Source organism: Arachis hypogaea, chromosome 12, assembly GCF_003086295.3.
Source record: "Arachis hypogaea cultivar Tifrunner chromosome 12, arahy.Tifrunner.gnm2.J5K5, whole genome shotgun sequence".
Classification (NCBI taxonomy): domain Eukaryota; kingdom Viridiplantae; phylum Streptophyta; class Magnoliopsida; order Fabales; family Fabaceae; genus Arachis; species Arachis hypogaea.
The window spans coordinates 26,551,076-26,623,164 of NC_092047.1; the positions used below are offsets into that span (position 1 = coordinate 26,551,076).

A 72,089-nucleotide genomic window follows, 5' to 3' on the forward strand; every position below is an offset into this window, starting at 1 on the left:
GTTTAGAGCGTGGTGGTTTGAGTGGTGATTTGATTACGCTTTAGATTGGAGGCCATGATTTGATTTTGTGTTGGGGCGGAGTCTGTGAGTTGATTTGTTGTTGGGCCGAAGACGGTGATTTGGTGTTTGTGTCGGAGGCTGTGATTGGATGAATTGGTGGTAAGTTTGTTCTTTTGGTCTATAGTGAAACCCATTGGATATTATGTTCGATTGACTTTTATAAATTCAAAATATGAATTTGGAGTTTTCAGATAATTAACCGTCAGTTTTCAAAAAGATTCATAAGACGAGTGATGATCACTGCGTATGAAAATAATTTTCTTTTGAATATCTTTTTATGACAATTCTTAAACCCTCTACTGAGAACCTGCGAGGACGATGTTCTCACCCCTACGTACTTCTCTTTTTAGGATGGATGAGGAAGCTTATGAAGTTTATGCTAAGTTCCTAGCTGTGCTGTTTTGTTTGGATATATATTAGTTATAGTTTTTTCCTCGCCTTTATTATTATTATGTTTCTGTAAAGAGGGATAGGAATTGTAACGATATGTATGTTTATAATATTTGTAGGTTACTTGAATAAGAAGTCATATGTTTATATATATATATATATATATATATATATATATATATATATATATATATATGAAGATTGTGATTGAATTTGGTTATATATGCATCTTTGAAAATGAAAAAGAACTTTCGATTTTTCCAAAAAAGCAGCGATACGGTTTTCAAGTTAAAGGCTCCTATTTTAATATTAATTATATAGAAGTCGTTGTACTATTCTTCACTATCAGAGTGGCATAACCGAAAGCGTGACATTCTGATAGTAAGGGTGTTACACGGCCAACTTTTCTTTTCTTCTCCTAGAAATATACTTAAATGATGACCACATGAGAAGATACCAGAACCAAGCTTTCACTTGGCTCTGATACCAACTATTGTTAAAATCTTATTAATAATGTAAATATTTAATTCTATTAGATATAAATTAAACAAGAGTAATATCAATAACAAAATAACATCTAATAAACTAATGATGAATATTAATACTCACAATATGATAGAATAATATGAACTTGTATTATAATTTAGAAGCTTGAACAAAATACAAGGATGATTATTCAAAATACAAAGGTCGCAATGAAAGCTTAAATATATTTCAGAGTATGAAAGATTGTGCATAAATGCAGATGCCTTACAATATACACACATACACACGATAACAAGAGTTCTTTATACAAATAACTTACAAACATTAAATATTACTACAAACACGACTCCTACAAAAGAAATATAACAACAATGGCAAGGGAAAAATAATTATGCTAGTACAATAATGTCACATAACTAAAAGCGCAGTAGTCTCTTTATAAGTTTTTTCGTCCATTTTCTAAAAGATAAGGCTATAAGGGGGTGAGAACCTAACCACACGGTCTCATTGGATAAGTTTTAAAATTTTCATAAAAAGATATATATAAAAAAAGTTGTTTTCAATCTCAGTGATCATCGCTCGTCTTATGAATCTTTTTGAAAATCCATAATTAATTATCAAAAAATTCAAATTCATATTTCGATCATAAAAATCTTAAAAGTTACTTAAATTGTATAATGACCAACATGTTCCAAGTATAGGTTCATTAAGTCTATGCTAAACCAATTTGATTTTTCATACTTTGCTAAACCTCAAACATAAATCAATCACGGCCTCTGACCCATTACATAATCAATCATGGTCTCCGGTCCAAGTAATCTTTTTGTTGTGTTTGGATGATGTGGATACTAGAACTTAGTTTATTTTCTCTATATACATGAGATGATTGAGACTAGTATAGAATAGAAAAAGAACTTATGAATTTGATTTTCATCCAACCAACCTTCGAAAAAAAAGGTTTCTTTTGTGATACTTAGTCAAAATAATTAATTTTTAAGACATTTTTTATAGGGCATCCTATTGATTTGAGTAAAATCTTTCATTAAACTTGTTTGAAAAGTAATTGTGGAACATAGATTAGAGGTACAATACACACCAAATGAGATTTGAGCTTTAATACGTAGTTGCATCATACTAACCACTATTTTATTTTTGTGTGTGTTATTCTTTTTCTATGATTATAATCTTTATCTTATTTAATTCTTTATGTCCAATATTTAGTATATGAATACATTTATATGATTGAGATCTTAATTTTAATTTAGCTCACTTGTCCAAATAGGTCTTACTCTTTTATTTTTCATTGCTAGCCAATATTAAACTTATTTAACCTATTTGTTCTTGCTTTAGCGCATTATTACCCCTACATGTATGTAATATATTCTTATTGAAAAATAGATGATCAAGAATCATCATCACCATCAGATGAAACGAGCTACTTTTGAATGATAGGAGATTGGCATCAATGAGAATGATTTGAATATATATTGTGTTAGTCTTAAGACTGATTAGTCTGTCAATTTTAAAGTGATAATATAATTCAGTCTAATAAATTTAAAATTATAATTTTGATTTTTTAATAGCTATTTTTCCAACATTTGTCTGTTTGTTAGGAATCTCTTATGGATAGTTATTTTGATTTTTGGATAGCTATTACTTCAAGAATGAAATTCTATCTACAAGAGCTAATGAATGTTATTGTTGATTCTGGATAGAATTTAATTTTAACTCATTTGTTTATAATCAATTTTGCACAACTAAAAATATTAGAGGTATAAAGGAAGAAAAACGTGCAGTTTAGTAGAAGTGTACATGAATAACTTCTTAAAAATGTGTTAACTTCACATATTTTTTAAATATGTGAAGTGAAATTATTAGGTGTTTAATTACGTGAGTTAGTAGTATTTGTAGTTGAAAATGAAATTAAATTATAAAGTTTAGTGTTATTGCAGTCAAAAAAATTATCTTGAATTAGAAATTTATAAAGTTTAAATAGATTAGTTATGTTTAGAACTATTTATATTAAATTTATGTCAACAATTGCTATTTTTTTTTAGAAAGCCATATGACTAAATTAACTAAGGTATTTTATTATAAAAATTGTCCAAAACAAGATCTAAATGCATTGCATATAAAAAATTTTGCATATTCATTTGAGAGAAAATTTAAAATATTGTGAAAATTATGTTTGTAGCCACTATTTAGCGCATTTTTTAATAACAAAACTGAAGGTCTAAATGCACTATATCAAAAATTATATATGTTTCTTCGAAAAAATAATAATTAGTATACATTCAATATATCAATTGAGAGAAGCTTCAAAATAATCCTTAGTATATCAAAGTTAATAATTAGTTTTAATGAAGCGAAGTTGTGAAGAGAATTGCAATAACACGTAATTTTATCGCATACTAATATTTTAGAAAGGGAGTTATAGCAACTAACTAATATTTCTTCTAATATAAATTCATGATTTTATAAAATATCATTAAATTTGTAAAATAAAGTTGAACGTGTATATGGAGTTTATTTATATTTTTGACATGATGTAAATAAAAAACAGTCCAGCACATGTTAACAAGGTAACATTATAGTCATTACTGATATATATATAAAAGCAGACTGCGTGAAGAGTAAGAAAACACCCTAATTTATTTAAAAATAAAAGACTACATTTATTATTTTTAATATATATATATATATATATATATATATATATATATATATTTTAATACATAATACTTTAAAATAATAAATATAATCTTTTTATTTTAAAATAAATAAATATAAAGTATATAAATATATACAAAAATAATTTTTTATTTATTAAGATTAATTATTATGCAATATTATTTTTAGGATTAAAATCATCCCCAACATTACAAAACGTTATAAAATCGTCCTTTTTTACTTCAATTATATTTTTTTAAAACCAAATTACCCTTCATTATTAATAAAAATATTTTTAAAAAAATCAAAACCCTTTCTCTTCTCAAATTCAACGCAGCTTCATCTTCTTTACTATGATCATCAATCCAGCTCGCTCTTCCCCTCTCCGCTGACAACGTCGCAGACCTCCGCGAGCCCAAAACCCACCGCGACCCTCTTCTTCGCGGTACCCTAGCGCCCCAACACTCTCCTTTCCAGCCTCAGCCCACCGCCGCAACCCTTTCTCTTTTCTTCTTCCTCTCCTCTTTTTCCTTCTCCTCTGTCCACTAACCCATGGCTGAACCACCACCAGCGACTACCTCAGCCGCCTCTAGCAGTTGCTGTCCTCACCACCGCCACTAGTCACCGCCGCTGCAACATCCACCTCTCCCCTAATTTCTTTTTGCTTTGATCTTCATTACAAGTTTATGAACCAACCTACTTTCAGTTCCTCTAATTTTCGTTTAATTTAACTTAGGTTTAATTAGAATTTTAGCTTAATTTTTAATCACTTCTAGTTGCTCGATTAGTTTAGTTAGATTAGATTTTTTTGTTAATGAATACTAGGTTATTAGGATATATTAGTTTAGGCTTGTTATAGTGGTAATAGGATTGTATGTGTTTGGATTTTTGAATTGTTGTTGGTTGCCATTGAATTGTATGTATTTGCCTTATGAAGATTTTGTTATTCGAATTGTTGAGGATTGTGTTAAACATGTGGGTACGTACTTGAATATACGGTTGTTGTGGATTAAAACTAGTTCCATTGATAGATTGCTGCTAGAATTGTTGAAACATGTGGTTTGGTTTGCTTTGATTGGGTTTGGTTGCCGGCGGAGAGGGGAAGAGCGAGCTGGATTGATGATGATGGTGAAGAAGATGAAGCTGCGTTAAATTTGAGAAGAGAAGAAGAAAGAAGAGTAAGAAGAGGAAGGGGAAGAGGGGTGGGTGTCCTCCAGCAGTGGTAATTGCCGCGGTGAAGGTGAGAAGAAGAGGGTCATGGTGAAGAGTAGAAGGAAGGAGATTGGGGGAGGGGTGGGGGAAGAGATCGAAGAGATGTTGGGGAGTGGATGGGGTGGGGTTTTACTTTTTTTTTTAAATATTATTTTTATTAATAATGAAGGGTAATTTGGTCAAAAAAATATAATTGAAGTAGAAAAGAATGATTTTATAACGTTTTGTAGGGTTGGGGATGATTTTAATAACAAAAAAAATCGGGGACGATTTTGATTTTTACCTCATACCTTAGGGACGAAAAAAATACTTATCCTTTATTTTTAATTATATAATATAAAATAATCAAATTATTTTATATTACTTGAAAATAATTAGATTATTTGTCAAAAAGTGAAAAATATTGTAATAGTTAATTTTGTTAAAAATATATTATTGTATATACAATTTTTTATCCAAATATTTAAAAATATGATTTTTATTTAAAATATTATATATAATATTTTTTAACAAAATTAAATATTATATAATAATATATTTTATAATCTACACAAAGTTATTCTTTGATATAAATATATATTTTAAAATATTATTTATAATATATGAAAATGTTAATTTTTTTCACACTTTTAAATAAATGTTTTTGAATTATTTCATTTATATTCTTCAAAAAATAAAAATAGAAACTAAACAACATTACTTTAATTTAAAATTTATTTCTAAAGATTACATATATATACGCACTCACGATTAGAAATCTTTACAGATATACACACTAATTTATGACTTTTGAGTCTGTGTGCAACATTTCTCTGTCTCTATAGTAATTCTCAAATCATTTACATTGAGTAGTATTTGTAACAAATAAAAAAAATACGTAAATATATTTTTAAATTTTTTATTAGAGTTATCAATTATTTATTCAACTGTATCTAGATAATTAATTTTACCTTTTTGAATTTTACTTTGTGGTAATAGCTGAAACATCGATTTATTGTAAAGTAAAAAAGAAAATCATGAAAATAAAAACTATATATAATTACATAAAGATTACATAGATAATTATATGAAAATGTTAATTATAATTATATAATTTTCGTGTCATTCCATTATTTTTACTTTTTTTATATAAATAAAATGGTATCTATATTTAAAAAAATAAAAATAATTTTGTTTATTTTTTATTTTTATTTTTTAATAGTATAAATAAAAAATTTTAAAAATATTTGTTTAAAAGTGTGAAAAATAAAAAAATATTTTCATGTATTATCTATAATATTTTAAATAAAATGCATGTTTATAAATATTTAAATAAAAAATTTGTATTATATAATAATATATTTTTTTTAAATTGACTATTACAATGTTTTTTTTTTACTTTTTGAGAATACTCTAATTACTTTCAAGTAATATAAAGTAATTTAATTATTTATATTTTGTAATTAAAAATAATATTACATAATAATTATTTTAATAAATAAAAAACATTTTTATATGTATTTATATATTTTATATTTATTTATTTTAAAACAAAAGATTATACTTGTTATTTTTAATATAGATATATTAAAATACATTTATATATGTATGTATTAATATGTTCTATATTTATACAATTTATTAATATCTTTTTTATAATATCTTTTGATTTTCAGTTAATAAATTTAATGGTTCATAAAAAATAGCACATTTAATGCACACAAAATTATTAAGTCTCATATTTCTCTCTATACCAATATATATAAAAGTCCAATGTATAATGCAAAGGCATAGAATCCTCAGTTAGGACATGACTCCATCGGTTGGTCTATTGCATTATCTAAAATCTGTGTGACGGATCAATCCAAATTTTTAGATCAAGTCAAAATCTCACCATGTTGGTCATCTAAAGACCTCTCCTGATGTGGGATGCTCTGTATAAAATTAAATTGTCTTATGTACTTGTCAATTGTATTCTATTTAAGAGTCTCAAATGATATCGATGGTATTGTTACACTCTAAACTTGTGAATGACAACGAATATCTTTTGGGATGACATCTGGCTTTATCTGATCAACACCATAAGCTTTCTAAACAAACTAGATAGAAACTAAAAAGAGAGAATTATTTATCAAATAATACAAAAGCATCAACATATATGTATATCAAAATAATTTTATATTATTTAATGAAAATATACCTAGCCTTCTCAAACTTCATCTAATAATTTTCTAAAATAAGCAATAGTATAATATCTATATAGTCGATAGTACACTCCCAATTACGCTAGATGAAATCATATATTGTCATTAGTAAATTTTTTGACTAAATATTAAAATACAGAGTAAAACATAGCGTAAAGTTATTGGCAATTAATGTTACTGATTAACATGTGAAAAATGTCATGGAGCACCAGAAAATCGAAGCAAGAAATGGCATACGAATTCAAGTCCAGATATATAATAAGATTAGTGGATTATCAATCTCTTTACAGTCAAAGCGAGATGTCTTACACAATATTCTATACAAGTGTTCTAGGAATGTCGATCCCCAAGTGATTTCGTAAATCCGAGAAAAGTCACGAAGTAGTGGCATAACTTTTCAGTGAGCCGCTGAGTTAAACTTATCAGCAAACAAGATTGACCCAAACAACAATATATCACACTTCACGTACTTTTTTATGGTAATTCGATCATGTAGATGTAATCTATCTTTCAAATTTTTAATCAAGGTCATCTTGACATAACTTTCTTTACAATCATTAGTCTTAGGTGCAATTCGAAATTGACGTAAGCATTCAGCTTCCATAGCCTTGTGACTAGTCATGGTTGTTCCTGTCAGAAGAAGACCATCTATTGGAATACCTAGGATTATTAGAGTTATATCTTCTAACGTAACGACACACTCACCAGTCGAAAAATGAAAAGTATAAATATCTGGATGTCATTTTTCTACTAGAGTTGTTACCAAAACCAACTGACCTTGAATCATTCCAACTTGAAATACGTGATAAAATTTATTAACCTACAAAAGAGACTCAACAATTTGATTGTATACATTCAGTGAATTTATGTAGACACATCTCAAAATTCATATACCCTACAAAACATAAACAAATAATAACTCAAATTGTCTCAGTTAATTAATCATATGCTAAACTAAAAAAAAAAAAAAAAACTAGCATGAAATATTTAAAACACTTATTATAACTAGCATGAATATTAAAAAAAAACTAATTTAACCTCTATATTAAACGAACCTTTATACTAAACTAACTAGTATAATTAATAAAATTCTTCATAAATTAATTTAACTTAATTATCATTATAACTAATTTTGTTACACACACATACACCAAAATAAAATAATTTATTATATTTTAACATAAAACTTAAATAATAAATATTTTCATTAACTTAATTATTAACATGATGGCAATAATTAGTTCTAATATCTAACAAATAACATTAAAATAACTACAAAAATATAACTATTAATTTTCACTAGCATTTTAATTTATTATTAATCTTAACATTATCAAAAAATTAAAATTCAAAATGATATCTATTACATACATTATATTTAATAAATTAAACTAACAATTCTAATTTATATTTTCATATAATTTAAAATAATTAATAAATTATCCACAAATTTTAAATTAAATTCTATTAATTAATTTTGCAACAATGCGTAATTAAATTATTTATAACACTTAACACTAAACAAAAACTAACAAATATTCTAATATAAAATATTATCAATAAAAATATCAATAAACGCAATTCTAATTACTCTGACAAATACAGTTAATAAGCCTATCAAATAAATCTAAATTCCATTATGTAATCGTCAGCTTTCTACACCCATAAATTATTATTATTATTATTATTATTATTATTATTATTATTATTATTATTATTATTATTATTTAATCTATAAACAACATTAAATCTATAATCTTATTATTCTAATATTTATACTAAAAAAATTTAAATAAATACTTACATAATTAAATTGATTAAGATAGTTAACAATATAAATTTCAGGAGGATCAATTTTTTTAATTTTTTTATGCATTGTAATTTTGGTTAAGTGAAAATTTAGTTTCAAGTAAATTTTATGAAGGTTATATGTTGAGATTTTTACAGAGAGTAAAATAAATGAGAGTAAAGAGAGATCAGCGGTAAGAGATAAAAAAAAAAGAGAGGAGCCTCGCACTCTACAAGAACAAGCTGCATGCGCGACAACTGTTCTTCTTAAGCAACAAGACTGAATTAGATTTGTGGAGCATCCTATTAAACCATTCTTCTACCTTAACCTATGATAACAATAAATAAGTCTCACGACCCACAAATTCAGCTCAACAGAATACATAGATTCAGTTTTAATTTTAGCCTTTACCATCTTATCTTATCTTTATGTTACCTTCTTATCTTATCTTTGCTTTTATCTTTCGTAGACAATACTCTATATATATTTATTTTTACTTTTATAATTCAATCAATCAAGAAATACATAACAAAGCATTCTTTTTCTTTACGTACTCTTTATGTATTCTTTCAATTTTGTTATGGTATCAGAGCTCTTCTTGAACTCTGCTGACATCCATGGATAAACCAACCGATTTGGATCCTAAGACTCCTTCAACTCTCCTGCCTACCACGAATAATCAACCTTCTAATTTAGCTCAGGATATAACCAATCCCTATTATATTCATGGAAGCAAAAATCCTACCTCAGTCTTGGTTACCCCTTTTCTCACAGGAAACAATTACCATTCATGGAATAGATCCTTCACTATGGCTATGATTTCCAAAAATAAATATGGATTTCTTACCGGTTCTATCCCCTCTCCTCTACCTGATGATCCTTGATGTACGTATTACCGTCGGTTAAGAATTTTTTCTCGGTAAAAAGAGAAATAACCTCGTTGATAGTATAGTTTCCAACCGACAAATAATACTCAATCAAAGTTTAATAAATGTGTTTTTGGTTGTCACAAGTCCAACCCCAATATAAAAGTAACCGAAGTATTTAAACATCGGGTCGTCTTCTCAAGGAGTTGCAGTGAGGTATGCGTATTATTGGTTATGGTATCAAAAGGGGTGGGGTGATAAAAGTGCAAGAAATGTAAATCAAACAATTAAAGAAATAATTACTAAAGAGAGACATTCATGGCAAGGGTTGAGAGTTAAGCTTTCTATCCTAGTCATTAATGATCATACAATATTTATCAAGAGCTTATCTTATTTAGTCATCTCTAACAATGGAAGAAGGTACAAAATTATCTTCACATGAGAGAAAGTCAAATAGGACTAGTTAATCTCAATCCAAAAGTCCTAATCAACCTACTAATTAAATTAGCAAGAGATTAGAGTCAATGAAAATAATATTAACTAACAACCCTAGATCACCAACATGAGTTGGGTATTAATGACTCAAGATTGCCTAATTCCTCTTTCCAAGCCAAGAATGTTCAAAGATCTACTCTAACATCCTTCCAAGCATTTTATCAAACACTTGGAAGGCATAAAAGGAAAGCATGGTAAATTGACAACAAGAGTATTAAATCTACAACTACCCAATTGTAAGGAATTAACAACAACTCAATTAAACAACAAGGGAATATAAAACATGAATTGAATTAAAAGAAAATTCAAATCCAATAATAGTGCATCAACGTAAAAAAGACATCAAAGGGGAATTTGACAAGAAAACTAAGAGAGCATATATGTAACAACAAGAAATTGAAATGGAAACAAGATGAAAATAGGAAATTAAACCTAAATCTAAGAAGAATTAACCTAATCCTAACCTAATTCTAGAGAGAAGAGGGAACTTCTCTTTCTAGAAAACTAACTAAAGGCTTATCATAACTAATCTAAGTACTCCCCCCTTGTCCAATCTTCAATTCTTCATGAAATAGTCTCTGGAATCAGTTGGATTTGGGCCTAGGAAGCTCAGAAATTCCCCCAGCGTTTTCACTTTAATGAGGTCACGTGCGAGCTGCGACGCATACGCAAGGGTCACGCATACGCGTCGCTTGGCATTTTACTTTCCACACGTACGCGTCAGGTCACGCGTACGCGTTGCCATGCAACTTCATCTCCACGCGTGCGCGTTGATGAATGCACTCCAAATCCTTGATTTTCCATTAATTCTCCACTTGCATGCTTTTCTCTTCACTCCTTTGATCCATTCCTAGCCTTTTCAACCTGAATTCACTAACAAACACATCAAGGCATCTAGTGGAATCAAATGTGAATTAAAACTAGCAAATTAAAGGCCTAAGAAGCATGTTTTTACACTTAAACACAGATTAAAGGAGAATTATAAAACCATGCTATTTCATTGAATAAATGTGAGAAAAGTTGATAAAATCTCCTAAAATCAACACAAGATAAACCACAAAATTAGGCTTTATCAAATCTCCCCACACTTAAACCAAGCATGTCCTCATGTTAAACCAAGAAAGACACAAAGGGTGTCAATATTTATTCAACGCAAACTAACTAGATGCAATCTATCTACATGCAACTATTTAAATGCAAGTATCTAAATGGATGCAATTATTTGGTCAAAATAAATCAATTCCCAACAAAACATATGTAAGCATAAGGGCTAAAGCAATCATAATCAAATCAACCCACAATTGAATTGAGTTATTGAAAAGAATTTTAACAACTTGCAAGAAAAGAGATAATCATCGTGAAAACATGTAATTGAGCAATCGAACCTCACCAAATGTGTATCCACTCTAATCACTCAAGTGTATAGGGTTGATTCACTCAATTCTTTCCTAATCATGCTTTCCAAGATTTGTTTTTCATCTAACAATCAATAATTATTTCATGCATGCATACAAATATCATGAGGACTTTTTCATAGGTTGTAATGGGGCTAGGGTCAAGGTAGGATGCATATGGCTAAGTGGACTAGAATTTGAATCTTTGATTAACTTAAACTTCCCACCTAACCTATATAACAACCTATAAAATTCTAAACAAACCTAACTACCCATAATCCTCACTTTTTCACACACTCATGTATTCTCTTTTCAATTCACATCCTATATGCATTGATATTATTGAACTCTACTTTGGGGTGTTTTGTCCCCTTTTTATTACTTTTCTTTTCTTTCTTTTCTATATATTTTTTTCCTTTCATTTTTTTCTTCATCATTTTTTTCCTTTTTTCCAAACTAAAATATATACAAGAGTATCAATGCATATGGTTTAAACATTCAATGCATGAGCATGTATCCAATTCTCAAAACTTTGACAAAAATACAAAAACACTCTTTTATCCCAACCAATGTTCCCAACTCTCCCAAACTTGAATGATAAGTACTCTCACTAGCCTAAGCTAATCAAAGATTCAAACAAGGGACATTTATTATTTTTCACTTAAGGCTTGTAATGTGCTAAAGTTAAGAATAAATGGGTTAAGCATAGGCTCAAAATTGGCTAACAATGGAAGATAAAAGGTAGGCTATTTGGGTAAGTGAGCTTAATGAAACAATGACCTCAATCATATAAATACATGTATACACAAAATAATGGACATAAAGAATCAAACAAATCAGAGATTACAATAATAGAAAGAGAATAGTCACACACAAGAAGGAAATAAAGTGGTTATATGATGTAACCACACAATTAGGCTCAAATCTCACCTGCTTGTGTTCTTAGCTCAAAAACATGATCCACAATATATAATTCAAGTAAGTTCTAAAAATTTTTTTTTCAAATCAATTGGGGGGAGGGGGGGAGGGTTGCCCTATAAGTAAATTCCTTGGAAAATTTCATAATTTTGACTAAGCTTATTATTATTATTATTATTATTATTATTATTATTATTATTATTATTATTATTATTATTATATATCCTAAATGCAATGTTGTGATTGAGACAGGTAAAAATTCCTTAGTTTAATTCCCTTTTCTTCAACCAAACCAAATTCTCATATGCAAAAAGGGTAAACCAAGCTCAATAATCCACAATTTTTCAATCACAACTAGTAAACTCAAATATATATATATATATATATATATATATATATATATATATATATATATATGTCTGAAATGGTCACCCAAAATAGAAATTCTACCGATGCCAGCAACCTTCCCACACTTAGAAGAAAGCATCGTCCTCGATGCTACGACTGAGACTGGGTGAGAGGGTCAACGTCTGCATCTGGCTGGGGCTGTGGCTGTGGCTGTGGCTCTGTGGAAGCCTGAATCTGCGTAGGTGCCTCTGCCGGCTGAGCCTCCTCCTCGTGATCCTCCTCCTCCGCCTCAGACTGGTCGGAAGAAGTGTCGGAGTCAGAGGGCATTTCGGCGCCCAGTGATGCCAGCATCCGACTCAAGTGCTCATAGCGTCGCGTGTGGTGACGCTTACTCCGATCCATGCGCTCAATGGGGTGCTGAACGAGTCAGTAAGTCAGCTGGGGTGCTGATGATGGTGGTGCTGGCCTGGTGGATCTGGATGGTGCTGCAGAAGGTCCGGTTGCAGCTGAAGAATAAGACGGCCCAGATGCCGCTGCTGAGGGGGCTCGAGCTCTACGCAGGGCTGCTGGTCTGTCACTCACCCAGGTCCCCCACGGAATAGTCTTCTCCTTTCCGTGGACTGCTGGTGGTGACTCATCATCTGGCAGCTATGGTACTCATCTCGGAGAGCTAGATCTATGACCAAACTCGGAAAAAGGAGTGTGCTTCTAATATGGGCTCGCTACATAAACTTTCTGATGAGCCAGGGAAGTGATGCACCACTATTTCGTGGTACATCTTATGCTTAATTGAGTAAATTTTATCCACTATTCTCATACTTATTCATATAATTCGCATGTTTTACATTTTTCTTCCTAATTTTGTGCTATGATTAAAAACATGCTTCTTTGGCCTTAAATTTGCTAATTTTAATCCTCTCTTGTTACCATTTGATGTCTTGATATGTGTGTTAAGTGATTTCAGGGTTTATAGGGCAGGAATAACTTAGAGGATGGAAAGGAAGCATGCAAAAGTGGAAGGAATACAAGAAACTGAAGGAATTGCTAAGCTGTCAACCCTAACCTCTTCGTACTAAATCCACCATAACTAGAGCTATAAAGGTCCAAATGAGGCGGTTCCAGTTGCGTTGAAAATCTAACATTCAGGGCTTCGAAATGATATGCAATTTGCCATAGTTACCATGTTTTTAGGTGACGCGCATGCGTGATGTACGCGTACGCGTGACACGCGCAAAAGACTATCGACGCGTACGCGTGACGTACGCGTACGCGTGACATGCGCCACGTGCAGAAAATGTAGAAAATGCTATGGGCGATTTTGGGCTGGCCTTTGACCCAGTTCTCGGCTCAGAAAACACAGATTAGAGGCTGCAGAATGGGGGAATCATTCATCGGGACACAACTTTCATTATTCATAATTTTAGGTTTTAGATGTAGTTTTCTAGAGAGATGCTCTCTCCTCTCTCTAGGTTTTAGGATTATTAGGTTTAGCTATTTTTAATTTTAGATTTCTACTTTACTTTACTTTAGTTTCTCTTCTACTCTTATTTGTTCTAACACTTTAGTTTATCTATCTTCTCTTGTTGATTTATTTATTCTCCAATTTAGTTTATGAACTCCATGTTAGATTCAATTTCTTATTAATGCAAGTTGAGGTATTTCATGTTTATTACTTCTTCCTTTATTTGTTATCATTGATTTTGCAATTATTGGTTTTAGATTTTACATTCTCTTATTGCTTTTTCTATACTTTTGTTTTATGCCTTCCAAGTGTTTAATAAAATGCTTGGTTGGATTTTAAACTAGCTTTTTATGTTCTTAGCTAAGATTGAGTAATTGGAGACTCTTGAATTGTCAAAGTCTCTTGTTGATTAGCAATTGAAAGTTTCTAGTTGATTTGAATTCCACTAAAGCTAGTCTTTCCTTAGGAGTTGACTAGGACTTGAGGAATCAAATTGATTTATCCACTTGACTTTCCTTCATAGTTAGAGGTTGACTAAGTGGGAGTAATAGACAATTACTATCATAATTGATGATGATAATGAGGATAGGAATTCCAATTCTCAATACTTGTTAAGAGTTTTCTTAGTTATTAATTTAATTTCTTGCCATTTTATTTCCTTATTCCTTATTTCAAAAACCCAAAAAGATACTTTTCCACAACCAATAGTAAAAACACTTTCCTATAATTTCTTGAGAGACAACCCGAGGTTTAAATACTTTGGTTATTATTTTTAGGGGTTTGTTACTTGTGACAACCAAATTTTTGTATGAAAGGATTCTTTGTTGGTTTAGAAACTATACTTGCAACGAGAACTCATTTGTGAAATTCTTTACCGACAAAAATCCGTTCATCAGGAAGGTACAGCTCCTTTCCCTCAATAATGCACCCAATCAGAACCAACATGTCAACCAGGATCTTAGTGAAGTGTGTGCTAGGCATGACGTAGTGGGCAAGAATCTACTACCACACCTTAGCCTCCTTCCTCAAATACTCAAACCTCATCCCCTTGGATTTCAGTTTGTTGGCATCCATCTCCCAAGGGGAGTCCAGTTGGGCAACTACACTCCTCAATGCATCATAATCATAGGTCAGGCAATGCATCTCCACCTCAGCCTGCTGAAAAGCATCCTTGTCACTGACCTTGGGCTAACAGTGGAGTGCCTCCTCAATATCAGCTTTTGTGACCATAATTTTCCTGCCCCTTAAGTGAACCGCGTCAAGGGTCGCTCTAAAGAAATTGCAGTAAAAATCGCGAATCCAAGACTCATTCACTTGTGCTAGCTCTCTGTCCAAGAAAGACCAGCCCCTCTCCTCAATCCGAGGCTCAGTAAACCGCCTCAAATCGGAGGGGATATCTAGCTTCTTCTCCAAGTTGAGATGCTGTCGCTGAAAGAGCAGAAACCGGAGTTCACAATAAAGATTAGGAAACCTCTCTGAGTCGGCAGAGGGCAGGAGCTGATTGATGAGCGGATAATTTATACGCTTTTTGGCATTATTTTTAGTATGTTTTTAGTAGGATCTAGTTACTTTTAGGGATGTTTTTCTTAGTTTTTATGTTAAATTCACATTTCTGGACTTTACTATGAGTTTGTGTGTTTTTCTGTGATTTCAGGTATTTTCTGGCTGAAATTGAGGGACTTGAGCAAAAATCAGATTCAGAGGTTGAAGAAGGACTGCTGATGCTGTTGGATTCTGACCTCCCTGCAGTCAAAATAGATTTTCTGGAGCTACAGAATTCAAAATGGTGCGCTTCCAATTGCGTTGGAAAGTAGACATCCAGGGATTTCCAGCAATATATAATAGTCCATACTTTGGCCGAGTTTAGATGACGCAAAAGGGCATTGAACTCCAGTTCTACGCTGCAGTCTGGAGTTAAACGCCAGAAACACGTCACGAACCAGAGTTGAATGCCAGAAACACGTTACAAACTGGCGTTCAACTCCAAGAATGACCTCTCCACGTGTAAACTTCAAGCTCAGCCCAAGCACACACCAAGTGGGCCCCGGAAGTGGATTTATGCATCAATTACTTACTTCTGTAAACCCTAGTAACTAGTTTAGTATAAATAGGACTTTTTACTATTGTATTAGACATCTTGGGACGTTTAGTTCTTAGATCATGGAGGCTGGCCATTCGGCCATGCCTGAACCTTTCACTTATGTATTTTTCAACGGTAGAGTTTCTGCACTCCATAGATTAAGGTGTGGAGCTCTGCTGTTCCTCAAGGATTAATGCAAAGTACTACTGTTTTTCTATTCAATTCAACTTATTCCGCTTCTAAGATATTCATTCGCACTTCACTATGAATGTGATGATCGTGACAGTCATCATCATTCCCCCATGAACGCGTGCCTGACAACCACTTTCGTTCTACCTTAGATTGAATGGGTATCTCTTGGATATCTAATACAGGGGACCGAGTCCGAGTTATTAGTGTCTACGTGGTATAAGTTAGAACCCATGGATGGCCATTCCTGAGATCCGAAAAGTCTAAACCTTGTCTGTGGTATTCCGACTAGGATCTGGGAAGGGATGGCTGTGACGAACTTCAAACTCGTGAGTGCTGGGCATAGTAACAGACGCAAAAGGATAGTAAATCTTATTCCAGTATGATCGAGAACCTCCAGATGATTAGCCATGCCGTGACAGAGCATTTGGACCATTTTCACAAGAGAGGATGGGATGTAGCCATTGACAACGGTGATGCCCTTACAGAAAGCTTGCCATGGAAAGGGGTAAGACTGATTGGATGAAGACAGCAGGAAAGCAGAGATTCAGAGAAACGAAAACATCTCTATACGCTTATCTGAAATTCTCACCAATGATTTACATAAGTATTTCTATCTTTATTTTATGTTTATTTATTATTTAATTTCGAAAACTCTATAATCAATTATTATCTGCCTGACTGAGATTTACAAGATGACCATAGCTTGCTTCATACCAACAATCTCCGTGGGATCAACCCTTACTCACGTAAGGTTTTATTACTTGGACGACCCAGTGCACTTGCTGGTTAGTTGTGCGAAGTTGTAAAGTTATGTCTAGACCATGGTATTGTGCACCAGTTATTGGCGCCATGCCAGGGAGAGAACGAACAACAAATTTTACAACCTCAGAGTAACAATTTCGCATACCAAGTTTTTGGCGCCGTTGCCGGGGATTGTTCGAGTTTGGACAACTGACGGTTCATCTTGTTACTCAGATTAGGTAATTTTCTTTTTGTTTTATTTTCAAAAATTTTTCAAAAATCTTTCAAAAATTTCTCATCTGTTTTCGAAAATTATTCTAAATTTTTAAGAATAAATTCTAGTGTTTCATGAAGCATGTTGAAGCCTGGCTGGCTGTAAAGTCAGGTCTAATTCTTTTGGATAGGGGCTTCCAACTATCAGCATAGAGGCAAGTTAATTTGAATATCAGCTGTTGCATGCCTGATTTATATCCTAAAGCTGACTGGCTATTAAGCCATGTCCAACCCTTTGATTGGAGCTTTGGGCTAATGTTGAAAGATTCCTGGAATTCTTCTTAAAAATTTTGGAATCCTTATTTTTCTTTTTCACATTAATTTTCGAAAAATCCAAAAAAAAAATTATAAAGTCATAAAAATAAAAAATATTTTATGTTTCTTGTTTGAGTCTTGAGTCAATTTTAAGTTTGGTGTCAATTGCATTTTTTGAAAATTCATGCATTCATAGTGTTCTTCATGATCTTCAAGTTGTTCTTGGCCAGTCTTCTTGTTTGATCTTCATATTTTCTTGTTTTGTGTCTTTTCTTGTTTTTCATATGCATTATTGCATTCATAGTGTCTATACATGAAAAATTTCTAAATTTGGTGTCTTGCATGTTTTCTTTTCTTGAAAATTTTTCAAAAATAAGTTTTTGGTGTTCATCTTGACATTCAAAGTGTTCTTGGTGTTCATCTTGACATTCATAGTGTTCTTGCATGCATCACATGTTTTGATCCAAAATTTTCATGCATTAAGTCTTTTTCATGTTTTTCTCTTTCATCATTAAAAATTCAAAAAATCAAAAAAATATCTTTCCCTTTTTCACTCATAAATTTTTGAAAATTTGAATTGACTTTTTCAAAATTTTTTAAAATTTAGTTGTTTCTTATGAGTCAAATCAAATTTTCAATTTAAAAATATTATCTTTTTCAAAAATCAAATCTTTTTCATTTTTCATAATTATTTTTGAAAATTTTAAAAATATTTTTCAAAAATCTTTTTCTTAATTTTATTTCATAATTTTCGAAAATACCATCAACAATTAATGTTTTGATTCAAAAATTTTAAGTTTGTTACTTGCTTGTTAAGAAAGATTCAAACTTTAAGTTCTAGAATCATATCTTGTGATTTCTTGTGAATCAAGTCATTAATTGTGATTTTAAAAATCAAATCTTTTTCAAAACTAATTCTAATCATATCTTTCTATCATATCTTTTTTTTTTTTAAATCTTATCTTTTTCAAAAATTTGATTTTCAAATATCTTTTCTAACTTCTTATCTTCTTATCTTTTCAAAATTGATCTTCAAATCTTTTTCAACTAACTAATTGACTTTTTGTTTGTTTCTTATCTTTTTCAAAACTACCTAACTAACTCTCTCTCTCTAATTTTCGAAAATCTCTTCCCTCTTTTTCAAAATTCTTTTTAATTAAATAGTTATTTCAATTTTCAATTTTAATTTGATTTCATTCCTAATTTTCGAAAATCACTAACACTTTTTCAAAATTTTATTTTCGAAAATCCTCCCTCTCTCTCATCTCCTTCTATTTATTTATTCATCTACTAACACTTTATCTCACCCAAATTCGAACCCCCTCTTCCATCTGTGTTCGAATTTTCTCTTCTTCCCTTCTTTACATTACATTCTTTTCTTCTTCTACTCACACAGGGGAACCTCTATACCTGGGTAAAAAGGATCCCTATTATTATTTTTTTTCTGTTTCCTCTTTTTCATATGAGCAGGAGCAAGGACAAGAACATTCTTGTTGAAGCAGACCCTGAACCTGAAAGGAGTCTGAAGAGGAAACTAAGAGAAGCTAAAATACAACAATCCAGAGATAACCTTACAAAAATTTTTGAACAAGAAGAAGAGATGGCAGCCGAAAATAATAATAATACAAGGAGGATGCTTGGTGACTTTACTGCACCTAATTCCAATTTACATGGAAGAAGCATCTCCATCCCTACTATTGGAGCAAACAATTTTGACCTGAAACCTCAATTAGTTTCTCTGACGCAACAAAACTGCAAGTTTCATGGACTTCCATCTGAAGATCCTTTTCAGTTCTTAACTGAATTCTTGCAGATCTGTGATACTGTTAAAAATAATGGAGTAGATCCTGAAGTCTACAGGCTCATGCTTTTCCCATTTGCTGTAAGAGACAGAGCTAGAATATGGTTGGACTCTCAACCTAAGGATAGCCTGAACTCTTGGGATAAGTTGGTCAAGGCTTTCTTAGCCAAGTTCTTTCCTCCCCAAAAGCTGAGTAAGCTTAGAGTGGATGTTCAAAACTTCAGACAGAAAGAAGGTGAATCCCTCTATGAAGCTTGGGAGAGATACAAGAAACTGACCAAAAAGTGTCCTTCTGACATGCTTTCAGAATGGACCATCCTGGATATATTCTATGATGGTCTGTCTGAATTAGCTAAGATGTCATTGGATACTTCTACAGGTGGATCCATTCACCTAAAGAAAACGCCTGCAGAAGCTCAAAAACTCATTGACATGGTTGCTAATAACCAGTTTATATACACTTCTGAGAGGAATCCTGTGAGAAATGGAACGCCTCAGAAGAAGGGAGTTCTTGAAATTGATACTCTGAATGCCATATTGGCTCAGAACAAAATATTGACTCAGCAAGTCAATATGATTTCTCAGAGTCTGAATGGAATACAAGCTGCATCCAACAGTACTCAAGAGGCATCTTCTGAAGAAGAAGCTTATGATCCTGAGAACCCCTGCAATAACAGAGGTAAATTATATGGGTGAACCTTATGGAAACACCTATAACTCCTCATGGAGAAATCACCCAAATTTCTCATGGAAGGATCAACAAAAGCCTCAACAAGGCTTTAATAATGGTGGAAGAAACAGGTTTAGCAATAGCAAGCCTTTTCCATCATCCACTCAGCAACAGACAGATAACTATGAACAAAATACCTCTAATTTAGCAAACTTAGTCTCTGATCTATCTAAGGCCACTGTGAGTTTCATGAATGAAACAAGGTCCTCCATTAGAAATTTGGAAGCACAAGTGGGCCAGCTGAGTAAAAGAATCACTGAAACCCCTCCTAGTACTCTCCCAAGCAATACAGAAGAGAATCCAAAAGGAGAGTGCAAGGCCATTGAATTAATTACCATGGCCGAACCTGTAAGGGAGGTTGAGGACGTGAATCCCAGTGAGGAAGACCTCCTGGGACGTCCAGTGATCAATAAGGAGTTTCCCTCTGAGGAACCAAAGGAATCTGAGGCTCATCTAGAGACCATAGAGATTCCATTAAACCTCCTTACGCCCTTCATGAGTTCTGATGAGTATTCTTCTTCTGAAGAAAATGAGGATGTCACTGAAGAACAAGTTGCCAAGTTTCTTGGTGCAATCATGAAGCTGAATGCCAATTTATTTGGTAATGAGACTTGGGGAGATGAACCTCCCCTGTTCACCAATGAACTAAATGCATTGGATCAACTGAGATTGCCTAAGAAGAAACAGGATCCTGGAAAGTTCCTAATACCTTGTACCATAGGCACCATGACCTTTGAGAAGGCTCTATGTGACCTGGGGTCAGGAATAAACCTCATGCCACTCTCTGTAATGGAGAAACTGGGAATCTTTGAGGTACAAGCTGCTAAAATCTCATTAGAGATGGCAGACAATTCCAGAAAACAGGCTTATGGACAAGTAGAGGACATATTAGTAAAGGTTGAAGGCCTTTACATCCCTGCTGATTTCATAATCCTAGATACTGGGAAGGATGAGGATGAATCCATCATCCTTGGAAGACCCTTCCTAGCCACAGCAAGAGCTGTGATAGATGTTAACAGAGGTGAATTAATCCTTCAATTGAATGGGGACTCCCTTGTGTTTACAACTCAAGGTTATCCTTCTGTAAACATGAAAAAGAGGCACAGTAAGCTTCTCCCACTGCAGAGTCAACCAGAGCCCCCACAGTCAAACTCTAAGTTTGGTGTTGGGAAGTCTCAACAATGCTCTGAACATCTGTGAGGCTCCATGAGAGCCCACTGTCAAGCTATTGACATTAAAGAAGCGCTTGTTGGGAGACAACCCAATTTTTATTTATCTAATTTTAATTTATTTTTATTGTTATTTCATGTTTTATTAGGTTCATGATCATTTGGAGTCACAAAATAAATATAAAAATTGAAAACGGAATCAAAAACAGCAGAAGAAAAATCACACCCTGGAGGAGGATCTTACTGGCGTTTAAACGCCAGTAAGGAGCATCTGGCTGGCGTTCAACGCCAGAACAGAGCATGGATCTGGCGTTGAACGCCAGAAACAAGCAGCATCCTGGCGTTCAGACGCCAGAAATGCACACTGAGGAAGAGCTGGCGCTGAACGCCAGAAACAAGCATCTGGCTGGCGTTCAACGCCAGAAACATGCTGCATCTGAGCGCTGAACGCCCAGAACAAGCATCAATTCGGCGTTTAAACGCCAGAATTGCATGCAAAGGCATTTCACATGCCTAATTGGTGCAGGGATGTAAGTCTTTAACACCTCAAGATCTGTGGACCTCACAGGATCATCTCAGGATCTGTGGACCCCACAGGATCCCCACCTTCCCTCCTCATAATCCTAGATTCTTCGACATCTTCTTCTTCTTTTATTCTTTCTTCTTTTGCTCGAGGGCGAGCAACATTCTAAGTTTGGTGTGGTAAAAGCATATTTCTTTTTTTTTTCCATAACCATTGATGGCACCTAAGGCCAGAGAAACCTCTAGAAAGAGGAAAGGAAAGACAAAAGCTTCCATCAAGGGTCTATAGCTCAGTGGTAGAACATTTGACTACAAATCAAGAGATCCCTGAGATACCTCAGGGGATACATTTTCCTCTACACAATTATTGGGATCAACTAAGGGTGGAACATCAAGAGCACTCCATCATCCTTCATGAAATTAGAGAAGATCAAAAAGCAATGAGGGAGGAGCAACAAAGACAAGGAAGAGACATAGAAGAGCTCAAGGACATCATTGGTTCCTCAAGAAGAAAACGCCATCATCACTAAGGTGGACTCATTCCTTGTTCTTAAATTTTCTGTTTTTCGTTTTCTATGTTAAATGTTTATCCATGTTTGTGTCTTCATTATATGATCATTAGTATCTAAGTGTCTATGCCTTAAAGTAATGAATATGAATCCATCACCTCTCTTAAATGAAAAATATTTTAATTCAAAAGAACAAGAAGTACACGAGTTTCGAATTTATCTTTGAACTTAGTTTAATTATATTGATGTGGTGACAATACTTTTTGTTTTCTGAATGAATGCTTGAACAGTGCATATGTCTTTTGAAGTTGTTGTTTAAGAATGTTAAATATGTTGGCTCTTGAAAGAATGATGAACAGGAGACATGTTATTTGATAATCTGAAAAATCATAAAAATGATTCTTGAAGTAAGAAAAAGTAGTGAATACAAAGCTTGCGAAAAAAAAAAAGAAGAGAAAAATAGCGAAAAAAAATAGAAAAAGAAAAAGCAAGCAGAAAAAGCCAAAAGCTCTTAAAACCAAAAGGCAAGAGCAAAAAGCCAATAACCCTTAAAACCAAGAGGCAAGGGTAAATAAAAAGGATCCCAAGGCTTTGAGCATGAGTGGATAGGAGGTCCTAAAGGAAAAAAATCCTGGCCTAAGCGGCTAAACCAAGCTGTCCCTAACCATGTGCTTGTGGCGTGAAGGTGTCAAGTGAAAACTTGAGACTGAGCGGTTAAAGTCAAGGTCCAAAGCAAAAAAAGAGTGTGCTTAAGAACCCTGGATACCTCTAATTGGGGACTTTAGTAAAGCTGAGTCACAATCTGAAAAGGTTCACCCATTTATGTGTCTGTGGCATTTATGTATCCGGTGGTAATACTGGAAAACAAAGTGCTTAGGGCCACAGCCAAGACTCATAAAGTAGTTGTGTTCAAGAATCAACATACTGAACTAGGAGAATCAATAACACTATCTGAACTCTGAGTTCCTATAGATGCCAATCATTCTGAACTTCAATAGATAAAGTGAGATGCCAAAACTATTCAAGAGGCAAAAAGCTGCAAGTCCCGCTTATCTGATTGGAGCTATGTTTCATTGATAGTTTGGAATTTATAGTATATTCTCTTCTTTTTATCCTATTTGATTTTTAGTTTCTTGGGGACAAGCAAAAATTTAAGTTTGGTGTTGTGATGAGCGGATAATTTATACGCTTTTTGGCATTGTTTTTAGTATGTTTTTAGTAGGATCTAGTTACTTTTAGGGATGTTTTTATTAGTTTTTATGTTAAATTCACATTTCTGGACTTTACTATGAGTTTGTATGTTTTTCTGTAATTTCAGGTATTTTCTGGCTGAAATTGAGGGACTTGAGCAAAAATCAGATTCAGAGGTTGAAGAAGGACTGCTGATGCTGTTGGATTCTGACCTCCCTGCACTCAAAATGGATTTTCTAGAGCTACAGAATTCAAAATGGTGCGCTTCCAATTGCGTTGGAAATTAGACATCCAGGGCTTTCCAGAAATATATAATAGTCCATACTTTACTCGAGTTTAGATGACACAAAAGGGCGTTGAACGCCAGTTCTATGCTGCAGTCTGGAGTTAAACGCCAGAAACACGTCACGAACCAGAGTTGAACGCCAGAAACACGTTACAAACTGGCGTTCAACTACAAGAATAACCTCTCCACGTGTAAACTTCAAGCTCAGCCCAAGCACACACCAAGTGGGCCCCGGAAGTGGATTTATGCATCAATTACTTACTTCTATAAACCCTAGTAACTAGTTTAGTATAAATATGACTTTTTACTATTGTATTAGACATCTTGGGACGTTTAGTTCTTAGATCATGGAGGCTGGCCATTCGGCCATGCCTGAACCTTTCACTTATGTATTTTTCAACGGTAGAGTTTCTGTACTCCATAGATTAAGGTGTGGAGCTCTGCTGTTCCTCACGGATTAATGTAAAGTACTACTGTTTTTCTATTCAATTCAACTTATTCCGCTTCTAAGATATTCATTCGCACTTCACTATGAATGTGATGATCGTGACAGTCATCATCATTCCCCCATGAACGCGTGCCTGACAACCACTTCCGTTCTACCTTAGATTGAATGGGTATCTCTTGGATATCTAATACAGGAGACCGAGTCTGAGTTATTAGTGTCTTCGTGGTATAAGTTAGAACCCATGGATGGCCATTCCTGAGATCCGGAAAGTCTAAACCTTGTCTGTGGTATTCCGAGTAGGATCTGGGAAGGGATGGCTGTGACGAACTTCAAACTCGCGAGTGCTGGGCGTAGTGACAGACGCAAAAGGATAGTAAATCCTATTCCAGTATGATCGAGAACCTCCAGTTGATTAGCCATGCCGTGACAGAGAATTTGGACCATTTTCACAAGAGAGGATGGGATGTAGCCATTGACAACGGTGATGCCCTTACAGAAAGCTTACCATGGAAAGGGGTAAGACTGATTGGATGAAGACAGCAGGAAAGCAGAGATTCAGAGAAACGAAAGCATCTCTATACGCTTATCTGAAATTCTCACCAATGATTTACATAAGTATTTCTATCTTTATTTTATGTTTATTTATTATTTAATTTCGAAAACTCCATAATCAATTATTATCTGCCTGACTGAGATTTACAAGATGACCATAGCTTGCTTCATACCAACAATCTCTGTGGGATCGACCCTTACTCACGTAAGGTTTTATTACTTGGACGACCCAGTGCACTTGCTGGTTAGTTGTGCGAAGTTGTGAAGTTATGTCTAGACCATGGTATTGTGCACCAGTTATTGACGCCATGCCATGGAGAGAACGAACAACAAATTTTACAACCTCAGAGTAACAATTTCGCATACCACTGATCTGCCTTCTCCTTGTCAGAGAGATGTATCACAAAATAACCGGAGGTCGCTGATTCAACAGATGACTGAGATCTCTTCCTTTTCTTGGAGGTGGCCTTGGCTTTTCCCTTGCCTCTGTCAGACATCCTGAAAAATAGAAATAACAGGATATAGAATATTAAGCAAAGCAGAGGAGTGGAAAGCAAGGATATAAGCAACAGACAGAAAACATGCAATAGAAAGAAATTGAGATACTTTCATGAAGTGAGTTAAAGAGATGAATTCTTGGAATGCAAGAAAAACAGAATTCAAACATCAATCAGAACACAAACCAAGAATTCATGCAATGATAGTAAAATGCTTGTTTGTTAAGCAACAACAATCATCATGCCTCAAAAATGAAACTAAAAGAGTTAATTTGAAAACTAAAACAAAAGTCAGCAGGTCAATTAAGTCAAAAATTAGAAAAGAGGGTTAGAAATCAGTGGCATGGCAATTATTGACTTAACCAAGAGAAGTTCAAAAAGTATAGGAAACAAGCATACTCACATTCATGAAGATGATGCAAGTCATTAATGATGGAATATGAAATGCACAAAAGTATAGAAGAGAAATGCAAGTCATCATCAATGTGCTTGGTCACTTAAGTGCAAAAATTGGTGTTGACAAATTAAAATTGCATTTATGTAACCCAAGGCAAATTGGAACACTGAAAATGGCTACATAAGTGAAATTGTACCAATAATTACAACTTAAAAGAACCTCATTCAAACAGAACAAGATTAGGCCACTTGAAGGTTTAGGAAAACAACTTCAATGGTCAATTAGAAATACACTTGAAATATGACCATGAAGGATATAAATTTGGACCTGACTTGAGTGATTCAAAACATAAAAGATGTTCAAAATGATTTGGTCAATCAAGGTCCTAATTAACACAGAATTCCATTAATTAGTTCCTTGATTCCGTCAATGATGCAATTTGAATAAAGGGAACTAAAAGAAATGTGGAAATGCTAGCCAATCAACCCATGAATTGAGTTTAGTGTAAGCCAAATGAGTTTTGAATAAAAAATTGCCAAATTCAATCCATAGGTTGTAAGTTCAAAACAACACAATTTTCAAAAATTTTTGGCAGCATTCCGGCAGTAAATTAGATGTTTTCGGATAAAAAACAAGCAGCAAAACAACACATATGAATCCAATATGTGACAACAGCATGAAAATTAAGAAAATCATATGAATCGGGCATCATTATACCATATTAACATAGCAGTAGTAGCAAACAACATACCAACAAACAGCATTAAATAGTAGAATATAAAGGCATGGAACAGCAACATCATCACCACTTAACAAACAAATGAACATCAACCATTCCAGAAAGCATGAACGGTACAAATATCAGACCTAAATCCACTAACCAAATCCTAAAACTACCTAACCACCTAGAATCAACTAAACATGCATCTCTAACTAACCTAATTGAGTAGAAATAAGCAACACTAACTAAATTACTTAAACAGCATAATAAAATAAACTAAAAAGAATTCAAAAGGGGAAGAATAGGGGAACATGGAAGGTGTTCAGTAAGCGGAAATAGAAACTGGAAAGGAGAGAAGAAGGACAGCGCCAAACAATGTTGCCACAGAAGCGGCGAAGGTGGTTCGCGGTGGTGACAGCAGAATAGAGGCGCTAAACAGGGGCACTGGGCTCAGGGAGCAGGGAGTAACACCAGATTCTGTTATGGCGAGAGGCAGTAGAGAGAAGTGAAATGGGGGAAGTGAAAGAGTTGGTGGTTATGGTTGGTGGCTCGCCAATGACAATTGGTGGCCACGGCGGAGCTGGTTGATGGCAGGAAGGGGGAAACAGACAGAGGGAAGGGGAAAGGGGGAAAAGAAGTGAAAAGAAGAAGAGAAGAGGGGAGAGAGACGGGTGGTTGTCAGCGGTCAAGTCACCGGACTGGTGAGGGTGGTGGTGGTTAGGGCAACGCGAATGGCTAGGGCTCATGCGTCTGGGGTATCAGTGAATTCAAATCCACGCGTACGCATCGCTGACGCGTGCGCGTGGGTGGAGAGAAAGGGATTCGACGCGTAGGCGTCACTCACGCTTGAGCATGGGTGGGCGGTATGCGAAATTGTTACTCTGAGGTTGTAAAATTTGTTGTTCGTTCTCTCCCTGGCAATGGTGCCAATAACTGGTGCACAATACCATGGTCCAAACATAACTTCACAACTTCGCACAACTAACCAGCAAGTGCACTGGGTCGTCCAAGTAATAAAACCTTACGTGAGTAAGGGTCGATCCCACGGAGATTGTTGGTATGAAGCAAGCTATGGTCACCTTGTAAATCTCAGTCAGGCGGATATCAAATGGTTATGGAGTTTTCGAATAATAATAATAATAAATAAACAGAAAATAAAGATAGAAATACTTATGTAAATCATTGGTGAGAATTTCAGATAAGCGTGTAGAGATGCTTTCGTTTCTCTGAGCCTCTGCTTTCCTGCTGTCTTCATCCAATCAATCCTACTCCTTTCCATGGCAAACTTTATGTAAGGGCATCACCGTTGTCAATGGCTACATCCCATCCTCTTGTGAAAAAGGTCCAAATGCTCTGTCACAGCACGGCTAATTATTTGAGGTTCTCGATCATACTGGAATAGGATTCACCCTCCTTTTGCGTCTGTCACTACGCCCAGCACTCGCGAGTTTGAAGTTCGTCACAGTCATTCAATCCCTAAATCCTACTTGGAATACCACAGACAAGGTTTAGACTTTCCGGACTCTCATGAATGCCGCCATCAATCTAGCTTATACCACGAAGATTCTGGTTAAGAGATCCAAGAGATATTCAATCAATCTAAGGTGGAACGGAAGTGGTTGTCAGGCACGCGTTCGTAAGGGAATGATGATGATTGTCACATTCAATACATTCATATTGAAGTGCGAATGAATATCTTAGAAGCAGAATAAGTTGAATTGAATAAAGAAACAGTAGTACTTTGCATTAATTCATGAGGAACAGCAGAGCTCCACACCTTAATCTATGGAGTGTAGAAACTCTACCGTTGAAAAATACATAAGTGAAAGGTTCAGGCATGGCCGAATGGCCAGCCCCCAAACGTGATCAATATGATCCAAAGATGAACTAAAAAATCATAAGATCATAAGATGTCTAAAAGACTAGTAAAAAGTTCTATTTATACTAAACTAGCTACTAGGGTTTACAGAAGTAAGTAATTGATGCATAAATCCACTTCCGGGGCCCACTTGGTGTGTGCTTGGGCTGAGCTTGAAGTTTACACGTGCAGAGGCTTCTTCTGGAGTTGAACGCCAAGTTGTAACGTGTTTTTGGCGTTCAACTCTGGTTCGTGACGTGTTTCTAGCGTTTAACTCCAGACTGCAGCGTAGAACTGGCGTTCAACACTCTTTTGCGTTGTCTAAAATCGGCCAAAGTATGGACTATTATATATTGCTGGAAAGCCCTGAATGTCTAATTTCCAACGCAATTGAAAGCGCGCCATTTTGAGTTCTATAGCTCCAGAAAATCCACTTTGAGTTCAGGGAGGTCAGAATCCAACAGCATCAGCAGTCCTTCTTCAACCTCTAAATCACAAAAAAAACACACAAACTCATAGTAAAGTCTAGAAATGTGAATTTAACATAAAAACTAATAAAAATATCCCTAAAAGTAACTAGATCCTACTAAAAACATACTAAAAACAATGCCAAAAAGCGTATAAAGTATCCGCTCATCACAACACCAAACTTAAATTGTTGCTTGTTCCCAAGCAACTGAAAATCAAATAGGATAAAAAGAAGAGAATATACTATAAATTCCAAAATATCAATGAAACATAGCTCCAATCAGATGAGCGGGACTTGAATAGTTTTGGCATCTCACTTTATCCATTGAGGTTCAGAATGATTGGCATCTATAGAAACTCAGAGTTCAGATAGTGTTATTGATTCTCCTAGTTCAGTATGTTGATTCTTGAACACAGCTACTTTATGAGTCTTGGCCGTGGCCCTAAGCACTTTGTTTTCCAGTATTACCACCGGATACATAAATGCCACAGATACATAACTGGGTGAACCTTTTCAGATTGTGACTCAGCTTTGCTAAAGTCCCCAATTAGAGGTGTCCAGGGTTCTTAAGCACACTCTGTTTTTGCTTTGGACCCTGACTTTAACCGCTCAGTCTCAAGTTTTCACTTGACACCTTCACGCCACAAGCACATGGTTAGGGACAGCTTGGTTTAGCCGCTTAGGCCAGGATTTTATCCCTTTAGGCCCTCCTATCCACTGATGCTCAAAGCCTTGGGATCCTTTTTATTACCCTTGCCTTTTGGTTTTAAGGGTTATTGGCTTTTTTCTCTTGCCTCTTGGTTTTAAGAGCTTTTGGCTTTTTCTGCTTGCTTTTTCTCTTTTTTTTTCGCTATTTTTTTCTGCAAGCTTTGTATTCACTGCTTTTTCTTGCTTCAAGAATCATTTTTATGATTTTTCAGATTATCAAATAATATGTCTCCTTGTCATCATTCTTTCAAGAGCCAACATATTTAACATTCATGAACAACAACTTCAAAAGACATATGCACTGTTCAGGCATTCATTCAGAAAACAAGAAGCATTGTCACCACATCAATATAATTAAACTAAGTTCAAGGATAAATTCAAAACTCATGTACTTCTTGTTCTTTTGAATTAAAATAGTTTTCATTTAAGAGAGGTGATGGATTCATAGGACATTCATAACTTTAAGACAAAGTTACTAAATACTAATGATCATGTAATAAGACACAAACATGGATAAGCACTTAACATAAAGAAAACGAAAAACAGAGAATGTAAGAACAAGGAATGAGTCCACCTTAGTGATGGTGGCGTTTTCTCCTTGAGGAACCAATGATGTCCTTGAGCTCTTCTATGTCTCTTCCTTGTCTTTGTTGCTCCTCCCTCATTGCTTTTTGATCTTCTCTAATTTCATGAAGGATGATGGAGTGCCCTTGATGTTCCACCCTTAATTGTCCCATGTTGGAACTTAATTCTCCTAGGGAGGTGTTGATTTGCTCCCAAAAATTCTGTGGAGGAAAGTGCATCCCTTGAGGTATCTCAGGGATTTCTTGATGGTGAGCTTCCTCATGCGTTTCTTGAGCTCCATGAGTGGGCTCTCTTGTTTGCTCCATCCTTTTCTTAGTGATGGGCTTTTCTTCCTCAATGGGAATGTCTCCTTCTATGAAAGCTCCAGCTGAGTAACATAGATGGCAAATAAGATGAGGGAAAGCTAGCCTTGCCAAGGGGGAGGGCTTTTCGGCTATTTTGTAGAGTTCAAGGGAGATGACTTCATGAACTTCTACTTCCTCTCCAATCATGATGCTATGGATCATGATGGCCCGATCCACAGTAACTTCAGATCGGTTGCTAGTGGGGATGATGGAGCGTTGGATGAACTCCAACCATCCTCTAGCTACAGGCTTAAGGTCCAGTCTTCTCAGTTGAACCGGTTTGCTTTTTGAGTCAATCTTTCATTGAGCTCCTTCCACACATATGTCCATGAGGACTTGGTCCAACCTTTGATCAAAGTTGACCCTTCTAGTGTAGGGGCGTGCATCTCCTTGCATCATAGGCAAGTTGAACGCCAACCTCATATTTTCCGGACCAAAATCTAAGTATTTCCCCCGAACCATTGTAATATAATTCTTTGGATTCAGGTTCTTACTTTGATCATGGTTCTTAGTGATCCATGCATTGGCATAGAACTCTTGAACCATTAGGATGCCGACTTGTTGGATGGGGTTTGTTAGAACTTCCCAACCTCTTCTTTGGATTTTATGTCGGATCTCCAGATACTCATTTCTCTTGAGCTTGAAAGGGACCTCGGGGATCACCTTCTTCTTGGACACAACATCATAGAAGTGGTCTTGATGGGCTTTGGAGATGAATCTTTCCATCTCCCATGACTCGAAGGTGGAAGCTTTTGTCTTCCCTTTCCCTTTTCTAGAGGATTCTCCAGTCTTAGGTGCCATCAATGGTAATGGAAAAACAAAAAGCTTATGCTTTTACCACACCAAACTTAGAATATTGCTCGCCCTCAAGCAAGAGAAGTAAGAATAGATGAAGAAGAAGAAGAAAATATGGAGGAGAGGAGGGAGAGGTGTATTCGGCCAAGAAGGGGAAGAGAGGGTTGTGTTGTGTGAAAATGAGGAAGAATGGAGGGCTTTATATAGGGAGGGGAGGGGGGTTAGTTTCGGCCATATAGGGTGGGTTTGGGTGGGAAATTGATTTTGAATTTTGAAGGTAGGTGGAGTTTATGAGGTAGGTTTATGGGGAAGAGTGGATGGATGTGAGTGGTGAAGTAGTGATAGGGAAGAGAGATTGAGGTGATTGGTGAAGAGTTTTGGGGAAGAGTGCTTATTGGGAAGAGAGGATGAACATTGAGAAGAGGGAAGAGAGTGAGTGGTGGTAGGTGGGGATCCTGTGGGGTCCACAGATCTTGAGGTGTCAAGGATTTGCATCCCTGCACCAATTAGGCATGTAAAATGCCTTTGCATGCAATTCTGGCGTTTAAACGCCGAATTGATGCTTGTTCTGGGCGTTCAGCGCCCAGATGCAGCATATTTCTGGCGTTGAACGCCAGCCAGATGCTTGTTTCTGGCGTTCAGCGCCAGCTCTTCCTCAGTGTGCATTTCTGGCGTCTGAACGCTAGGATGCTGCTTGTTTCTGGCGTTCAACGCCAGATCCATGCTCTGTTCTGGCGTTGAACGCCAGCCAGATGCTCCTTACTGGTGTTTAAACGCCAGTAAGATCCTCCTCCAAGGTGTGATTTTTCTTCTGCTGTTTTTGATTCTATTTTCAATTTTTATATTTATTTTGTGATTCCACATGATCATGAACCTAATAAAACATGAAATAACAATAAAAATAAATTAAAATTAGATAAATAAAAATTGGGTTGCCTCCCAACAAGCGCTTCTTTAATGTCAATATCTTGACAGTGGGCTCTCATGGAGCCTCAAAGATGTTCAGAGCATTGTTGAGACTTCCCAACACCAAACTTAGAGTTTGGATATGGGAGTTCAACACCAAACTTAGAGTTTAGTTGTGGCCTCCCGACACCAAACTTAGAGTTTGACTGTGGGGGCTCTGGTTGACTCTGTTTTGAGAGAAGCTTACTGTGCCTCTTTTCCATGTTTACAGAAGGATGTGCTTGAGTTTTAAACTCAAGGGAGTTCCCATTCAATTGAAGGACTAGTTCACCTCTGTTAACATCAATCACAGCTCTTGCTGTGGCTAGGAGGGGTCTTCCAAGGATGATGGATTCATCCTCATCCTTCCCAGTATCTAGGATTATGAAATCAGCAGGGATGTAAAGGCCTTCAACCTTTACTAATATGTCCTCTACTTGTCCATAAGCCTATTTTCTGGAATTGTCTGTCATCTCTAATGAGATTTTAGCAGCTTGTACCTCAAAGATTCCCAGTTTCTCCATTACAGAGAGTGGCATGAGGTTTATCCCTGACCCAAGGTCACATAGAGCCTTCTCAAAGGTCATGGTGCCTATGGTGTAAGGCATTAGGAACTTTCCAGGATCCTGTTTCTTCTGAGGCAATCTCAGTTGATCCAATGCATTTAGTTCATTGGTGAACAGGGGAGGTTCATCTCCCCAAGTCTCTTTACCAAATAAATTGGCATTCAGCTTCATGATTGCACCAAGAAACTTGGCAACTTGCTCTTCAGTAACATCCTCATTCTCTTCAGAAGAAGAATACTCATCAGAGCTCATGAAGGGCGTAAGGAGGTTCAATGGAATCTCTATGGTCTCTAGAGGAGCCTCAGAGTCCTTTGGTTCCTCAAAGAGAAACTCCTTGTTGATCACTGGACGTCCCAGGAGGTCTTCCTCCTTGGGATTCACGTCCTCCCCTTCCTTCTTGGATTCGGCCATGATGGTTATATCAATGGCCTTGCACTCTCCTTTTGGATTTTCTTCTGTATAGCTTGGAAGAGCATTAGGAGGGGTTTCAGTGATCTTCTTACTCAGCTGGCCCACTTGTGCTTTCAAATTTCTAATGGAGGACCTTGTTTCATTCATGAAACTCACAGTGGCCTTGGATAGATAAGAGACTAAGTTTGCTAAATTAGAGGTATTTTGTTCAGAGTTCTCTGTCTGTTGCTGAGTGGATGATGGAAAAGGCTTGCTATTGCTAAACCTGCTTCTTCCACCATTATTAAAGCCTTGTTGAGGCTGTTGTTGATCCTTCCATGAGAGATTTGGGTGATATCTCTATTAGGGATTATAGGTGTTTCCATATAGTTTACCCATGTAATTCACCTCTGCTATTGCAGGATTTTCAGGATCATAAGCTTCTTCTTCAGAAGATGCCTCTTGAGTACTGTTGGATGCAGCTTGCATTCTATTTAGACTTTGAGAAATCATATTGACTTGCTGAGTCAATATTTTGTTCTAAGCCAATATGGCATTCAGAGTATCAATTTCAAGAACTCTCTTCTTCTGAGACGTCTCATTACTCACAGGATTCCTCTCAGAAGTGTACATAAACTGGTTGTTAGCAACCATGTCAATGAGTTCTTGAGCTTCTGTAGGTGTTTTCTTTAGGTGAATAGATCCACCTGCAGAAGTATCCAATGACATCTTAGCTAATTCAGACAGACCATCATAGAATATATCCAGGATGGTCCATTCTGAAAGCATGTCAGAAGGACACTTTTTGGTCAGTTCCTTGTATCTCTCCCAAGCTTCATAGAGGGATTCACCTTCTTTCTGTCTGAAGGTTTGAATATCCACTCTAAGCTTACTCAGTTTTTGAGGAGGAAAGAACTTGGCTAAGAAAGCCTTGACCAGCTTATCCCAAGAGTTCAGGCTATCCTTAGGTTGAGAGTCCAACCATATTCTAGCTCTGTCTCTCACAGCAAAAGGAAAAAGCATGAGCCTGTAGACTTAAGGATCTACTCCATTATTCTTAACAGTATCACATATCTGCAAGAATTCAGTTAAGAACTGAAAGGGATCTTCAGATGGAAGTCTATGAAACTTGCAGTTTTGTTGCATCAGAGAAACTAATTGAGGTTTAAGCTCAAAATTGTTTGCTCCAATGGTAGGGATGGAGATGCTTCTTCCATGTAAATTGGAATTTAGTGCAGTAAAGTCACCAAGCATCCTCCTTGCATTATTATTATTTTTGGCTGCCATCTCCTCTTCCTGTTCGAAAATTTCTGTAAGGTTATCTCTGGATTGTTGTATTTTAGCTTCTCTTAGTTTCCTCTTCAGAGTCCTTTCAGGTTCAGGGTCTGCTTCAACAAGAATGTTCTTGTCCTTGCTCCTGCTCATATGAAAAAGAGGGAACAGAAAAATAATAACAATAGGGATCCTTTTTACCCAGGTATAGAGGTTCCCCTGTGTGAGTAGAAAAAGAAAAGAATGCAATGTAAAGAAGGGAAGAAGAGAAAATTCGAACACAGATGGAAGAGGGGGTTCGAATTTGGGTGAGATGAAGTGTTAGTAGATGAATAAATAGATAGAAGGAGATGAGAGAGAAAGAGGATTTTCGAAAATAAAATTTTGAAAAGGGGTTAGTAATTTTCGAAAATTAGGAATGAAAGCAAATTAAAATTAAAAATTGAAACAATTAGTTAATTAAAAAGAATTTTTGAAAAAGAGGGAAGAGATTTTCGAAAATTAGAGAGAGAGAGTTAGTTAGGTAGTTTTGAAAAAGATAAGAAACAAACAAAAAGTCAATTAGTTAGTTGAAAAAGATTTGAAAATCAATTTTAAAAAGATAAGAAGATAAGAAGTTAGAAAAGATATTTGAAAATCAAATTTTTGAAAAAGATAAGATTTAAAAAAAAGATATGATAGAAAAGATATGATTAGAATTAGTTTTAAAAAAGATTTAATTTTTAAAATTACAATTAATGACTTGATTCACAAGAAATCACAAGATATGATTCTAGAACTTAAAGTTTGAATCTTTCTTAACAAGTAAGTAACAAACTTGAAATTTTTGAATCAAAACATTAATTGTTGATGATATTTTCGAAAATTATGAAATAAAATTAAGAAAAAGATTTTTGAAAAATATTTTTAAAATTTTCGAAAATAAATAAGAAAAATGAAAAAGATTTGATTTTTGAAAAAGATTTTGAAAAAGATAAGATTTTTAAATTGAAAATTTGATTTGACTCATAAGAAACAACTAAATTTTAAAAATTTTTGAAAAAGTCAACTCAAATTTTCAAATTTTATGAGTGAAAAAGGGGAAGATATTTTTTTGATTTTTGAATTTTTAATGATGAGAGAGGGGAAGACTCAATGCATGAAAATTTTGGATCAAAACATGTGATTCATGCAGGAACACTATGAATGTCAAGATGAACACCAAGAACACTTTGAAGATCATGATGAACATCAAGAACATATTTTTGAAAAATTTTTTATGCAAAGAAAACATGCAAGACACCAAACTTAGAAATCTTTAATGCTTGGACTCTAACAAACGAAAAATGCATATGAAAAACAAGAAAAGACACAAAACAAGAAAATATGAAGATCAAACAAGGAGACTGGCCAAGAACAACTTGAAGATCATGAAGAACACTATGAATGCATGAATTTTCGAAAAAATGCAAAGAATTTTTAGAAAAAATGCAATTGACACCAAACTTGAAATTGACTCAAGACTCAAATAAGAAACACAAAATAATTTTTTTTTATTTTTATGATTTTATGATTTTTTTGGATTTTTCGAAAATTAATGTGAAAAAGAAAAATAAGGATTCCAAAATTTTTAATATGAATTCCAGGAATCTTGTACTCTTAGTCTAAAGCTCCAATATGAGGGTTAGGCATGGCTTAATAGCCAGCCAAGCTTTAGAAGATACAAATCAGGCATACAACAGCTGAAACTTCATCCAACTTCATATACTTATAAGTGGAAGCCTCAGTCTAAAAGAATTAGACATGGCTTTACAGCCAGCCAGGCTTCTACATGCTTCATGAAACACTAGAATTCATTCTTAAAAATTCTGAAGAAAAATATATTTTTGAAAAGATTTATATTTTTTTTATATTTTTTTCGAATATTAATTGGGAAAAACGAAAAGGAAGAAAATATTTTTTTGAAAAATTTTTGAAAACAAAATAAGAAGAAAATTACCTAATCTGAGCAACACGATGAACCGTCAGTTGTCCAAACTCGAACAATCCCCGGCAACGGCGCCAAAAACTTGGTATGCGAAATTGTTACTCTGAGGTTGTAAAATTTTTTGTTCGTTCTCTCCCTGGCAATGGTGCCAATAACTGGTGCACAATACCATGGTCCAAACATAACTTCGCAACTTCGCACAACTAACCAGCAAGTGCACTGGGTCGTCCAAGTAATAAAACCTTACGTGAGTAAGGGTCGATCCCACGGAGATTGTTGGTATGAAGCAAGCTATGGTCACCTTGTAAATCTCAGTCAGGCGGATATCAAATGGTTATGGAGTTTTGGAATAATAATAATAAATAAACAGAAAATAAAGATAGAAATACTTATGTAAATCATTGGTGAGAATTTCAGATAAGCGTGTAGAGATGCTTTCGTTCCTCTGAGCCTCTGCTTTCCTGCTGTCTTCATCCAATCAATCCTACTCCTTTCCATGGCAAACTTTATGTAAGGGCATCACCGTTGTCAATGGCTACATCCTATCTTCTTGTGAAAAAGGTCCAAATGCTCTGTCACAGCACGGCTAATTATCTGAGGTTCTCGATCATACTGGAATAGGATTCACCCTCCTTTTGCGTCTGTCACTACCCCCAGCACTCGTGAGTTTGAAGTTCGTCACAGTCATTCAATCCCTGAATCCTACTCGGAATACCACAGACAAGGTTTAGAATTTCTGGACTCTCATGAATGCCGCCATCAATCTAGCTTATACCACGAAGATTCTGGTTAAGAGATCCAAGAGATATTCAATCAATCTAAGGTGGAACGGAAGTGGTTGTCAGGCACGCATTCGTAAAGGAATGATGATGATTGTCACATTCATCACATTCATATTGAAGTGCGAATGAATATCTTAGAAGCAGAATAAGTTGAATTGAATAAAGAAATAGTAGTACTTTGCATTAATTCATGAGGAACAGCAGAGCTCCACACCTTAATCTATGGAGTGTAGAAACTCTACCGTTGAAAAATACATAAGTGAAAGGTTCAGGCATGGCCAAATGGCCAGCCCCCAAACGTGATCAATATGATCCAAAGATGAACTAAAAAATCATAAGATCATAAGATGTCTAAAAGACTAGTAAAAAGTTCTATTTATACTAAACTAGCTACTAGGGTTTACAGAAGTAAGTAATTGATGCATAAATTCACTTCCGAGGCCCACTTGGTGTGTGCTTGGGCTGAACTTGAAGTTTACACGTACAGAGGCTTCTTCTGAAGTTGAACGCCAAGTTGTAACGTATTTTTGGCGTTCAACTCTGGTTCGTGACGTGTTTCTGGCGTTTAACTCCAGACTGCAGCGTAGAACTGGCGTTCAACGCCCTTTTGCATCATCTAAACTCGGCCAAAGTATAAACTATTATATATTGCTGGAAATCCCTGGATGTCTACTTTCCAACGCAATTAGAAGCGTGCCATTTTGAGTTCTGTAGCTCCAGAAAATCTACTTTGAGTGCAGGGAGGTCAGAATCCAATAGCATCAGCAGTCCTTCTTCAACCTCTGAATCTGATTTTTGCTCAAGTCTCTCAATTTCAGCCAGAAAATACCTGAAATCACAGAAAAACACACAAACTCATAGTAAAGTCCAGAAATGTGAATTTAACATAAAAACTAATAAAAACATCCCTAAAAGTAATTAGATCCTACTAAAAACATACTAAAAACAATGCCAAAAAGCGTATAAAGTATCCGCTCATCAGTGGGTCAAAAGAAGCATCGACGCATATGCGTCGATGACGCTTATGCGTGAAGGGAGAGAATGAACAGTGATGCGTACGCGTGAGGTGTGCGTACGCGTGGGGTGAGATTGTGCTAAACGCACAATTCCCGCGCCAGTTTCGCACAACTCTCTGGAAAATGTATGGGGGTTGCGTTGATGTATCGACGCGTACGCGTCGGTCACGCGTACGTGTGACTTCCCACATATATATATATATATATATTTTTTACAATACCAAAATAGAGTTTTTTTTTTTGAAAATTGAAAATAGGGCTTAATACAACTTTAAACCAACCAAAATACAAATTAACAAGAATTTTGAGTTTTTGAGGACTTTTCACAAAATTTGAGAAAACTTGTAGATCAAGCAAAAAATCAAATTCAAAGAATCATCCTTATTCAAAATATAAAACCAACAAACAACCTAGCAACCAAAACAAAATATACAAAGGAATAAAAGGAAAGGGCTATAAGCACTTTAAAGCAACTAAAATTCAAGTTTAACAACAAATCTTTTGCTTTTGAAAATTTTCCATACAAAACAAATACAACTTATACTCTAAGCAAACACTATTTCACAACAACTATTCTACTCAAAACATAAATCTAACAAACAACCTACCGATCAAAGCAACGTAAAGAGTATAGAAGTTAAGAAAAACTACCTACAATGGTAACTCAATTCATTCATTGATTATATCTACAAGAGAATGGAAAGAAGTTACCATGGTGGGGTGTCTCCCACCTAGCACTTTTATTTAAAGTCCTTAAGTTGGACCATTGGGAGGATCCTTGGCAAGGTGGCTTGTGCTTGAATTCATCCTTGAACTCCCACCAATGCTTGGACTTCCAATAGGCTCCAAAATTCACAATCAATAACACAAAGCTTTGATGAAGTTCCACACAAGATAAGGGCTCCTGAAGTTGATCTTCAAATATTTCTGGATCCCAAACCTTATTTCTACACCCATCTTCATGTTGATCAAGACAATTCCATTTGAGTTGCAAGTGATCCAAATTCTCAAGTGAACACCGAAACATCCTCCTAGACCCATTCAATTTATTATTCCTCCATCCTTGGGGCCTAAGCCTTGGGGGGGTTCAACCTTAATGAGCTTAACATCATTTTGCCAACCACTACACAACCTTCCTTTACTCTTCAATCCATAGAAGGCTCTAAGTTGACCATCCGTTTTAAGCAACCCATATTCAAGTGGAATGATAAAGCTTAGAGATAAAAGATTTACCTACTTGAATGGTGTAAAGGATGATAAAAACTTAGGAAAGGGGACCTCCCCACACTTTGACAATGCAAGGTCTTCTCCCTTGTGCTCTTCTTTAAATTCCTCCACCTCTTGACAAGCATCTTCAATTTTAATTCCTTGTTCACCAACCTCTCCTTCACATTCCTCATTTCTTAAGTCATGTGTCGGAGGTTGTGCGTTAGCCTCCTCAACATCAAATTCACAACACAATGAGGGCAATTCAATAATCTCCAATAACACATTGGTTGGTGTGAAATTATCTTCAATAACAAGACTTGTCACTTGCTCAACTTCTTCCAATCCTTCATTACTTAACATTTGCCTTGGAGGTTGTATATCCTCCTTGACATCGCTTTCTAGTCCAATGAAAGAAGGCTTAACAAGATCATCAAGGGGATTGATCAATGTGGACAAAAAATCACTAATGATGGAATCCACTTCTTGATCAATTTCCCTCAACTCTCTATCCACTTCCTTAACATCGATAACCTCGGCTTCCTCCTCTTGATGCAAATCTTGCTTAAACTCCTCTTCTTCACCTTGAAGTACCAAACTCACTCACTCACTATGCTCCTTGATTGCTTCTCCACATTCAACAATGGGAGTGCCTTGATCACATAGGCTTAGGCGGGAGGAGACCATGTTGTGAACGGCTTCCACCACGGTGGCAAGCACGGCTTCTATCTTCTTGAACTCCTGTTTCATCTCTTCTTGCCTTTGGAGGTAAGATATAATATCTCTTTGTTGTGCTAGCTTGAAGGCATGGAGAGATTCATCCATTGGAGGTGATGTGGGAAGAGAGAGTTCATTATTTGGGAGAAAGGGTTCATAGTTGGAAGGTGGTGTATCCTGGTAAGGGTATGGTGATGGTGTATATGGAGGTGTTTCTTGGGAGTAATTGTGTTGGAATTGTCGTGGTTCCATGTATGGTTCATATGGCTTATAAGGTGATTGGTATGGTGGATAAGGATTAAGGTCATATGGAGGTGGTTGGTGGTATGGGGCTTGTGAGTATGGTGATTCAAAACTAGGTTGAGGAGGTGGTTCATAGGCATGTGGCGGTGGTTGTTGACAACCACAACGAGGGTCACCACATCCATTAGATTGGTATGCATTAGGGGTGGAGTTATACCTATAAAAAACCGGAGGTTGTTGCCACGAAGAGTGATCAATTCTTTGAGGCTCCTCCCATCTTTGGTTGTTCCAACCTTGATGCATGTTGTCATTGTAGTTTCCATTCCCTACAACATAATTTGAACCAAACTCATAGCCGAAGGAGTGAGAGTTCATAGTGAGAAGGGAAAATCAAAAACAAAATCTAATAGAAAACAAAGAAAAGAAACTCCTAAACCAAAACTAGCAAACAAACAAAAAGTAAACTATTCATAATATTGACATATGTACAATAACATAACAACCACACTGCAACTCCCCGGCAACGGCGCCAAAAACTTGAAAGAGTATTACCGTCAGCTAAGAATTTCTTCTCGGTAAAAGAGAAATAATCTCATTGATAGTGTAGTTTCCAACCGACAAATAATACTCAATCAAAGTTTAAAAGTGTTTTGATTGTCACAAGTCCAACCCCAATATAAAAGTAACCGAAGTATTTAAACCTCGGGTCGTCTTCTCAAGGAGTTGCAGTGAGGTATGCATATTATTGGTTATGGTATCAAAAGGGGTGGGGTGATAAAAGTGCAAGAAATGTAAATCAAACAATTAAAAAAACAATTACTTAAGAGAGACATTCATGGCAATGGTTGAGAGTTAAGCTTTCTATCCTAGTCATTAATGATCATACAATATTTATCAAGAGCTTATCTTATTTAGTCATCTCTAACAATGGAAGAAGGTACAAAATTATCTTCACATGAGAGAAAGTCTAATAGGTCTAGTTAATCTCAATCTAAAAGTCCTAATCAACCTACTAATTGAACTAGCAAGAGATTAGAGTCAATGGAAATAATATTAACTAACAACCCTAGATCACCAACATGAGTTGGGTATTAATGACTCAAGATTGCCTAATTCCTTTTTCCAAGCCAAGAATGCTCAAAGATCTACTCTAACATCCTTCCAAGCATTTTATCAAACACTTGGAAGGCATAAAAGGAAAGCATGGTAATTTGACAACAAGAGTATTAAATCTACAACTACCCAATTGCAAGGAATTAATAACTCAATTAAACAACAAGGGAATATAAAACATGAATTGCATTAAAAGAAAATCCAAATCCAACAATAGTGCATCAACATAAAAGAGACATCAAAGGGGAATTTGACAAGAAAACTAAGAGAGCATAGATGTAACAACAAGAAATTGAAATGGAAACAAGATGAAAATAGGAAATTAAACCTAAATCTAAGAAGAATTAACCTAATCCTAACCTAATTCTAAAGAGAAGAGGGAGCTTCTCTCTCTAGAAAACTAACTAAAGGCTCATCATAACTAATCTAAGTGCTCTCCCCTTGTCCAATCTTCAATTCTACATGAAATAGTCTTTGGAATCAGTTGGGTTGGGGCCTAGGAAGCTCAGAAATTGCCCCAGCGTTTTCACTTTAATGAAGTCACATGCGAGCTGCGACGCATACGCATAGGTTACGCGTACCCGTCGCTTGGCATTTTACTTTCCACGCATACGCGTCATGTCACGCGTACGCGTCGCCATGCAACTTCATCTCCACGCGTGCGCGTTTGCCACGCGTGCACATCGATGAATGCACTCCAAATCTTTGATTTTCCATGAATTCTCCACTTGCATGCTTTTCTCTTCACTCCTTTGATCCATTCCTAGCCTTTTCAACCTGAATTCACTAACAAATACATCAAGGCATCTAGTGGAATCAAAGGTGAATTAAAACTAGCAAATTAAAGGCCTAAAAAGCATGTTTTTACACTTAAGCATAGATTAAAGGAGAATTATAAAACCATGCTATTTCATTGAATAAATGTGAGAAAAGTTGATAAAATCCCTTAAAATCAACACAAGATAAACCACAAAATTGGAGTTTATCAATCCTCTCTTCTCGGCTTGGGAACGTTGCAACAACTTGGTCTTATCTTGGTGGTCCATTCTTTGTCCCCTTCTATAACCCAAAGTGTCATCTATTTTGCCACTGCCTCCTCTGTCTGGACAGACCAATTTGAAAGAACGATTTGCTCAGAGTGATCTTCTCCGAATTGCTGAGTTGCAAGAAGAAATCTATGCACTTAAGCAGGGCACTCTGTCTATCACCGAGTTCTACACGTCACTGAAGTCTCTTTAGGAGGAACTCGTCAGTTCTCACCCTCTTCCGGTCTGTTCATGTCCAGCAACATCTCACAGATCACAAGATTTCATAATTCACTTTCTTAAGGGATTAGATAAACGGTTTTCGGTGGTGCGATCTCAAGTACTTCTCCTAGACCCATTACCTCCAGCAACTAGAGTTTTTGCATTGGTCATCCAACATGAATGATAGCTACAAGTTGCCGCTAGGATTCTAGATGATCCACGTTCCATCACTGCCGCCGTCGATTCATGGCACCCCTCACAAAGTCGCGGTCGCGATCGCAATGGCTTTTCCTCCGGCAAGGGTCGCGGTGGTGATGAGCGAGATTTTTCGTTGGTAAAGAATTTCTCAAATAAACTTTCGTTGCAAGTATAGTTCTAAACCAACAAAAAATCCTCTCATGCAAAAATTTGTTTTTCACAAGTACAAACCCCAATAAAAATATAAACCGAAGTATTCAAACCTCAGGTCGTCTCTCAAAGGAATTGCAGGGAAGTGTTTTTGCTATTGGTTATGGGACAAGTATTTTGGGGTTTTGAATAAAGGACATGAGATGTAAATAGCAAGAAAGTAAATGAAACTCAAATGATAAAAAGTTCTTGGTAAGGGTTGACGGTTAAGGATCTTTATCCTTGTTACTGACCACAACATGATAATCGCAAGGATCAATCTCATTAAGTCATCCTCTAACAAGTAAAAGAAAGTCAAATGAGCTACACCAATCCTAATCCATAAGTACTAGCCACTCACTAATTAACTTAGTGAAAGCTAGAGTCAATGGACACTAATTACAAGACTTGGACATTAGCAACTCAATTTCACCTAAGTTATCATCCCAAGTCAAGAACATAAAAATCTACTCTAACATCCTTCCAAGCATTTAATCAAACACTTGGAAGGCATAAAAGGAAAGCAAGATAAAATTACAAGAAATATAGATCTACAACTACTCGAAGCAAGGAATTAACAACAACTCAAATCAACAATAAAAGAAATCAAACATAAATTACATTAAAAAGAAATAAAAGGAACAAGAGTGCATCAACAACAAAGTAAACAAGTACAAGAAGTAAAGTATAAAACTAGGAAAGTAAAGGTAGAGGAACAAGAAATTAGAAAGGAAAAATAAATCAAAGTATGAATTAAACCTAGATCTAAGAAATCCTAATCTACTTCTAACCTAATTCTAGAGAGAAGAGAGAGCTTCTCTCTCTAGAAACTAACTAAAGCATGATGTAAACTCAACTATGTGCTCTCCCCCTTACTCCTCTTGATTTCTGCATGTAATAGGCTCTGAAAGCAGTTGGATTTGGGTCTAGACAGCTCAGAAATTGCCCCAACATTTTCACTTTAATGAGGTCACGTGCGAACGTCGACGCGTACGCATGGGTCACGCGTACGCGTCGATTGACATTTTTCTTTCCACACGTATGCGTCATGTCACGCGTACGCGTCGGTGAATGCATTCCAAATCTTTGATTTTCCATGAAATCTCTATTTTGCATGCTTTTCCCTTCACTCCTTTGATCCATTTCTAGCCTTTTCAACCTGAAATCACTAACAAACAAATCAAGGCATCTAGTGGAATCAAGGGTGAATTAAAATTAGCAAATTAAAGGCATAAAAAGTATGTTTTCACTCTTAAGCACAAATCAGGAGAAAGTCTTGAAACCATGCTATTTCATTGAATAAATGTGGAAAAAGGTGATAAAATCTACTCAATTAAGCATAAAATATACCACGAAATAGTGGTGCATCAGGTGGTTTCCCCTCCAGCGCGGGACGTGGTGGTTCTTCTAAGTTCTACATGCATTGCGGTCATAGTGGCCATACGATTCAAGTCTGCTATTCGAAACATGGGTACCCGCCAGGGCATCCACGTCACCCTGGTAATCAACATCACTCCGCTGCTGTCACTGCCCCTCCAGTTTATGATGAGAGGGCAGCCCTAGGTCATGTTGAAGGGCATACCCAGCAGCCCAATCTAAACCCAATTTTGGACCTCTCACTAGCCCAACAACAACCTCTCATAGCACTTCTCAAAAAAGGCCGAGTCTCTCTCTTCAGAATATAGAGATAATGGTTCATCAAATCAAAATGGGTTTTTGCCCTAGTCCGAGTACTCATTATCTTTATTCTTTAAACACATTTTCTATTTTAAATAATTTTTCCAACAAAAATACCTTTTTAAATTCTTGGATTATTGATTTTGGTGCCACAGGCCATATTGCATCAAACTTATCTTGGTTTATTTCATATTACAAAGTCTCTCCCATTATCATTCACTTACCAAATAACACTAAAGTCACTGCTTCCTATAAGAGTGTTGTGCAATTTTCTTCATCCTTAATCCTTCAATATGTTCTTTATCTGCCTTACTTTAATTTTAACATTATTTTCATATCCAAAATTACTTCCAATCTTCAATGTCAACTCACTTTTTCATCTTATTCTTGCGCTTTACAGGTCAACACTTTGAGGACGATTGGTTTGGGTAGAATGAGAGAAGGATTGTATGTTGTTGATAGTACTCTCACTCACACTCTATCAACTTTACATTCCATTCATACTATCAAAACAAAATCAGCCATTACACCATCCGAGCTATGGCATTTTCGTTTGGGTCATCTTTCTGAACAAAGACTTAATTATTTACATAAGCAATTTCCTTTTATTTCTATGCATTGTGATAAAACTTGTGATATTTGTCATTTTTCTAAACAAAAGAAACTTTCATTTTCTCAAAGCTTTAATAAAGCTAATGCAATTTTTGATTTATTATATTTTGACATTTGGGGCCCTTTTCGACAAAATTCTATTCATAATCATAAAAATTTCTTAACTATCGTTGATGATTTTAGTCGCTTTACATGGGTTGTTTTGTTAAAATCAAAAGGAGAAATGCAAAATCATGTAAAGAATTTTATTGCTTTAGTTGAAACATAATTCAAATCTAAAGTCAAAACTGTCCGTTCCGATAATGGACCAGAATTTATTTTACATGATTTTTATGCTTCCAAAGGCATTATTCATCAACGTAGTTGTGTTGAAACTCCTCAACAAAATAGACAGGTAGAACGCAAGCATCAACATATTTTAAATATAGCTCGTGCTCTTATGTTTTAATCTAATTTACCATTATCTTTTTGGTCTTATGCTGTTAAACATGCTGTTTATTTGCTTAATAGAGTTCCATCCTCTGCAATTAATTTTCAAACACCATTTGAGATTTTATTTAATCATCCACACAAATGACCCAATTTCTCCCTCCAACCCAACAACAAATTCTGAACCAAACAATTTTTCTGTCCACACACATAACCCAAAAATACCAACCCTTCCAGTTGAACCCTCACCCATACCCATTGACCCAACTCCATCTAATTCTTTATTTTCTCCAACAACCTTTTCTTCTTCCTCACTATCGTGTCCTAACCAACTTGAATTCATGACAACCGAATTTCTTTCGAGGTTCACACCCTCCTCTTCTTCCGCACTAGACACTAGTCCACCATCACCTCCTCATCCCCCGTCACCTTCCTCACCACCTGAGCAACTCCATCCTCGTCATTCTGATCGACCTCACTGACCTCCAGTATATCTCTCTGATTACTTGTGCAATTCCTCTCTCACCTCTACAAATTAATCTCCCTCAAAGTGCAGGTATCCTTTATCTTCAGTCATGTCTTTTTCTTCTCTTTCATCTTCACATAAAAAGTTTCTATTATCTTTACATTCTGACGTTGAGCCAAAGTTCTTTAAAGAAGCCAATCAACATCCCAATTGGCGTAGTGCTATGAAAGATGAGCTGAATGCTCTTGAGTTGAACAAAACTTGGCGTCTTGTTGATTGTCCTGCAGGTGTTAAACTGGTTGGCTGTAAATGGGTCTATCGTATCAAACGCAAGCCTGATGGTTCAGTTGATCGATATAAGACTTGCCTTGTGGCCAAAGGATTCACCCAGACTGAAGGTGTTAATTTCTTGGAAACCTTCTCTCCTGTTGTCAAACCTTCTTTCTTACATGGGGATCTTTCTGAAGATGTTTACATGACTTTGCTACCCGGGTTCACATCTCCTCGTCCAAATCAATGCTGCAAGTTACTAAAGTCATTGTATGGTTTACGACAATCTAGTCGTATGTGGTATGACAAACTTTTTCATCTTTTGCTATCTCATGGATATCAGCAGACCTTATCTGGTTATAGTCTATTTGTTAAATTTACTGGTGCTCAAATTTCTATACTTCTAGTCTATTTGCACCAACACTTTCGAATTAAAGATTTGGGTCCTTTAAAATATTTTTTGGGTATTGAAGTAGCTCAATTAGCATAGGAAATTTGCTCATCTCAGAGAAAATATTGTCTTGATCTTTTGGAGGATTCTGGTTTATTAGGTGCTAAACCTGCCTCTGTTCCAATGGATAGTTCCACAAGACTATATCAAGACAAAAGTCCCTTGCTATCTGACCCTTCTGTGTATCGCCATTTAGTTGGGCGTCTTATCTACCTTACTACTACTCGACCAGACATCATGTATGCCACTCAACAATTAAGTCAATTTATGGCAACTCCTACTGAATCTCATCTTCAAGCTGCCAAGCATGTGTTACGATATCTGAAAACTAGCCCCGACAAAGGACTTTTTTTTCAAGAGAATTAGAAATTCAGCTTCTCGACTTCAGTGACTCTGATTGGGCCGGATGTCCTGACACTCGACGATCTTTAACAGTCAATTGTTTCTTCTTAGGCAACTCTTTAGTCTCTTGGAAGACCAAGAAACAAACCATCGTTATCCGCTCATCCACTGAAGCAGAATATCGTGCACTTGCCAACACAACTTGTGAACTTCAATAGATACTAAATCTGTTACAATTTGTATGCATCTCTCCTATCCGCCCACCAGTTTTATATTGTGACAATCAAAGTGCTCTTCATATTGCTGCTAATCCAGTTTTTCATGAACGGACCAAATATTTAGAGGTCGATTGTTACTTGGTTCGACAAAAAGTTCAAGCTGGAGTGATGAAACTTCTCCCCATTCCTTCGTCTGGGCAATTAGCTGACATCTTCACAAAGCCTTTGTCTCCTCAACTCTTCCATCTTAATCTCAATAAGCTTGGAGTTCTCGATATCTTTCATCCTACAGCTTGCGGGGGCATATTAAACCATTCTTCTACCTTAGCCCATGACAACAATAAAGAAGTCTCACGGCCAACAAATTCAGCCCAACAGAATACATAGATTCAGTTTTAATTTTAGCCTTTATTATCTTATATCTTTATGTTACCTTCTTATCTTATCTTTGCTTTTATCCTTCGTAGACAATACTCTATATATATTTAGTTTTAGTTTTATAATTCAATCAATCAAAAAATACATAACAAAGTATTCTTTTTCTTTGTGTACTCTTTATGTACTCTTTCAATTTTGATACATCTCCTCACCGTCCGTTTTCTTTGATCCAACCTTGTCCGTCGATTATTCTTCAGTGATAAATCCTAAGAATCAATTTTGAGGATTCAATCTCGTTTGTGCAATCTCTATTCAACCGTACTCCGCATAAGCAAATATAAGGGTCAGTTTTCATTTAATACAAATTCTCCAATTTGTGGTGAATAGAAAACTGACAGTCCGATTTGTTTTAAACTGTTTTTCACATTGGCGGATAACACAAATTTTCAATAACGGTAAAAAATACTACTCTTTTTATAATATGAAAATTAAAAAACACCAAAATTTAAATTGATGTATTTGAAAATAATTTAGAGCTAAATTCAAAGAAATAAATCTAATAAAAATATTAAACCAAATCCGAATCAAATTAAGTCCCATCCTCGTCCACACTAAGTTGATGTAAAAGCATGCGTGTTTTATTTCTATCTTAAACTATTGATTATAACCTTAAAAATGACCTAATTTTGATAAAAAAAAATTTGGTAACAAAAATTTTTTAACCATAATTAGCCAAATTTTTCATAATTTATTTCATTTATATAATTTAATAATATTTTGATTTTTTATCTCAGTCTCTTATCAATCTACTTATCATATTCTTATCAGCCCCACTTATTAATGATATTAATTATAATATCATATTTTTAACTATTAGACATTTTTGTAATCACTATTTAATATTTTTTTTATAATTTGAATGTTATAATGTCATATGATTCTCTCTCCGATGCTTAATAAATAGACACCAAAGGAATGGCATCTTTAGAAAAAGGTTCAAATCTTAGATTTAAGAAAACAATAATGACTAATAATAATTAAAAACGGTAATAATATTTATTAAATGATTTTAATTGTAATTGATTATTATTTTCTTTAATTCATTTATTATTATTGCAAACATTGACAAATGTGAAAGCTTGGTTTAATAGATTTTTCATTGTTAATCTGGATCATGAAAGTTGTTTATTCCCTCCAGCTAAAAATCACAACTCTATTTCAATTATAAGCACAATTGGAATAGGTCAAGGAAATTTATAAGAAGAAGTTGAAGAATAATTTGAACAACAGACAAACTCACCCAATGAGATTATTGTCCGTCAATCAATTTTCGAGAATACGAAAAATCATACTGACGAGGTATGGTAACAAACTGATTTAATTTTTTTTATGTGCATCTATCATTATACTGTACTAATTAAGTTCATACACATAGCATTCATAAGTTCACATACATAACATCCATAATTACATTCAACTAACTTCTAAAAATTAAATTTATGTTTATTAGATATTACATCTATACACATTATTTTTTAGTTATTACATAAGTAACTATCAAATTAATACAGATGTTTTTAAATTTTTTCATAATTGAATTTGAAAAAATGTCAAATTTTTAAATTAATTTATTCAATTGATAAATTTACTCATAACATCCATAAATTCATACGCATAACACCGATAATTTCATATTAATAACATCTATAATTTTGTACTCATAATATTTATAATTTCATACATATGATGTCTATAATTAATAAATTTTTATAATTAATATTACCAAATTTTAAACTATGTGTCTTATTATATTTTTCAAATTATCTCGTATGTGCACTAATAGATATTGATTTTAATTATTTTAATATTTTTTATTTAATATTTATATATATGCTTATTTATTGATTTTAATATGACGAGTTAATAATTATTTTTAAAAATTTATTTTTAATTTTTGTTTATATCTTAGTTTTTATTTTTTATTTTCTAATAGTTTATATGTAAAATATGAGATGTACAGTAGAAGTTATTAAAATTTTTAAATTTAACCTCCATAATTTCTGCAGAAAAATTACATTTTAATAGGTTATAATATGATTGAGAAATTTTAAAGATTTAATTTGGAAGAAATTGAAATTGATTTTAAAAAAAATATTAATGACTTTAAACACACAAAAAAATAGTAGATAATAAAAAAAATAAATAATAAAAAAAATATATATCACTTACTTATTAAGAGAATAAAAATTTTTATATGATATTTTTATATTATAATTAATATTTGACTATCTAACATCACTCATTTTGACCTAATTAGTTGTAAACTATATTAATTGAGAAAAGGTTCTTGAATATATAAATACAAAAAGAAAGCTCGTACAACTAAAACTGTCGTAAAAACAAGGTGTCAATGGGCACATTCTGATAATTGAAGCTAAAATTGCCAACACTGCACTACTGTCAGTCCACTAGTTCTAACTTATTAATTAGATTCTGGATTCAAACGGTGCTTTATATTTTCCAGCTAATTCGTGAGTAGTATTCACTATTCACGCGTTAGTTCCTTTGTTTCTTTCTTCTTTTTTTCTTCGATGTCTCATTTTTCTTTTTTTTTTTTTCTTTTTTCATTATGGGCACTGATTGCTTGATCATGTTTGTCTGAATCAGAAATCATATGTTCACACTACACGCGGTACTCAATCAACAAAAAATTTAATGATTAATAATCAATTAAAAAATTAGAAAATTATTAGCAAAATTTTATTATTTTTTATATTTTACCCTTTTCAAAATATCATTATAATTATATTAATATGTATCATGTCTATTAATTTACTTTTTTATTTATTAAATATGTATAAAATAATAAAAAATAAATTAATTTAAATGATATATGACCTATAACTTAACTAAAAATTTTTAAGTTCAAGACTTAGCAGAAATAAAAAAATTATGAATTATATATAAAAAAAAGATATTTAACAAAAAAATGAACATCAATTGATTCCATATTTCTATTATATATGATATAGATATAAGATTTAGTTAATAAATATCTTAAGATGTTAAATATAAAAAAATTATATTAAAAGATTAAAATAAAATTTTTAACAAGTATCATTTAATAAAATTCTTATATATATTATTAAACGTATTGAAACCTTGTAATAATTGCTTTTTCAAAATATCATATATAACATGTTTTATATATAAAAAATATTTTTATTAATAATATTGATTAATAGATAGAAACAGTTTGTGCCAAATTTTAACCTGTTATTATAATGATAACGACAACGAAGTCTTGTTTCAATAAGTGGGGTTAGGTATATGGATCAAATGACATCATTAAACTCTATCATGTATGTTTATAATGCAAAAAGACCGTTTACAGATAGATCTTATTTTACTATTCTGATGGTCTTCTTAGGTCTTCTTAGGTTTTTCTCTACCAGTTCATCTTCTATCTCATACACCCTCCTGACTAGGTGCTCTGTCAGTCTTCTTCTCACATGTTCAAATCACATGAGATGCGATTCTACCATCTTTTTCAAGGGACTACTCCAACTCTCTTATATCTTCGTTCCTTATTCTATCTAATCGCGTATAACCACTCATCCATCTCAACATCTTCATCTTTGCCATACTTAATTTATGTTCATGCTCACCTTTGGCTGCCCAACATTATGTACCATAAAGCATAGCTGATCTGCTAGCAGTGCGCTAGAATTTACTTTTAAGTTTTAAAGGCACTTTTTTGTCGCATATAAAACCAGATGCACTTTGCCATTTTGACCAACCTGCTTGGGTCCTATGATTTACATCCTATTTAATCTCTCTATTATCCTGTATAATGCACCCAAAGTACTTAATATTTTTAATGGATAAAGTATACTTTTTATCCTTGAAGTTTGACAAAAGTTTCAAAAATACCCCTAAATTTTATTTTGTTTCAATTTTGTCCCAGAAATTTTCGATTTGCATCAAATATACCCCTAATGGCTAATTTTTCAAAAAATTTAAGACCAATTCAACAACAATTTCATAAGAACAACCCTCAACACAAGCAAATCAAGCATAATTTTCATGCATTATTGTTAGATTGATCTTAATTTTTTTGAAAATTTAGCCAGTAGAGGTATATTTGATGCAAATTAAAAACTTTTGGGACAAAATTGAAACAAAATAAAACTTAGGGGTATTTTTAAAATTTTTGTCAAACTTCAGGGATAAAAAGTATACTTTACCCTATTTTTAACTTTTCGTAGAATGTTTGCTCCAATCTTCACCTCTATATTAGGGTTTTTCCTTTGGTGGCCGAACTTACATTCCATATATTCCGTCTTGCTACGGCTTATATGCAGGATATACACTTCTAGAGCTTCTCTCCATAAATCTAACTTGTTATTTAGGTCTTTCTTTGACTCTCTCATAAGGACGATATCTTCGACAAAAAACATGCACCATGGCACAGGCTCTTAGATATGCTCTGTGAGTACTTCTAAGACTAATGTGAAAAGGTATGGACCTAAGGATGATCCTTGGTGTAATCCTATATCAATAGAAAATTCCTCTGTCACACCACCTTGAGTCTTTACACTAGTTGTAGCCCCAACATACATGTCTTTAATTGCACGAATATATGTGATTCTTACTCTCTTCCTTTCCAAAACCTTCCATAAGACCTCCCTTGACACCCTATTGTATGTTTTTTTCAAATCAATAAACACTATATGTAGATCTATTTTATTACTACATTACCTCTCCATCATCCTTCTTAACAGGTATATATGTAGCTTTAATGGTAGATTTGTCTGGCATAAAATCAAATTGGTTCTTTGTTACTTGTGTCTCTTGTCTCATCCTTCATTCTATCACCTTTTCCCATAACTTCATGGTATGTCTCATGAGTTTGATCCCTTTATAGTTTCTTCAACTCTGTATATCCCCTTATTCTTGTAGATAGAATCCAAAGTGCTATTTTTCCACTCATCTGGCAACTTTTTTTACCTTAAAATCTCATTAAAAGGCTTGATGTAACATCCTAACTACCAAAATGTCACGCTTCTGGCTGTGCCTCTGATAATTGGGTATTATGATGACTCTTATAATATCTAATACTAAAATATGAGCCTGTTTAAAACTCTAAACCGTATAGCCGCTCCAAAATACTTTTTGTTAGGTAACATACATCAATACATACAATACAACTTACAAAACTCACAAAGAATATATATATATATATATATATATTAATAATTTTACAAGCATTAACTAATACAATTCCTATTCCTCTTACAGAATGTATAAAGATAAAGGCGAGGGAACAATAAATAATAACTAAAGCAATACAACACATCACGACAACAGCAACTAGTTAAACTCTTTGTGACTTCTGCGTCCATATCCTGAAAAGGAAAATTTGTAGGGAGGTGAGAACATCATCCTCGAAAGGGTTCCAGTAGAGGATGTTTGAGAATTACTATAATAGGATACGTGAAGGTAAAATCGTTACAGTGATTAATAATCGTCTTATGCATCTTTCCAAAACTAAAGGGTTAATATCAGAAATCCAAAATCCTCTCTGAAAGAGAAAGTTGTTAATTCCTCAATAAAATAAACCAAAAGCCTTTTTGAAATTTTTCCTTACATAGTATGAATGACCAAGCTGTTCCAAGCAAAGGTTCATTAAGTCTATGCTGAACCAGATTAGTTTTTCATACCTTTCTAAACCAAAAACACAAAACCAAACATAACCTTCGGCCCATCTCATAATCAATCACGGCCTTAGGCCCAAACAATCTAAACAGCAGCCAATCCACCACATTACAACCAACTTTTCAGTCATAGACACAAGTAAAAGGTTCAAGCACAATCAAGCAATTACTTCAAGTAGAGCAGTTAGCAATTAAACACAATTAATCACATAGGCAAACCAAGTACAATATACACACGCAAACAATGTTAGATAGATGCAAATGATGAATGCCTGTCCTAGTGGCTGATGAGTCTCATATGTCGGTTATAAAGCCAACCCGACAAGTCCTGGTAGCTAACCATTGGACTGTCCCTCTGTCGTGCATCCCCAACTCGAGTTATTCACAATCATAATCATAATCACACAACACCCACACTGGTGTTTATCCACGGGGGCAAGTTCATCCGGAACTTTCACAGTGTCCGGCCACACTTACGACATAGGGTCAGCAGAGTATCGAGTCCCAACCTGGAGCACATGGTTGCTAGCCACTGCTTTTACCCAAGAAAACTCGTATATCAAATAGTTGGAAGTGCAACAATCACTTTATCAACTCAATAACTATCCATATTCATACTCAGCCATCCGGCTCATAACATATTTCACAATCAGCCATAATTCATTATCATATACAGCCATTCCGGCTCATAACATATACCACAATCAGCCATAATTCATTATCATACACAGCCATTCTAGCTCATAACATAATAGCACTTCCACCATCCAACATCATAAAACTCATAAAATCATCATTCAAGTCATAAATCACTTTTTCTTACGCCACTTTACTTTGAAGTCAAAAATTAATTCTTTCCAGCCTTGGCTTTAAAATTCCCATTCCTCAAATCATTTCAGGCTCATAAACCACTTTTCCTCAAACATAAATCCCCCCCTTTTTTAAAACGTGGTTACGAAGCACGTGGTGGCTAGCCACTTCTCCTCAAACGTAAAATTTCTCTTTCTATAAGTAAGGCCACTCTCCACAACATTTTTTTTAAACATTTCAGAAACCACGCCAAATCAAAAGCCCTTTCCGAGAGATTCAAAATCATTCATTCTAAAATAGGATTCAGTAAAAAAAGTTCCTCAGCAGAGCCTCAAGTCTTTAGGGAAGGATAACCTATCTCAATTTCTTAAAAATTTATTGAAACTCTTAAAATCATAGATTCTTGGTTTAAGTAAATAGAAACAGAATTTATTATAAAAACCAATCGTATAAAGTCACAATTCCCAACCCAATCCAAAACCAATTCACTTGAAACGGAGCCAATTCATTTAAATCAAAACCACTTTCAGGTTCCTTCTGAAAACCAATTCTCTAACTTCTTCCAAAATGTCACAAACACAATTATTCAATCAAAAATCCAATTTTATTTAAAATCACTAAAAGCTCATCTGAACGAAATCCTTAAGTCTAACTAAAAGCATAAGCCCTTTTTATATTAAAAAAATCAATATTAAAACATAATACTTTTCTTCAGTGATTTAAAAATGGTAAGGTAACTCCTTTCTAAATAAATCAAACTTAAGACATATAGTTTCCTTAAATAAATTAAACTCGAAAACATAACTATTTTTTTAATAAATCAAATAATACAATTTCTCAAATCCAAGCCTTTCTAAATAACTTTTCAAACAAAGTTTAATATTTTTATGAAAATTTCAGCAGCAGCTCCTCTAAAACTTGGACTTTGCCACCCTTTCCAGGTCCTAACTAAACCACTCCACAATCTTTTTCAACGGTCCAAAACCCAAAATCAGTTCAAAAGCAAGCTGAATCCAACATTCATCTCATTTTCATATCTCAAGGAAACCATCTCAAGATCAAATCATTATCAACTGATTAAACTCATTTCCAAAATTTTAAAGAAACAGTTCAGCAACAATCCATTTATCAAAACCAAGCAATAATCCAGTCAAATATATAATCATATTCATCCAAAACAGCCAGACAATACATAAGACTTATACAATCACTAGAAAGTATATAATTCTTACATCAGTATCCATTTATAACAATTCCAGATATAAAATAGCTTTCTATAAAAACCCCTACCTTAAAGTGTCGAAATTTGATAATTAAACACAGCAAACCCCTCTTGTTTTAACTCAGTCACAAAAATAGACTCGAACCGAACTAGCACCGGCAGTGGCATTAGTTACATTGAAAACTCTCTGCAACAACACCATCAAAAACAGCTCCATAGTTACAATGGTTCAACCCTAAGTCGTGAATACCCAAAACCCTCAACAAGCATATAGCAACAATAACAATAAGAATTTTAGTTAGGAACTCACTGCAGTTATGGAAAAATAGAATGATGGAGCGGCAACTACTTCAATACCGGCACAACTAGAAGCAGAAGCAGAACAGAAGACAACAGTGACCCGAGACAGGGACGAATTGCATCAGAACCATAATAGCAACTCCGGTGTCCTTCTCCAGCATCAAGGATGACAGTTTGGCTTACCATCATCAGCAGCAGCGAGCTAGGATCCAGATTGACGACAGCGACGGCAGTACTAAACAGGAACATACACTATTTTATCCAGAGTGTTACAGTTTCAAGAATGGAATTGGGAAGGCAGGGGAAAGCTGTTGTCGGGTACATCAGTGGCGCTTCCTTTCAAGCTCAATGGTGATTGAACTGTGACGGCAAGCTCCCTTCAACAGCAGTGCTGACGGCAGAAACAACCCACGGCGACGGACCTTTGGTGGCAACAGCCCAACAACACGGTGACAAATCGACGGCGTGACACGGAGGCTACTACTTCGCGTTCCTCTCTGCAAGCTCCCTCTCTCTCATCAGGTTCTTCTCAGGCGATGGTGGTGGCTTCCATCGACAGCACAAGGGCACAACAGCGACGGCAACGGTTCCCACGATGAGTCCTAGCAACAATAGTAGCAGATTGGCAGCAATGGAGGCAATAGCACGGACAGAAACTCTTCTTCTCTCTCGGACGCGAGATCTGTCTTCTCCACCCTTCATGCTCGACGGTGATGGTGATGAGCCCCCCAACCAACGTCGTCTGTCCTCTCTTTCCCTCTCCTCCACTGTTTTTCCCTCTGGCTCTGCGTGTGTGTTTGTTTTGTGTGAGTGTGTTTACGTTGAAGGGGAAAAGGGGGTTAGGGTTTGTAAATTGCGGAAATTAGGGCTTAGGTAAAATTAGGTTTAAGGGTAGTTTTGTAATTTGAAATAAAATAGGGATAATATAGTAATTAGAAATAAATTGTAATCCAACAATAATAATGTATAAAAATACTATTTGTTCATCAATTTTACAAATTATTTTCAATAAAATGTTCAAATCCAAGAATTAGAGATAATATAATTAATTTCTTTATTTTCCAAAATAGCAGTATTAATATTCTAAAATATTAATTATTTAGTCCAAATCATATAAAATTCTTATTATTTCATAACTACTAACGTTATAATTTAAATAGAGAAAATAACTCAATAATCATGAAATTAAGTAAAATCTTCATTTTAATTATCAAAACTTGATTTAATTATTTTCAATGAAATAATTTCTGAAAATAAAATATCTCATAAATAAATAAATTTAAAATCAGCTCATAATAAGATTTTTCAAAAGTTTTGGGTCTTACATTCTATACACCTTACAAAATTTTCATCCTTGAAAATTGAATACACAAGATATTACATAGCTTTAATACTTTACTTTCGAATACTTTAGAAGAGCAACAGATCTTGGCATATATATAAATTCTTAAATACCGGATAAGGCATAAGACTTAGATATAAGGGAAGAGCGTGGTATAAAGCAGAAATTACAAGATAGGTTCAAAACAAAGAGGTTACATGGTGTCAACATCAAGGGCTTTAACATAGCTCACCATCACAACTCCCAACTGTACTCCATCGAACACTTCATCCATAAGTTCTCAACCTCATCAATCACGTCGCACATCACTACCGGTCACAAGCCCAATATCAATAAAACTTTTTGTGTAAAACAAAGCTCTACAACATTCCGTGACATCGCACACTTACAAGCTTCGCCTTTCACATCCACGAACCACGTCTTAAAGAACTAACGTATCGCTTGCTATACCTAAAGGTCGCACATGACATTAAAACAAATCTCGAGTTTTCTCAGAAGGATACAAGACCTCAGAAAAGAAGGACAAGGGACAAGGACAACACTCACAAGGATTTGAAGAACTGCTAAGATCATAAGTAAACAAGGATATACAAGCAATGAAGAACGTTGGGACAAAAATCAAATCATAAGTTTAAGAAAGGATCCCGAATAAAAGAAATTCAACAGGAATATTAAGAAGAAGACAATGCAGCCGTTTGAAACAAAATTAAGCCAAGTCAAAGAAGTATAAGATTTACAAAAAGAGAATGCCTAAAACTGAAAACAGAGCTTACAAGACTTAAGAGTAGAATTAAAATATTTTCGAATGCATATTTCATGTTTCCAAGGAAAAGGTGCGCAACAAATACCTTGTAAAAGAATAACAAAAGTATAAATGTGGCATTACTTTAATACAATTTCATGTTGAATTAGATTATATAGAGTTTTAAAACAAAATGAATATGGGTTTGGCTAAGAGCTAAAATATTTCCTCAAATATTTTAGAAAGATAGTTAGGTGCACAACTTAACCAAAAGTAATTCATAAAACTCGGAAGAAAATCAAATGCTTGTTCAAAAATTCTCAAAGTTCATATTCAAACAAGCGTGTATAAAAATTATAGCAAGGATGAAAGAGGAAGTTAAACTCTATTTAGAAAAGAAAATCCGAAGTAAAAATTTGCTTAAAAATTGGTAAAGGAAATAAGTAGTGCGTTACAAACGGACATGTTTCTACTAAATAAGGAAGCTTTTCAAAACTTCATTTAAAATAACGCATGCCAACTTTAAAACAATTTTGTCAAAAATTAAAGAATGGTTCCAATTACAATCAAGCAACAGAAAAATTTGACTTACAATATCCTTAAAGAGGAATCAAAACGTCTTTAAAAAGTTTGAAACAAAACTCCGAGAGTATACTTGAAATCTCCACCTCACAAGGACATTCAAGAAGATTAGGACGTACTAAAAGGGAATCAACTCATCAATAGCAGTTCTCGAGAAAGAATCTTTGACTAAGAACTCTGGCAAAAACAATGAGAGGACAAACGATGCACAAAATTAAAACAAATCAAGTTGACTCATATAAGGATGAGATTCACAAGAGAAGGAAAACTAAGATTGATGGTAGTGCTCACAAGAGGTAGAAGAATAATTAAAAACAGAATCAAGTATGACATTCATAGAGATGAAAAGCTTAAGAAAGAACGAGTCCGTTCATAAAAAGAAAGCTATGAGTCCAACATTTTCAAAAGAACAACAATGGCTTAAATAATGTAGTATGCTAAACCAAACTCAAATAAAAAATAAATTAAGTAAAGTTTATCAAACGAAAATCAACCGGAATAAAAGCGAAAAATCTTTTATTTCCAAAATTTTGAAAAATACCTAAATACATAATCAAATAAAGATATGCATTGGAACTGTAGTAAAATTATTAGAAAGTCAAATTGTATTTAATGTAAGTGTAGTTCTGTAAACCAGTAAAAGTACAGGCGAGGTATTAGAAATAAATAGTTGTTAAACTGTATAAGGAATTTTGAAAGTTTTATATAGATAAGTGTATATCGAATCAGTAGCAATTTTATAAAAATTTCAAAATTGGTTGTAATTACTGTCAAATAAGAGAAAAACTGAATCACAATTTCTTTAAGAATGGATTCGGAATAAGGACTTAAAAGGCACAGCGCATCAAGACAAGTTCAAAGCTATATCAAAGAATACGTGAACCAGGAAGAAGAATTTAACGGAGAAAGATAGATACAACAAGGATTTCAAACAAGCATATGCAATTAGGATCAAACAAGAATGCATATGAATAGAGGAATAAGGTTGAAAAGTTAAACTACTTTTCAAAAGGGCCAGCAAACAAGAACTTCAAGTTAGGCTATGAAAGAACAAATCGACTCGAACAAAATTTAAGACACATAACTGAATAACCTCGAGAAATAGTCTCTAACGTTCCCAAAACCCACTAATCGTGTTACCTCTTACTCCTATATCGTCTATGACAACCCATTAGTGATTTCATATGCATAATTCACTAGTTTTAAGCCGGCCAAACTTAATACCAAGAAGTATGCAATGCAAGACAAACAGCGTTAATCAATAGACCATCATGTGCGTAAAGCTCTAATTCTCGTCATTCGACAAGACTAGTGCATGACAGACACTCAAAGTATGCAATTGAAGCATAGTCAGTCCATTCCTCAGGCTCTACAGGAAAGACTGCTCTGATACCGTAATGCAACATCCTAACTATCAAAATGTCATGCTTCTGGCTGCGCCACTCTGATAGCTCGGGTATTACGACGACTCTTATAATATTTAATACTAAAATATAAGCCTGTTTAAAACTTTAAACTGTATAACCGCTCCAAAATACTTTTTGTTAGGTAACATACATCCATACATACAATACAACTTACAAAACTCACAAAGAATACATACATATATATATATATATATATATATATATATATATATATATATATATATATAATTTTACAAGCATTAACTAATACAATTCCTATCCCTCTTACAGAATGTATAAAGATAAAGGCGAGGGAACAATAAATAATAACTAAAGCAATACAACACATCACAACAACAACAACTAGTTAAACTCTTCGTGACTTCTGCGTCCATATCCTTAAAAGGGAAATTTGTAGAGGGGTGAGAACATCATCCTCGAAAGGGTTCCAGTAGAGGGTGTTTGAGAATTACTATAATAGGATACGTGAAGGTAAAACCGTTACAGTAATTAATAATCTTCTTATGCATCTTTCCAAAACTAAAGGGTTAATATCAGAAATCCAAAATCCTCTCTGAAAGAGAAAACTATTAATTCCTCAATAAAATAAACCAAAAGCCTTTTTGAAAGTTTTCCTTACACAGTATGAATGACCAAGCTGTTCCAAGCATAGGTTTATTAAGTCTATGCTGAACCAGTTTAGTTTTTCATACTTTTCTAAACCAAAAACACAAAACCAAATACAACCTTCAGCCCATCTCATAATCAACCACGGCCATAGGCCCAAACAATCCAAACAGTAGCCAATCCACCACAGTACAACCAACTTTTCAGTCATAGACACAAGTAAAAGGTTCAAGCACAATCAAGCAGTTACTTCAAATAGAGCAGTTAGCAATTAAGCACAATTAATCACATAGGCAAACCAAGTACAATATGCACAACCAAACAATGTCACATAGATGCAAATGATGAAAGCCTGTCCTAGTAGCTGATGAGCCTCATCTGTCGGTTATAAAACCAACTCGACAAGTCCTGGTAGCTAACCATTGGACTATCCCTCTGTCGTGCATCCCCAACTCGTGTTATTCACAATCATAATCATAATCACACAACACCCACACTGGTGTTTATCCACGGGGGCGAGCTCATCCGGAACTTTCACAGTGTCTGGCCACACTTACGACATAGAGTCAGCAGAGTATCGAGTCTCAACCTGGAGCACGTGGTGGCTAGCCACTGCTTTTACCCAAGGAAACTCGTATCTCAGATAATTAGAAGTGCAACAATCACTTTATCAACTCAATAACCATCCATATTCATACTCAGCCATCCGTCACATAACATATTTCACAATCAGCCATAATTCATTATCATATACAACCATTTTGGCTCATAACATATACCACAATCAGCCATAATTCGTTATCATACATAGCCATTCTGGCTCATAACATAATAGCACTTCTACCATCCAACATCATAAAATCATCATTCAAGTCATAAATCACTTTTTCTCATGCCACTTTACTTTGAAGTCAAAAATCAATTCTTTCCAGCTTTTGCTTTAAAATTCCCATTCCTCAAATCATTTCAGGCTCATAAACCACTTTTCCTCAAACATAAATTCCCCCTTTTTTAAAACATGGTTACGGAGCACGTGGTGGCTAGCCACTTCTCCTCAAACGTAAAATTTCTCTTTCTATAAGTAAGGCCGCTCTCCACAACATTTTTTTAAACATTTCAGAAACCACGCCAAATCAAAAGCCCTTTCCGAGAGATTCAAAATCATTCATTCTAAAATAAGATTCAGTAACAAAAGTTCCTCAGTAGAGCCTCAAGTCTTTAGGGAAGGATAACCTATCTCAATTTCTTAAAAATTTATTGAAACTCTTAAAATCATAGATTCTTAGTTTAAGTAAATAGAAATAGAATTTATTATAAAAATCGGATCGTATAAAGTCACAAGTCCCAACCCAATCCAAACCAATTCACTTGAATCGGAGCCAATTCATTTAAATCAAAACCACTTTCAGGTTCCTTCTTAAAACCAATTCTCTGACTTCTTCCAAAATGTTACAAACGCAATTATTCAATCAAAAGTTCAATTTTCTTTAAAATCACCAAAAGCTCCTTTGAACGAAATACTTAAGTCTAACTAAAAGCATAACCCCTTTTTACATTTTAAAAAAATCAATATTAAAACATAATACTTTTCTTCAGTGATTCAAAAATGGTAAGGTAACTCCTTTCTAAATAAATCAAACTTCAGACATAGTTTTCTTAAATAAATTAAACTCGAAAACATAACTATTTTCTTAATAAATCAAATAATACAATTTCTTAAATCCAAGCCATTCTAAATAACTTTTCAAATAAAGTCTAAGATTTTTATGGAAATTTCGGCAGTAGCTCCCCTAAAACTTGGACTTTGCCACTCTTTCCGAGTCCCAACCAAACCACTCCACAATCTTTTTCAACGGTCCAAAACCCAAAATCAGTTTAAAAGAAAGCTAAATCCAACATTCACCTCATTTTCATATCTCAAGGAAACCGTCTCAAGATCAAATCTTTATCAACTGATTAAACTCATTTCCAAAATTTTAAAGAAGTAGTTCAGCAACAATCCATTTATCAAAACCAAGCAATAATCCAGTCAAATATATAATCATATTCATCCAAAACAGCCAGATAATACATAAGACTTATACAATCACTAGAAAGTATATAATTCTCACATCAGTATCTATTTATAACAATTCCAGATATAAAATATCTTTTTAGAAAAACCCTACCTCAGAGTGTCAAAATTCGATAATTAAACGCAGTAAACCCCTCTTGTTTTAACTCAGTCGCAGAAATAGACTCAAACCGAACTAGCAAAGCAGTGGCATTAGCTACACTGAAAACTCTCCGCAACAACACCATCAAACACAGCTCCATAGTTACAATGGTTCAACCCTGAGACGTGAATACCCAGAACCCTCAACAAGCATATATCAACAATAACAATAAGGATTTTAGTTAGGAACTCACTGCAGTTATGGAAAAATAGAACGATGGAGTGGCAACTGCTTCAGTACTGGCGCAATTAGAAGCAGAGGCAGAACAGAAGACAACAGTGACCCAGGACAGGGACGAATTGCATCAGAACCAGAATAGCAACTTCTGTGTCCTTCTCCAGCATCAAGGATGACAGTTTGGCTTACCGTCATCAGCAGCAGCGAGCTAGGATCTAGATTGACGACAGCGACGGCAGTACTAAATAGGAACATACACTATTTTATCCAGAATAAAAATATAGAGAAATAAAATTGGGAAGTAGAGCACGAGCAAGAGTGTTACAGTTTCAAGAATGGAATTGGGAACGCAGGGGAAAGCTGCTGTCGGGTACAACAGTTGTGCTTCCCTTCAAGCTCAATGGTGATTGAACTGTGATGGCGAGTTGATAAACCCCAATTTTGTAGTTTATCTTGTTCTTGTTTTGGGGGATTTTATCAACTTTTCTCACATTTATTCAATGAAATAGCATGGTTTTGCAATTCTCCCTTGAATTGTGCTTAAATGTGAAAACATACTTTTTAGGCCCTAAAATTGGTGATTTTAATTCACTTTAATTCCATTCAATTCCTTGATGTGTTTGTTGAGTAATTTTAGGTTCATAAGGCAAGTATTGAATGGAAGAAGTGAGGAGAAAAGCTTGCAAAGTGTGAGAACTCATGAAGAAATGAAGGAAGCATAAAGCTGTCAAGCTTGACCTCTTCGCACTCAATCGACCATAACTTGAGCTACAGAGGTCCAAATGAGGCGGTTCTATTTGTGTTGGAAAGCTGACATCTGGGGCTTCGAAATGATATAAAATTTTCCATGGTTGCTTTGCGTATAGGGGAGCTCCCTTCAACGGTAGCGCTAACGGCAAAAACAACCCACGGCGACGGACCTTTGGTGGCAGCGACAGCCCAACAGCATGGTGACAGATCGACGGCGTGACATAGAGGCTCCTGCTTCTCGTTCCTCTCTGCGAGTTCCCTCTCTCTCGTCGGGTTCTTCTCAGGAGACGGTGGTGGCTTCCATTGACAGCACCAGGGCACGACGGCGACGGCAACGCTTCCCACGATGAGTCCTAGCAACGGCATTGGCAGATTGTTCAAAATACTATTTGTTCATTAATTTTACAAATTATTTTTAATAAAATGTTCAAATCCAAGAATTAGAGATAATATAATTAATTTCTTTATTTTCCAAAACAGTAGTATTAATATTCTAAAATGTTAATTATTTAGTCCAAATCATATAAAATTCTTATTATTTCATAACTACTAACGTTATAATTTAAATAGAGAAAATAACTCAATAATTATGAAATTAAGTAAAATCTTCATTTTAATTATCAAAATTTGATTTAATTATTTTCATCGAAATAATTTCTGAAAATAAAATATCTCATAAATAAATAAATTTAAAATCAGCTCATAATAAGATTTTTCAAAAGTTCTGGGTCTTACACTTGCTTAACCAACTAATGCCTTTTTCTCCAAGGCCTTTCCAAACTTCAATAGAAATATTATCGGGTCCTACTGCCCTGCCATTTTTCATCCGTTTTAGAGCCTCTTTTACCTAAAGTCTCATTTCCTTCAATAGTAGTCGAAGTTTTGATCTTCTTCCCCATGCGTAACTGACCAAGGCTCGGAAGAGTCTTCTGTCCTTCATTAAATATTCGTAAAAGTAGCTATTCTACCTTTCATTGGTCTTCTTATCTTGAGCCGAAACCTCTCCATCTTTATCCTTTATACACTTAACCTAATCCAAGTTTGTTGTTCTTCTTTCACGGCTCTTTGTGATTCTATATATATCTTTTTCTCCTTCTTTCATGTCTAAAGACTGGTAGAGACCCTCATATGCTCTTTTTCTTGCTTCACTTACAGCCACCTTTGTCCCTTTCATAACCGCCTTATATTTTTTTAATTATCTACGTTGCGGCACAAAGACCACTCTTTAAAGCACCCCTTTTTTTCTTTATCTTTTCTTGTGCACTCGCATTTTGCACCAGGACTCCTTATCTTTTGGTCTTATCCCTCAAGATTCACCAAAATTTTTTTTGCTATTTTTCTAATAACTTCTGCCATCTCCCTCTATATCTCCTCCATGCTTCCATCCCCTTTTCACTTTGCCTCTTCTCCTATCTGTCATAGGAAGCTTCTTTGTTCCTCACCTTTCATCGGCCACCATCTCGTCCTTGGATTCTTCATATGATGTATTTTCTTCAACTTTTGATCGGCGCAAAAATTCATGACGAGCACCCTATGTTGTGTTGTTAAACTTCCTCCTGAAATAATTTTACAATTGATGCAAAATTTTCGGTCGACTCTCCTCAATAAGAAGAAGTCAATTTGAAAGCTTGTCATTCCACTCCTATAGGTTATAAGATGTTCGTCTCTCTTTTTAAAACATGTATTTGCGATGAGAAGGTCAAAGTTTAAGGAAAAGTCCAAAATAGTTTTACCTTCAGTATTGATCACCTCGAAATCATGGCCTCCGTAAATACTTTCATACCTAGTCACTTCTATTTTTAAATCTCCTCCTAAGAAAATCTTATATTGTAAGAACCGGAGTTTTCACGAATAAAATCATTAAAATGTCAAAATTATATTCCAAAAAGTTAGGATGAGAATTTGGGGATTTAAATATGATTTTTGGACTCAGTAGGTCTTTCCAAGTCCGAAAATGTGTTTTCTGCAAAAAATCGTGAAAAACCGCGAACCGGCAGTTGAACCAGTCGAATCAATTTAAGTCTACTCGGTTCTGTGTGAGAAAGAGTGAGAATAGTTGAAAAATTTAGAAAAATATTAGAAATGAAAAACCGGGCATTACTGTTAAAGGTTTGGCCCAAAGTTGGGCCGAACGGGCTAAAAACGCTAACGGATTGGACCGGGCTCAAGTTGGGCCCAAACCCAACATATAAAAGCACCCTTTAATGAGCCTTAAGCTCATTTTCAGCAACCCACAAAGAAAGGGGTGCTGGTTATGTTTACTTGAGTTTGTCTAATTGTATAACATGCCTACTTGCTCCTTGAACTATTTGTTGTATATGAATATTATTATCTGTGTTTTACTTGTTTGCATTAATTGTGTTTATCTGGTACTGAGGAGGTTAGGTAGGCGGTGGCAAAGGGATCGCGCGGAGGTTAGGTTGGCGAGGGCTATGGGATACAGCAGTGTGATTAATATTAGTTGGAATTTCCCTAAGTTTAGATAACCCGGTTTATGGTTTAAGTTCGTTATATATTTATTTATTTTGTTCTAAGCTTGAATATTAGTTTGATGTGAAGTTCTAGGATTGCCTTTGGCGTCGTGGAGCCTTACATCTTACATTATTGGGCACTGTTACCATACTGAGAACCTCCGGTTCTAATTCCATACTTTGTTATTATTTTTCAGATGCAGGTCGCAACCCACCGCAGTGAGTTGGGTGATGGTAGCAGAGGGGAGGATCTTATTCTATTTTGTTGTCATCTTGGTCATGTTTAACTTGTACTCTCACTTTTGTATTTTGTTCTGCTTAGAGGCTTTTATTTGAGAGAATAAAACTTGTATAAGCTGCTTTTTACTGTCTGGTTTCATGTAAGGTCTGTATATGGCTAGCCGGCTTAAACTCCGCGAGTCGTGGCTAGATTCTTATTATATTATACTATTTTATTTTGATACATCCTATCTGTACCTTGTGTTTTAAGTTAGTAGCTTCGCTAGTACGTTATGTGCTTCTAAAATCCTGTTTTTGAGCTAAATCCTTCATCAGGCTTCTAGAATATATTATTTCTTTCTATATACATATGTATGAGCCTTAGAATTGTCGTAACCTTTGGTTAAACTTTGCTTTACAGCTAGAGGTAAGGCTTAGGTAAATTGGGGTGTTACATTTAGTGGTATTAGAGCGGTTCGTCCTCGTGAGCCTGAGGGATGGACCGATTGTGCTTCGTTGCATACTCTGGATCGCTTTTCTTTCATGCTATTTAGGTTATCTATTGGATATTTCATAGCATGCTTGTTTGTGAGTGCCTTTTGGGAGAATTGAAGCACTAGGCTTTTGATATTGAGACTGATCACCTTGATAGCGAACGTTTGGTGTCGACAGGAACCCTAATGGATACTCGCGGACAAGATCATACACGTTTACGAAGAGATAGTAGAAACGAGCAATCGGCCGATAACCTTGCCGAGTTTATGGCGGCAATGGCGAATCTTTCAAACACCATGGAGGCGAATGCTGCTGCGACTCTGCAAGCTGTGCAGAGGTTAGGCCAACTAGCGGGAAATAGAAACGGAAATGGTGAGGGAAATGCCAACAATGATGCTGAGGGGAATGGAGATAACATGGGGGGTGCTCTGATGACCTTGGCGACCTTTCTCAAGGTTCATCCTCTGAGTTTTCGAGGTTCAACTAATCCCACGGAAGCAAATTACTGGTTCCAAGCTATGGAGCACGCACTGCAAGCACAGCATGTCCCGAACAACCAATACGTAGAGTTTGCTACTTATCAGCTTCGGGAGGAGGCCCAGCATTGGTGGCAGGTAGAATGCCGCTTGCTCCAACTTCAGAACATCGATGTTCCTTGGGATGTATTCCGGACGGCCTTCTACAAGAAGTATTTTCCTGAGTCTGCAAGAGAAGCGAAGGAGATGGAACTGATGCAGCTGAAGCAAGGTTCCATGTCTGTGGCAGATTATATGAGCAAGTTTGAGGAGCTTTGTAGGTTTGCACGGGTGTGTCAGGGTGCCCCGGAGACTTACGAAAGCTGGAAGTGTATTAAGTACCAGAGTGGCTTGAAGGACAACATTATGACTGCTGTGGCTCCTATGGAGATTCAAATTTTCTCCGATCTGGTAAACAAGGCAAGAGTGGTTGAGGAATACTCAAAGACGGTAGCCTCGTCAAAGAACACTCATGGAGGAAACACTAGTAGGGAAGGCGATGATTACCTTGGACCAAGGGGACAGAACTTTAAGAGATATGGTGAAGGGAAGTGGTCAAGAGCTTACTTCCCTACTATGAAATGTCAGGAGTGTGGGAACTACCATCCGAATAGGCCATGCCAGTTGGGTAAGAAACTATGTTACAAGTGTGGTGCACCGGGCCATTTGGTTAGAGATTGTCCACACCGAGGAACACGTGGGGCGGATAGATCACAACAACAGAGTTGAGGTAATTATGAAGCCGATGACCAAATATCAACTTATCTTCAGAGTATAGACTATCGTCGTTCGTGTTGAAAAAGTTTTAAAGTTTAGATTGATTTTTTAAACTTGGTTTGCAAACTCTGGTTTGAATGATTTTGTTTTGGAACTAGGACTGAAACTTTTGATCAAATGAGATGATTTAAAAAGGAAAGTGAGTCCTAAGATTTTGTTAACTTGTGATTTTAGTTTGCAAATTTGATTTATAAAAAGGGATTCAAATCGAAAGGTTTCTGATTTAAGGATTCTAATTATTTAGGAAAAATCATGTTTCAAAGTGATTGGTTTACACATTACAAGGTTTTTGACTCTTTTGATAAGGTTTTAACAATGCACTCATTTAGATTGAACTTGTTTTAAAGGTTTTGAAAATTATTACAAAATTAGTATTTGGTTTAAGGAAAATTTTCAAATTCTTAACGACGATAATCAGAGTGACGCAGTGGAAGGCGAGAGAGTACATCGACACCGTAGGATGATGGTGAACGAGATACTTTTACAACTTGTTACTTTGGCAACGTTAACTTAGGACGCTTCGTGGAGAGTATATATATAGGCATATATATTACATCGCATGATTTGGATTTTCGAGGGCAAAAATCTTTTTAAGGAAGGGAGGATGTAAGAAACAGAGTTTTTACAAATAAAATCATTTAAATACCCAAATTAGATTCCAGAAAGTTAGGATGAGAATTTGGGGATTTAAATATGATTTTTGGACTCAGTAGGTCTTTCCGAGTCCGAAAATGTGTTTTCTGCAAAAAATAGTAAAAAAGGGCGAATCGACAGTTGAACCGGTCGAACCGGTTTAAGTCTGCTCGGTTCTGTGCGAGAAAGAGTGAGAGCAGTTGGAAACCTTAGAAAAATATTAGAAATGGAAAACTGGGCGTTAATGTTAAAGGTTTGGCCCAAAGTTGGGCCGAATGGGCTAAAAACGCTAACGGGTTGGACCGGGTCCAAGTTGGGTCCAAACCCAACATATAAAAGCACCCTTTAATGAGCCTTAAGCTCATTTTCAGCAACCCACAAAGAAAGGGGCGCTGGTTATGAAAGAAGAGAGGAAGAAGGAAGTGGCACTATTCATCCTCCACTTCCGGGAGCCATAATTTGAGCTACGGACCTCTGATTGACGAACTGTTTATAGCCACACAAAGCTCTCGATGAGATCTTCTTTCTATCTAATTTTTTCTAGTAAGAACTCGAAGCTCACTCCCCAGTTTTCTGCCCTATGTTTCTGCGCGATTTTGGTTATGGTTTTGAGTAGATTTTGTGGTTTTGCTTGTTTAAGTGATCTCTAGTAGCGGATAATTGATGGATTTTACCCCTACTTATGTTGAATAAGGTAAGGTTTTACTAAACCCTTGTGTTTAGTTGTTTTGTGTATATTAGGTTTTGATGTTGGTATATATATGTGATGTTAGATTGAGTTTTGGTGTTTGTTGGAGTTGGTTGAGGCTTTGGATCAAGTTTGGTGGCTTCATTTGGTGTTTGGTGCATTTGAGAATCGGTCAAGGTATGATTTTGGTTTTCTTTATGTAATATGTAATATTTCTAGACACTTAGGCTAGTTGACCCTAAGATAGGATTGAATGATATTGGTGTATGAATAATTATATGTGAATTGATGTAATTGTTGGTGTTAGTAAGTATTGATGATTGGTGTGATTGATGAGGATTGATAAATGAAGTGGTGGTTGTAACACCCTCACTACCAGAAGTCACGCTTCCGGCTGCGCTACTCTGATAGCAAGAAGTATTACGACTACTTTACATACTAAATATTAAAATAGGAGCCTATGACTTGACACTGTATCGCTGATTTCTTTGAAAAACCAGAAATAAATACTTTATCTTAAGGAAATACAAACAGGCATAGATTCATATACAAGACTCCTTACATAATAATTCAATATATTGTACATATAAAACATACAATTCCTATCCCTCTTACAAACTTGTAATAACAAAGACGAGGGAAGAAAATAATCTAATTAATACAACAGCATATAAACCAAATGCAGCATAACTCTTCTTAATACTTCTTCATCTGGTTCCTGAAAAGGTAAAGCTGTAGGGGGTGAGAACCTAACCACACGGTCTCACCACGGAGTTTCAAAGTTGTCATAAGAAGATATTTAATAAGAAACTATTTTCAAGCTCAGTGATTATCATTGCCTTATGAATCTTTTAAAACCAATAGGAAATCGTTCAAATCCCTTTTCAGAGAAACAATGTTTAATCTTTCAGAAATCCGAAATCTTTCCTTACTTATAAGAAAATCTCAATCAGAAATCAACCACGCAATCAAACAACACAATCATTAATTCAGCATCCAAGTTCATTCTCAAATGTAGCACGCCAGAACAAACACAGGCAAGACAGACAAGGAAAGCACAAGTAGGTAGCAGTTACAGCAAATAGTTCAAGTAGCAATTAAGAATAGTTTAGCAATTAGGCAAACCAAAACAAGTTCAAACCCAAGCAAAGCATACAAATGCATATGATGCATGCCTGTCCTATGGCTGATGAGGCTCATCTGTCGGTTATCCAGCCAACCCGACAAGTTTGAATTGTCCTTAGACTGTCCCCCGACGTGCATCCCCAAGAGTCTATGCATAGTTTTTTCTCAAATAATCAATATTGCTCAATGGGGGTATCATTCCCGGGAATTTATATAGTGCCCGGTCACACTTACGTCGTAGGGTCAACAGAGTATCGAGTTTTCAACCTGGTACACGTGGTGGCAAGCCACGACACTTAATCCAGGGAACCTCGTATCTCAGATACTTCAAATTCATAAGCCATATAAATAATTCATTCATCATTCATCAATATCTAAGCCATTCTCAATATTATCATCATTCGTCAATCCATATCCCATTTTCAAATTCATTCAAAAATCATATTTCAAATTAATCATCATCATCCTTCTTTCCGTTAATCAACAATCTCAATTCAAAACATAATTCTTTCTTTTCTAAATAAATCAATCTGAAACAAATAACGTTTAAGAACTAAATCTTTTTAAACAATTGCTTCAAACAAAACTTCCAATTTTATAAAATTTCGGCAGCATCTCCTCTAAAACTCGGACTTTGCCACCCTTTTCGGGTCCCAACCAAACCAAACCAAACACCTATTAAACATTCAAATCACTTCTAATAATAATTTTCACAACAACCACACTCAACACAGAGAAATTGCAAAATCCAGAATTCAATCAACCAATCCTATAAATCGCAGTTTAAATCAACCTCATTCAACAGCATTAATCAATAATTAAGAACTTTCAGTTTGCTCAAACAGTTTCAAACCAAACCGTTCCTCAAACCATGTTCGAACCATTACCAAAATAGTAAATTATTCTCAATAAACAAACCGTTTCCAAATATCAAGTCCTTTCCAAATTGGTTTTAAAATCAAATTCCAATATCAAATCGGGTTCAATATCACATCAAATTTCAATACTAAACCTTTCCTAAAATCGAATTGTTTCCAAAATTAAACTAAATGCCATTATTAAATCTCTCCCATTAATTCAAGGAAAACCACTTTAACAACATCAGTCAACTAATCAGAATATTCAGCTTTCTCAATCGATTCATCTATCAATCAAACTAATAATCTTATTCATCCAAAACAACTCT

At 35.0% G+C, this 72,089-nt stretch overlaps 1 long non-coding RNA gene and 2 other non-coding genes across 4 annotated transcripts in view; 1 reads left to right on the forward strand and 2 right to left on the reverse strand.

Moving 5' to 3' along the window:
* Positions 1–19,810: 19,810 nt before the first annotated feature.
* LOC112731985 (small nucleolar RNA R71) lies at positions 19,811–19,918 on the reverse strand. The gene has a single exon (XR_003167729.1). It is a non-coding gene; the product is annotated as a small nucleolar RNA R71 (small nucleolar RNA).
* Positions 19,919–34,080: 14,162 nt separating this feature from the next.
* Positions 34,081–34,188, forward strand: LOC112732176 (small nucleolar RNA R71). The gene has a single exon (XR_003167912.1). It is a non-coding gene; the product is annotated as a small nucleolar RNA R71 (small nucleolar RNA).
* A 36,073-nt stretch (positions 34,189–70,261) lies between these two features.
* Positions 70,262–72,089, reverse strand: part of LOC112729197 (uncharacterized) — a 2,427-nt gene continuing 599 nt past the window's right edge. For both annotated transcript variants that reach the window (XR_011869121.1, XR_003166398.3), the window contains exon 4: positions 70,262–70,510. This is a non-coding gene — a long non-coding RNA (uncharacterized lncRNA). The remainder of the gene's footprint in view (positions 70,511–72,089) is intronic.